Raw genomic sequence first — 69,388 nt, 5'->3', positions numbered from 1 at the left:
GGTAACTCAGCTGGTGAAGAATCCATCTGCAATGCAGGAGACCCCAGTTTGATTCCTAGGTCAGGAAGTTCCCCTGGAGAAGGGATAGGCTACCCACTCCAGTATTTTTGCCTGGAGAATTCAATGGACAGAGGCGCCTGGTGGGCTATGGTCCATGGAGTCGCAAAGAGTCAGACACAACAGGGCAACTTTCACTCACTCACTCACTCAGTCCAGCTCTAGAGTTCACGTTGTTCATGACTCTGCAGTAGCAGTGGCAGTGGGTTTTGCAGCGGGTTTGGGGGTGGAGAGGAGGTGTCAATAGTGAGTGCACGCCATAATCAGAGGTCAAGAATAAGAATGTAGACATTCAACCACTGGAGTGAAATGGAAAAACTTGATGACTCTAAAATTGATCATTAGAATTTATTAAGGTTTTACCTTAATCCTGAAAGTAGAGCTGTCCTTTTGTTTCTGGGCCCAAAGGAGAAGACATACAGAGCCCTGTGATACAAACGCAGTCGGGCTGAGAGCACCAATTAAAGAGGGACCAACATGTGCTGCTCTTGGGTATATATTTGGACCAAACTCTAATTCAAAAAGATGCCTGCACCCCAGTGTATGAACAGTACAATTCACAATAGCCCAAACGTGGAAGCAACCTAAATGTTCACCAACAGATCAATTAATAAGAAGATATGGCACACATATAGAATGGAATGGCAGCGCACTCCAGTATTCTTGCCTGGAGCATCCCATGGACAGACGAGCCTGGCAGGCTCCAGCACATGGGAACGGGAAAGAGTCGGACACCACTGAGTAACCAACACTTTCACTTTCAGATCAATGAGTAAAGAAGACTGGGCTTCCCTGGTGGCTCAGACAGTAAAGAATCTGCCTGCAATACAGGAGACCCAGGTTTGATCCCTGGGTTGGGAAGATCCCCTGGAGTAAGGGAATGGCAACCAACTCCAGTATTCTTGCCTGGAGAATCCCATGAACAGAGAGGAGCCTACAGTACATGGGGTTGAAAAGAGTTGGACATGACTGAGGGACGAACACTTTCACTTTCAGATCAATGAATAAAGAAGATATGGTACATGTATACAGTGGAAAGTTACTCAGCCATAAAAAGAAGGAAATAATGCCATCCCTGCAACAACACGGATGGACCTAAACATGATTATAGTAGGCAAAGCCAGACAAAGACAAGTGTCACATGTCATCTGTATGTGAAATCTAAAAGTGGGGGGAACAGGACTTGCCCGGTGGCAAAGTGGTTAAGACTCTGCTTTCCAATGCACAGGATGTGGGTTCAATCCCTGATCTGGGAAATAAGGTCCCACGTGCCACCAGGTATGGCCAAAAAAATTAAAATTAAAGCAGTAATAATAAAGTAGAATATGAAACAAATGAACTTATTTGCAAAACAGAAACAGATTCATAGGCACAAAATGCAAAATTCCGGTTACCAAAGGGGAAGAGAGGGGAGGGATAAATGAGGAATTTTGGATTAGTAGATATACACTTCTGATATAAAATAAATAAACAACAAGGTCTTCCTGTATAGTACGGGTAAGTGTATTCAATAACCATAATGAGAAAGAATATATGTGTGTGTGTGTGTGTGTAACTGAATCACTCTGCTTGTACAACAGAAGTTATGCAACACTGTAACTCCACTGTGCGTCAATAAAAGTAAATAAATAAATTAAATAAGAGGAGCTGAAAGCCATTTCCTCTCCCACCAACATTCCTCCTTCACCTCAACCGGAAAGAAGAGCTAATCAAACACTGAGCCCTTCCTCACCGTTTTCAGGAACTCCAGAGAAATGCAGATTATTTCTCCTTTGAGGAAACGCCCTTCAAGGTCTACCTGGTCCTAAACCTGCACAGGCTCCAGCCTGAGCCCCACCCCACCACCCCCGAGGGCTGGGGGCCGAGTGCGAGGCCCCTCACCTGCCTGCCGTCCTGTCTGGAAACCCACCACTCAGTCCGTTCTTTGTACCTGGTTGCCCACCACAAGGTACAAAACTGGCTGGACGCTGGCTTTATCCCCTTTAATTCTCAGCACAGTCAGGCGGCAACTTGACCCTGGGTCCCAGCCAGCCCCATAGTCTGACTTTAATCCTTCTTAAAGACTAATGAGCTGTGACCTATTTTGTTTTGGTTTTCAATGTTGCTGATGCTGCTGCTTACCTTGCCCCTGGCAAGAGATAGCAACACAGTGTATAATAGTGCCTCCCTTATCCAGAGGTGAAAGGCTATAAAAGAAAAAGAAACACTCAGGAACCAAAGAGGGGAAGTTAACATTCACTGAGTGCCAACCGGGTGCCAGGCACAGCTTCAACTCTCTAAACAATCGGCTGTCCATCTCTGAGCGAGGATTAGTAGATAAACACTACTACTGAGGTGAGCCTGCCTGAAGTCACACAGGGCACGGACACCAAGCTGTGGCTCCCGCGGGAGCCCCCTGCCCACAGCCCTGAGCAGTGCAGCTGGTTTACAGATGACAAGGCCAAGGCTGGGAGAGGTCAAGTGACTCTCCCAAGGCCACACTGCTGGTGAGGGACAGCACAGTCTTAACTCAGAGCTCCTGAACCCTAACCCAGGCACTCATGCCTTCTTTGGAGGGTACTGGAGGGCTGCTATTGACTCCTCAGGGGGGCAGCACTTATGTAATTTGCTGACCACTTAGTTGGCAAGCCAAGGAGCTTGCTGAAACGCAAGACGGGAGAAGGAAGCCACCTCAGCTCTCTTGCGGTGGGACATCCTGGTATATACAGTTTGGGTCCTGGGGGGAAGCCCACGGTCACCCCTCCGCATGCTTAGAAAATTCCAACTTAAGCTTAGGGTGAGGCAGCTCACCCCATCCTCTCTGTGCCCAGCCCAGGCCCTGGGGCACGGCCTCACCAGGACAGTGTTCTGGGTACCGAATAAGGACAAGGTCAACACGCACACCTGCAAGCTCTGGAAACTCCTGAGGAGGCAAGATGGGCTGACTTCTGGAGCCTTCTCTTCTGTTCCCTAAACTCTCACCCTAGCCCTTTGGGTCTCTTCCTTGAAGCCCCCTCCCTGGTCTTTCCCCAGCTGAGCACCCCTCCATCTAGTACCTCCCATCCAATCTATTTCCCCACAAAGGTGTTCCTCAGTGAGGCCTCCCAACTTACAGGACTTATCAGAGCCCTTAGGCCCATCGTCCCTTACAGAGCTGGAAATTCCCCGAGGACAGGGCTGCTTCCCCCCCCGCCCCGACAGGTGTCTGCTATTTGTTTCATCTGCACCGCTGCCAAGGTCAAGACGTTTGGATCAGGAAATTCAAGAGAAAGAGATGCGTTCTGGTCCCACTTCTTCATTCCCAGTCATGTCCAGGACTGCCCGGTACCCATGGAGTTTTTCCCAACAGAAGAGGAAAGAATTCTATTGCCAATGATGCAATGTCACCCTCCACCCTGTGGGCTCAAGGCAAGTCATCGTGGTTGAAACTGGCAGGAAGGAAAACAGAAACAGGCAGCTCTGATGTCAGATTTCAGGACACCCCAGCCCCAGTGTGGCTGAAGCACCCCTCACATCAAATGCACAGCCCACAGTTATGCTTTGGACCCCAACACATAGGCCATCTTTAACCTCAAAAGCTCTCCTCCTCTCCCTCCTGCAAGGCCCCAGGAGTTGGTCTTCTTGCCTCTCTTCTCCAGCAACTCCATCCCCCTTCATCCTTTGAGTTTGCAGCAATCACTGTTGGTCACCAACCATCTGTCTGTCCCCTCCCCATCCCTCCTCATTTTTGGCAAACTCCACCTTCCATGAGGAAAGTTGAAAATACCAAAGACATCTCAAAACTTCCTTTGCTCCTGGAAGTGGCCAATGGATCTGGTTCTGAAGAGCTGCAAAGGAGATAGACTTCTCCTGGAGAATTTAGGAGAAAAATTTTCTGCCTTGGTAAGAAAAAGAATTGGGGGGGGGGGTGAGGGGAAATACCTCCTTCTTATGTGAACTGTTGTTGCTGAGGGAACTATACTTAAGGCTGCTGGAGAGGGGAACAAAAAGAATTACAAAGAAATTGGCATGGTTGAGCTGCAGAATTATCCAGACCAGGAACCCCTGACATCCAGGTTTCTTATTATGAGATAATAGGCTCCATTTATAATCCAATTTAAATCAGGTTTGTTTTTTTTTTTTTTTTCAGCCTAAAGGATCCCAGTTCAGTTCAGTCCAGTTGCTCAGTCATGTCTGACTCTTTGCGACTCCATGAATTGCAGCACGCCAGGTCTCCCTGTCCATCACCAACTCCCGGAGTTCACTCAGACTCACCTCCATCGAGTCGGTGATGCCATCTAGCCATCTCATCCTCTGTCATCCCCTTTCCCTACTGGTACAAATTTCCTCTTCCCAAGACTAATCATAGAGACAATCTCCAGCTCCCCTCCTTGTAGCTGCCCAGAAAAGACCTTAGAAATCAGAAGTCCCAACAGACACTGTCCAGCCACAGGGCCAACTTAGGCTGAACTCCTGCCTCCCATCTATATCGCTAAGAGAAGGAGAGGTAGAGCAAATATTAATATCTGGAAACCTGAGCATCTGGAAATCAGATCATCAGATCCCAAAGGGAGGTCAAGAGGGAAAAGGTAGAGAGAAATGAAGTCCCAGTCATACATTTGGCTTTTTCACTGATGCAGCTTGGTACGCTGTTTGTGCTATCTTCGAAGTAATGTAAAGATATTTCTACTATCTTCTAGATGTGACCTCCTGGGACTTCCCTGGTGGTCCAGTGGTTAAGCATCCACCTTCCAAAGCAGCTGGCGCAGGTTCAATCCCTGGCTGGGGAACTAAGACACCGTGTCGCAACTAGACATCCGTGTACCACAACTAAGATCCTGTGTGCCACAACTAAGACCCAACGCAGCCAAGTAATTAAATAAACAAATAAAAATTAATTTTTTTTTAAATGTGACTTCCTCCTTCTGTAATTTCCTCCTTCATACTAGATCAGTGCTTTTCACCATATCAGTTTCAACTCCTCCCACCTTTGCACTCAAGGCCTCCTTGGTACTCAAGAGCCCACAGCACTTCTCTGGTGGGACAGGTCTCACAGTCCCCACTGCACACCCTCCTTCAGGCTGCACCTTCCTCCTTTTCTCACCCACCCATGGGCCTCCACCTGCCAAACTCAGATCAAGTCTCACTTGCTGCACAAAGCCTCCCAAACCACAGTAAACCTTCTGACCTCTTCCTTCCACAAAGGCTTCAGATTTTATTTCCTCCAACACATCATTCAGCCTGTAATGTCACAGGCATCATCATTTAACTGCCATGGACATTACTGCCTGTCACAAAAACCAAGACCCTACTGCCTAAGTCATGGCCCCAGAGGGCAGCCGACACAAAGGTCACCCTGGCTTGTAGATTCTCCGACTGGTGGGAGCCGGCTCTGCCTGCCTCAGTTCTGACTCCAAGAAGGACAAGTTCACAGTGGCTTTATTTGTGAACAACATGTTCTCCAGAAGCATCCCAATGCAGGTCCAGCCTGCCGTCACCAAAGAGCACAACCCATGTCACAAAGAGGGGCAACTTCTCGTGTTTGTTAGTCACAGGTCTTACAGTATCACCCAAAACACCGCAAACACCAACTCTGACCATTTCACATTTTTCCAGCACTTATCTCCAAAATATTTTAGGCCTTTATATATTTCTCTCAACCAGAATCTATAAATCAAAATACCTGGCAGTCCAGGAATTAAGATTCCGGGCTTCCATTGCACAGGACTCAAATTCAATCCCTGATCAGGGAATTAAGATCCCAGGTGCCATTCAGGACAGCCAAAAAATTAAATTTAAAAAAAAATACAAGAAAGATGTTCATTAAAAATAAAAATTTTTTAAATAAATAAATTGGGACTTCCTTGGCAGTGTAGGGCAGTGGCTAAGACTGCGGGTTTGCTCCCTGGTTGGGGAGCTAAGATCCCACATGCCTGAAAGCCAAAAATCCAAAACATAAAAGCAGAAGAAATATTGTAACAAATTCAGTAAAGACTTTAAAATACTAAAACCACCTTAAAATAAACGAATAAATAAGTAAAACATCTAACTTGCTTCTGTTGCCTCCCTGTCCACTGCTACCAGTGGCTGGCCCCTGCCTGGCCTGCCCTGCCTCTGTCCCCCCCATGCCACAGCTGTCCAAAGCCCTCCCCAAGATGCCTGCAAACTGTAGGAGACTTTACATCCTCACGCTTATCTCTGCTCTCAAGACTGTTTTCTGAAACACCTCTATGAGCAACATGTAACAGTGATTTACATGTGAAATTTAATCTTTTCCTCAATTTCCACCTAAAACAAAACAAAGACATACAAAGGACCCACGTCTGCTTCCACCAGCTTCCAGCAAACCGCTCCCCACCCTCTTTCCTGTGTGTGTTTGTGTGTGTGTGTGTGTGTGTGTGTGTACACACCCGCGCACAGGTGCGCTAAGTCACCTCAGTCGTGTCCGACTCTTTGAGACCCCATGGACAGTAGCCCACCAGGCTGCTCTGTTCATGGGATTCTCCAGGCAAGAACACTGACGTGGGTTGCCACGCCCTCCTCCCCCACCCCTCTCTCTGAGTCCCCTAAATGGGAATGACCTCCCTCCTTTTCCCCCTCTCCCAGCTCCTCTTGTTAGAGTAACGCTGCTGCCCTCTCCTGGCCTATATCGGCAAAGGCCCTGGGCAGCTCTGCAGTCCGTCCCCTTTGTCCTGCCTGCTTCTCTGAACTGAGAGGGCTGATGTCCCCACCCTTCACATATACCATTCCCCACAGCTACTGCTCCCAGGAGTCAAGGACACATCCTTACCTTCTTGGCATCAGGCTGGAAGGGCAAGGGAGAGACCCACGGGCCTACTCTAACCCACCCGGAGAGAAGCCTTATCCTTACCATTAGACCAGCGATTCGCGTTCAGGGGCTGTCTCCTGCTCAGAGCAGGACTTGGGTCTCCCCTCTTTAAATTGGGAGCTTCCTGGGGGTCATTCTATGATTGGGGGCTATCCCCTACTTCTCCTGGCTTCCTCAGGCAGGTGAAAGCAAGCTCAAGGAACAGAGCGGCTGCAGGCCAGATCTCCAGCCGCAAACCAGGGTAAACACAGCAGCTGAGCTTCCAGATGGTGAGGACAGACCAGGGTCACCTTGCCCTGAACTTTGCTGAGAAAATGAGGATCAAGGTGTGTTGATTTTTTTTTCCCCTTAGATATTAATCCCATTATTAAAGCGCTATTTTAACTTTTTAAAACATAGGTGCTTGCATGAGCTGAATGAATATATTAAAAAGGAGGAAACACTGGAAAATCCACACACCCTGGGAGTGGATCATGACAGAAGCTCCTCCCTGACCACTGCTGTGGTTCTCACACCCGTCTCCCATGAAGGCAAGCGATGAGCTCACCTCCCCCCAGGGCCCAGGGCCTTCATTACCCGCACGGCCGGTGCTTCCCCCTACCTACCTTCCATCACCCCCTCCTGTGTCCTTCTAGGTTCCCCAGACAACATCATGGACTGGCCACACAGGCCAGGGCTGACACAGATACTGGGACTCTTAGAGGGCCCTCAGCAAGAAAAATGAAAGTGTTAGTCACTCCGTCGTGTCCTGCTCTTTGTGACCAGCCTGCCAGACTCCTCTGTCCATGGAATTTTCCAGGCAAGAATACTGGAGTGGGATGCTATTTCCTTCTCCAGGGGAATCTTCCCAACCCAGGGATCGATCCCCTATCTCCTGCATTGGCAAGCAGGTTCCTAGCCACTAGTACCACCTGGAAAGCGCTTTAATTTTCCAGTGCCACCTCCTTTTTTATATATTCACCCAACTCATGCAAGCACCTAGATTTTCAAGAGTTAAATGGTTCAGAATAACTTTTAATAATAAAAGAAAAAGAGCATTCCCTGCCCTCCCGCAGGTCCTCTCTTCAAATACACATCATTTTAACTGTTTCTCTTTCACTTACTCTGTACTCACTGTTCACCACCATGCTATGCTCGTGGCTTATGCTTCTCTTACTCCAGGCACTGGCTTTAGACATCATCTTCTGAGTACATACAATAAACAATAAAGATTAACTTGCCTTTTTTTTTTAATTTAAAAAAAATATTTTTTTTGTCAGGGACCTAATGTGGCACCCCCCGCAGTGGAAGCCCAGAATCTTAACCACTGAATTGGCAGCGAAGTCCCTAACTTGCCTTCTTTCTACTTCCTAACTCTTCTCCCTGTCTTCCTCCCCAGTGTTGATAGTTACACTATCATTCCAGCTCTTCTCTTGACTACCTGTGCAACTTCTAATAAGAAGTGGCAGGCCCCCTTTGTTTGCTTTCAGCCAGTACCTCTTACCTGTCCCTCTTTAAGATGAACTTGTCAGGACCTCAGCCTCCCCAGCAGTCACCTCCCCCTTCCTTCTCCTCCCACCTTCTGTCTTATACTGTTGTGCAAAACATTCATATTCTGCTCTGGGACCGCAATTAAACCTTCAGGCTCTGTTTATAGGTTTAGTATAAATAACAAACCAAAACACAGGGCTTACTTTGCTATGGCAACATAATTATTGTTTACTCCACAGCCGGAAGTTGCTAAGATGACTCTGTTTTATCTAATGGCCCAGGGTCACTCTCCTGGTTTCTTACAGGACAGACCTAGCATCACAGTTGAATAAAGCCTTTTCTTTCATCCTGTCCATTGCTCAAAATCATGTCACATTCTAGGTTGCTTTGTTTCTGGATCATGACTTTCTTATTATTTGCTATTTTATCTCAAGTCACTAATTGCTTTGGATTTTTTGTTGCTGTTGATTTCCTCTTGCTAAGAAAAGGCAACTATGGGACTTCCAGTGTAGTGAAGTGAAGTGAAAGTCGCTCTGTCCCGTTGTGTCCGACTCTTTGTGACCCCGTGGACTGTAGCCTGCCAGGTTCCTCTGCCCATGGAATTCTCCAGGCCAGAATACTGGAGTGAGTAGCCATTCCCCTCTCCAGGGGATCTTCCCGACCCAGGGATCAAACTGGGGTCTCCTTCATCGCAGGCTGGTTCTTTACCAGCTGAACCTGTAGTCGTCCAGTGCTTGAGAATCCACCTGCCAATGCAGGGGTTGTGGGTTCGATCCCTGGTCTGGGAAGATAGCACATGCCACAGGGCAACGAAGTCAGTGCCCAACTACCTCTGAAGCCCACGTGCCTGGAGACAGTGCTCCTCACCACGGGAAGCCAAAGCAATGAGAGGCCTACACGCCACCACAGTCGTCCCGCTCTCTGCAACTAGAGAAAGCCCATGTAGCAATGAAGAGCCGGCACAGCCAGAAAGAAATAGATACAATTTTAAATAAAAAAGAAGAAGAAGAAGTTCCAGGGAGCTTGTTCGTTTTCTTTAGGGAAATGCTGGGTCCAGACAGCTATTGCTCTGCAAGCAGGTAAAGGAAGAGAGGAGAGGGGTGTGGCTGCTCTGGATGCCCACAACTTTCAGCCAACTCTAGCAGTGCCAGCCCCCTACTCATTCCCATCCTCCATGGCCAACTCATCCTGAAGTCTCCCTGGTACTCCAGAATGCACATGAGTTTCCAGTTTCACTCCATTCCCTTCCTGGCATCATATTCTGTCTGAGGTTTCCTTCACTCAACCAACATGCCTCCTTCAATTTTCCATCTGATGTAAATCTTTGACTCTCTGACTCACTGTCTGATGCACCTCACATCACCTTTCCTGCTATGAGCTTCCATCCCTTTTTCCAATGGGATCTCTGGAGAGAGACACAAACACAAATCCTCAACCCATTATTTGGAGCCAAATATCCATTATTATTCATTTACTGTGTTCTCTTCCAGATTTTTTTCTAACCACAAGTTTCCAGTTCACGTTCCACAGCATATTAATTTCACAGGAGATTAAGTTTTCTACAAAGAAGAGAAAAAAAAATGTAGGCAGATCACTTTGGAAAATAAATTCCCTCTTAGAAATTTATAGTTACACATTAACATAATGTGTGGGTCAGTGTTCAGAACTGCAGGCAATGGGAACTGCCTCCAACTGATTTGAACAGGAAAAGATTTTAGTCAAATGATGTTAGACATTCAACAGATTCACCAAGAAGACTAGGGAATGAGAGCTTACGGGCTAGCGAAAATGGGCAAGAATAAACAAAAGTTACACAAACAGAAGCATAGACATAACCGTGCCACAGTAGCGGTCTGGCAAGGACCTGCGTGGTCACACTGAGCACTGGGCTGCACAGCCATCACAGGCACTGGCAAAGCTGCTGCCCAAAGCCAGGAAGGATTCTCCATAACCCCTGATTCCTGGGGCACCCGGCCCACCTCCAGACTTCCAGGCAGGTGCATCTCTGATTGGTGCAGTTGTCGAGGAAGAGAGAAATTAAGTATGTAACTGGAATCTTGAGCTTCTACAGTGGAAGATGGATCTTCCCCACACATAAAACGGAAATCCAAGAGCTGGGCAGCCAAAATGAAAAATTATCCACTTCCCATATCCAACAAGGCTCTGAGAAGACTCACAAAAAATAAATCCTGTCTGATAAGGTTTCACTTGGGCTCTCCTCACCTTGCAGTACCACATATCCTTTTCTAGAACAATTATTAACATCTCACAGAAAGGAATGCTCGACAGAAAGTATTATGGGAGATGCTGTTACCTCTTACATATTACTTAGAGTAATATCAAAATTGGAAACATACTGTACACATAATTTTGTATTATTTAATGTGCAACAGTATATAACAATATATAGGTTAACAGGGCACGGTTAATATACTTCCCTTGTTTCTTCTTTCTTAATGCTCTCCTTTTTCATACGTTCTTGCTCTTCCTTTGATTACTACTTTTGTTACATGGATCATGCTTTATTTCATCATAGTTTCTCCAGTTACTTGGAAAACATGTATTTCACTCTCCATTTTTCCTGTGGATACTTTAAAAAAAATTTTTTTAACTTTCTACAAATATTATTCCAATCTTGAAAGTCAAGAATAAAATTATATCCTTTCATTTTCCTCATATAATATAAAGAAATGTATACACTTTTGCTTTTTCCAAACCCACTTCCTGTTTAATGTTAATACGGTTTACAATTTAAACTGCAGTTGTTGGCAATAAATCATTGTGTTTACATTGTATTTTTCCTTGAAATAATTATTTTTAAGCTTACTTTTAAAGTTTAGTGGAACAGTAAATTAATAATATATTTTATTATTATATTTTGGACCTAACTATAAGTTAAGTGGCTTTATTGGTTTATTATTAAGAATTCTAAGCCACTATGCCTCAAGTTCTTCATTTGGATTCATCTTTTGATTGGGGTCATACTTCCAGTAATTTATTGCGAGAAGAGAATATAATCAGTATATTTACTTCCAGAAGAGAATATAATTAGATCACTTTGACCTTGGCAGGCCTGAGAATATTTTTCTGATGCCTTCACAGATGGCCAATAACTTAGTTATAAAATTCTGAGTCAAAAACTTTTTCCCCACAAAACTGAAGATTTTGCTCACTTATGATCCTTATGAGTAAATTCTAAAAGGTATGAGACACTTGAATCATTTCTTTCTAGATAACATTTTCCCTCTTATAATCCAATAACTTTTCCAGAGCGTGTCTAGGCATTTCTGCCTTTATAAATTTTGCATGGATTGCAGTAAGCCCTCCTCCCACACATTCTTGTATCTTTTTTATCCCAAGGAGATTTTCTTTGTGTTGTAAGTAATTATTTCAGCTCTCTTTATTCTGCCCTCTTTCTCAGGAACAGTCATCACCACGTGGGACAGTACTGAGATTAAATATCCAGGTGTGGAATCAGGCCCACCTGGGGTCACACAAGCTCTGTGATCTTGGGCATGTTTACTAATCTTCCTAAAGCTGTTTCTTCATGTGTGAAAACATGGTGACAATACCTTGCAAGGATTAAATATGATGCTTATAAATGGATTAGCATAATGACTAATACCTGAGAAGTATCAGGTTGCAAGGCAATTGGGGTTTTGTCTTCTTCAGACTCAAGTAGAAAGAAAGGAAGAGCAAAGAAAACACTTTTTTATGATTATAACCTCACGTTTGCTTCATCTTAGTTTTGCACTTGATACTTAATCCACAGTGCTTGGAATAATTGTGTTTTTAATTTTTCCCTCTGTTAAGAGTGTTAAGATGTTGTAACCCTTTTATATAACCCAATAATTTTTTTATAATGTGAATAATTTCTAATCTATCTGTGTGCAATGAAGATATTCAGGCAACAGCATGAATTTTTAAACAAGTATTCTTTTTAATATTTGTTTGTCTGTGCCAGGTCTTAGTTGCGGCATGTGGCATCTAGTTCCCTGACTAGGGATCAAACCTGGGCCCCCTGCACTGGGAGCTTTGAGTCTTAGCCACTGGACCGCATTATGGAAACTCCTAATGTGAATTACATTTAATAATATAAAAAGCTAATCCATGTGGTAGACGCTGCAGCTCTAGAGTAAGTTTGGGATTTGTTGCTGCTGATTCGTTGTTTGTTCTGTCCCCCTATACCTTCCTCACCCGTGTTAATGGCCAGGCCTTCCATGAGTGACCGCTCACAGTCCTATTAGACTACTGTTACAATAATGTCACAGACCACTTCCAGGCTCCTCTTTCTGCTCTCTTACATCTTCTTCCTGCCCTCTGGCTCTTTGGAAATTGCACTCTCTTACGAGATATCAAAAGATTGGGAAGAACAGGAAAGATCTCAGGGCTCTGGCTACCTCCAATGGATAGAGAGGAAAACAGGATCGCAAATACATGCTTAAAATAAAATAAACCTTTCAAGAGACTCGTCCACTTAATGATAACCCTGTGTAGCCAGAAGCTTTCCTCCTTGCCCATATTAGGAGAGAGGGAGGGGGATTACCCTTTCAAGGACCGCCATTCTGGGACTTCCCTGGTGATCCAGTGGTTAGACTCTGCGCTTCCAAGGCTGGAAATGCAAGTTTGATCCCTTGTTGGGGAATGAAGATCCCATGTCAGCGGCCAAGGAAAACACCACCGTTCTCCCAGGTATCCAGGCCCCCACACACATCCATGTGGCTGTTGGAGAATGAGATGGGAAGTTCAGCCAAGTCTTCAGGCCCAGAGCCACCTTCCTGCTGAACCAGCCGATGCTGGCCCTGATCAGCTCCAAGAGGCAGCATCTCAGGGCCAGAGCTTGTTCTGAAACCTCAGTGACCTCTGTCTACTCCTGCACTCCCGCCCCACCCAGACACCCTGGCTCCTTGGGGGTTCGGAGGTGCAGGGTTTGAGGTTTGGAGGAGGGGTCTTAGGGAAGGATTACATATGCATCCAAATCTTTGTTTTCTTTTTAAAATGCAAGCACCAAAAATGTGACACCGATGTCCTTTCAGGTTCTGCACTAACTTATAGCCACCAGTGACTCTGGTCCAGCTGCCTAAGTAGTGGGAGGGCTTAGGGTATCACTCAGTGAAGCCAGAAAAGGGAAGACCACCAAGGGCCCCCAACTCCATCTCCGAGCCCTTGCAGAGCAGACCCTTGAGTACAGTAGTTCTCAAAGTGCAGTCCACCAAACAGCAGAACCAGCAGCACTTGGGAACCTGCGATAAAGGCAAATTCTCAGCCCCACCAGATCTACTGTGTTAGAAACTCAGATGGTCCTGCAATTTGTGTATTAACAAGCCTTTCAGATGATTCTGATGAATGCTACAGTTTGGGACCCATGGCTCAGATAACAAATGTCTCCCCATGTTTTCACAAGCAGAAGAAACTCTCCTGAGAAAAGACAGAGGAGAGTGCTGCTGGATTTCCTCAGCCCTCGTTCTTCCTCATATTTCATACTTGTTGTCTGTAGAGATTTCTCTCTACTTCCATGAAGGGTTTCCCAGGTGACATAGTGGTAAAGAATCCATGTCCCAATGCAGGAGACTCAGATTCGATCCCTGGGTCTGGAAGATTGCCCGGAGGAAGAAATGACAACCCACTCCAGTTGTTCTTGCCAGGAAAATTCCATGGACAGAGGAGTCTGGCGGGCTACCAATCCACGGGGTTGCAAAGAGTCAGAGCGACTGAGCCTGCACACACGCCTAACCTTCGTGAGTCATTCTATGAGAACACGACGGTAACAGGGGCTGCAGCCCAAACCCCTTTTCAACCAGAAGCTCTCTTTGCAATCTCATGGCGACTTTGTAGGGTGGATCGTGTGATCCCCACTTTTCAGCTGAGGAAACTAAGTTTCAAAGAAGTTAACTGCCTTTTGAAAGTCCCCCTCCCTCCCTTCTGCAGTGCCATCCAGCACCAGAACACCTGGGCATGTGTCTCAGCCCTGCCACCAGCTCTGAGCCAGGGGCCCCGAACTTCACTGGTCTGAGCCTCTGTCTCCTCATCTGTAAGGTAGGAGTACAGCTGACCTGCCCAGCCCATCTGCCTCACAGGGTCATTTGCAGAGCCAAGTGGGGGGAGAAGACATTAATACAGTAGTTATCTCTTAATTATCCTCGACTGTATGGGTAGGTGGGGTAGGGGGAGGTGGACAAAAGACGGTGGCCCAAGGAGTTTGGGGTGGGGAGGGGGGCAGGGAGAGAAACCACCAAGGATGTGAGTTGCTGGGACGGAGTGTGAATGCAGGGGTGCTGAAGGGATGTCTTACGAGGACTCTGCTGACTGAAAAGAACAAGACGAGAAGTAGCTTCAGGGGGGAAAACACCTCGTATCACTAGAGGACACAGAGAAATGCCAAGACTCGAAAGATATCACCTGTTTTCTAGATGATGGGTCCACTGATGCCCTGTCTCTGTTAGGAAATCCCATTCTCCCCTGCCTAGAAGGACTTCCTCCATGAGAAGACAGACAGCTTTTATCACACACGTGTTGCAATCACAGGGAAAGAGAGCTTTCTTCCTCTAGCATCCGTCCCCCGGGAAAGGACCCCGATTGACCCAGTTTGGGTCACATGACTTAAAAGACTCGCTCCTTGGAAGAAGAGCCACAACAAACCCAGACAGGCGTATTAAAAAGCAGAGACATAACTTTGCCAGCAAAGGTCCGTCTGGTCAAGGATATGGTTTTTCCAGTGGTCACGTCTGGGTTTGAGAGTTGACCGTGAAGACTGAGCGCCAAGGAATTGATGCTTTTGAACTGTGGTGTTGGAGGGGCTCAAACCATTCAATCCTAAAGGGCATCAACCCTGAACATTCGCTGGAAGGATTAGTGCTGAAGCTGAAGCTCCAATACTTAGGCCACCTGATGGGAAGACCCAACTCATTGAAAAAGACCCTGATACAGGGAAAGATTGAAAGCAGGAGGAGAAGGGGTGACAGAGGAGATGGTTTGATGGCATCACCGACTCAATGGACATGAGTTTGAGCAAACGCCAGGAGATAGTAAAGGACAGGAAAGCCTGGTGTCCTGCAGTCCACGGGGTTGCAAAGAGTCAGACACAAATAATAATAATAATAAATTTAACAAAAAAGAAGAGTCAGACACAAATAATAATGATAATAAATTTAACAAAAAAAGAAGAGTCCGACACAACAGAGCAACTGAACAACAAAGTCACGTGACCACCCTTCAATAGTCCTATGGCCAGGCTGACATCATCCACAAGAGCTGGATTTGAGGCTTGAAGCAAAGCGCATTCTGACACCTCATTTGTGTAGTTTGTTTTTATTGCAAAAGACCCCAAAAATTCCATCCCACAAGACATTCCAGAGGATCTCAGTCTGGAAGCTGTTCTCTGAAGTTTTCCAGTTCCCCCTCATGTTTTCAGCTTGGTCACACTGAAACTCCAGAGTGACAAGATCAAAAACTGACCTTCAGAAAACCACGTCACCTGGATCCAACCCCTGGTTTCAGGCACAAGTCCCTCTTGGCTCTGAGCCCCATCTTGCTGCATCACTCCTGTGGCAAAGCCACACAGCATCCAGGTCAGGGTGGTCGTCGACCCTCATCCACCAGGTGTCTCCTCCGTTCCAGGGCCGGGAGGGACTGGGCACAGCAGGCCAGCCAGGGCCCGCAGCGCCAGGGGACAAGGCTGTCGGACCAGCCAACCTGCGCTCACACACCCACTGCGGCTTGGAGGAGTAAAGTGGTATAACTGGGAGCACAGCCAGAATGCAGTGAGAGAGGGGAAGGAAAGTTCCTCAAAAGGGGAAGAGATGGTGGTCAGAAAATGCATGCACGCATGAAAATGAAAGCAGCAAGCACACCAAGGGCCAACTGGCCTCCACGGGCCTTCGTGGGGCATCTGACCTTACTGAGCCCTTCTCGCCGGTCATGTGGTCCAGTTTGACTCGCCAGCTCTGTGCAGCTGGCTTCCTACACCAGCTCCATGAAGAAGAGTTTCCATTTCCAAGACCAGAGAGGGGTGGCTGTGGAATTTTTGGCCAGAGAACCCCAAGAGCGCATGAGTCAGCCATGAAGGCCCTCCTGGGGCAGGGAGGAGGGGCTGACCCAGCAGAGGAAGGGAGAGGGGAGAACCTGGACTGGGGCTCAGAGGGGACAGGACCCTCTCTCCTGCCCACCAGGGCCACTCTCCAGGGACCAGCTCAGGGCTGAGTCGGTCCTCCCCACGCAGGGAGGGAGGGCAGATTGCCTGCAACCAGGCTGAGTGAGCTGGGGAGAGGGGGAAGCTGGCTAGGGAGGTGGGGATTCATCTCTGACTTTCTCCTCCAACAGCTGCCCAGTCCAGGAGCTGGAAACTGGCTTCCCCTCTGGACTGAATTCCTCACTCCCTGTCTCTTCTCCTCCTGCTGCTTCCTGCCAAGCCTGAGCCCCGACCCCACCCTTAGCCTGCTGATGAAGCCACCCCTGGCCTCTGAGGAGCAATAACCCCAACACCTGTATTACTACCAGAGTGCAGACTCTCCTGCAGGATTCATCATCTATTAATCTGTGTGCTAAGCAGCTCGGTCATGCCCAACTCTTTGCAACCCTGTGGACTGTTGCCCTCCAGGCTCCTCTGTCCATGGAATTCTCCAGGAAAGAATTCTGGAGCGGGTTGCCATTTCCTCCTCCAGGGGATCTTCCTGACCCAGGGATTGAACCCACATCTCCTGAACTGGCTGGTAGATTCTTTACCACTGCACCCCTTGGGTTCTCGTTAGTCTACGTCATCTCATTAGTCCTAACCCTGCATGGTGGCTTCTATAATTATCCCTACTTAGAGGTGAGCCAGTTGTAGAGAGAATATGCAGCTGTCCCCAAAACACACAACCAAGAAACGAGAGCGCCAGCGTTCAGGTTCCCAACTACTATGGGGGTCCAAGCCGGGCCCCCTCGCTGCTCTCCTGCCACCTCATGGCTGACCCAGGAAGCTTCCTGGTCATCCCTTCATCCATTCCACAAACCCTAGAGTCAGTGTTGCTAAGAGAGCTCCCTAAACGGAGCCAAGAGGCCACTGAGGGAGTGAGACCTATGCACGTCTCAGCCCATATGGAAACTGACCTTTCGACCTCTCATTGTCTTCACAAAGACATCCAGAGCATCTGCTCCACGTTCCAAGATGCTTATCGGACACTTACCCTAAAATAACTCAGGACAGCCTATCCCTTAAGGACAGTACTTCCTTCCTCGTGTCAGAGGACAGACCTGTGGCTTTTGTCTATGTGAGCCCCTGACTGTCTCTTCCTCAGAACACTCTTTCTGGTTGACCCCAATCAGGGCCTCCAGACTGCAGGTCTTAAGAGCCCAAATGAAGTTCTTTGTTCTTTGAGGCCTTGATACTGATTGTTTTCCGACAACCTTGACGTAACAGGATGTTAAAAAAAAAATGGAACTTTTTCAACTGTCTTCTTTTTGACTGAGGACGCAGGCTGAGGTCAAAGGGTTAAGTTTCTACACATTCTAAAGAGAGGCTCTTGACCAACTATAGAGAACTTCCTAGGAAGGAGGTGAAGCAAAAAGGCAATGTCTTTACCTATCCCTCGATGTGGGGGAAGGAAAGGCTGGGATCAGTCAGACAGGAAGGCAGCAGGGTGGTGTGGCAAGGCTATTATCTGTGCGCTCCCACACCGCAAAGAGCAGAGGGTGAGGCGCTTCTCCTTCACCTTAACCCAAGTGAGAGCCACGCAGGGCATGGGCTGTGTCCTGCGGACACCCAAACCCTCCAGGCAAGAGGCCGGCTGCTCCAACAGCAGGTATGGAAAGATGCCTGCCAAGGGGTGAGATTGCCCTCCTGCAACTGTGGGGCAATTGCTGGGGTCCTATGGCCAGACCCCCAGCAAAGGGGGCCTGCCTCCAGGATGGAGGGACCCCAAATGAGGGCCTGCGTGGAGACTTCTGCTGGAAGTCAGAGCAGAGCAGAGAGAGGCGAGATGCTGTAAAGGATCAGTGAAGGGGGGTTCTGACAAACCCACAAAAGTTACCCTCGCCCTGAGAGAGTCAGCATTTGAGCCCCACCCATGAGGACTCCAAGGCCAGCTGATGCGTGCCCTGATCACTAAGACCTCTGTGACCCCTTGTCTCTCCTGACTCCATCCCCCTAGAAGGGCCAGAGGTGACGTGGTGAGCAGGGAAGGAGGTTGAAGGGTAGGTGTGACCAGTGAAGGGGCCACAACCCCCACCCCCACCCCTCTTCAGCCCCCACCAGGCAGGCCAAGTGCTCTCCCTGGGATGAGAGACGGATCTCTGGACTCAACGTTTCACTTCCTGAAAATTAAGAGCTGCAAGGTTTCCTCCGCCGATAGAGAAGAATGAGAAATCAGGTTTACCGGAGAGCATTTGGCGGGAATAGAGGTTCGTTTTTGTCTATACTTCACTGAGCGCAGTGCATTCAATAAGCTGGTTATGTTTCGTGAATCACCTGCTCTGCACCCCATACGGTGCCGGGAACGAGGGACGCAGCAGTGAACACACCCAGGGTTCCTCGCGGTCCTTCTGGCATTTCCATGAGAGTGGAATTCCAGGTCTATGCCCACCGCTGCTGTGTTTCCCGGCCACCCCTCAGCCATGTTTCTCGAAGGGTGACTCATGGATACCCTCTGCTTGGTATGTGCAGACTCAGGACCCACATGTTGAGCCTGATCTTGACTAATCAATTCCTCCATCCCCCTGCCTCAGAGCTGAACTTTTTCTCCAGCTTCGAGACGCGTGGCTCCGAGTTCTGTGTAAAAATTCTTGTGCAGTCCCCCACTCCTAGCCCTTTATCCCACAGCCTTCCTGAGTGTGGAAGTGTGTTCATCCATCCGACAAAGACGCATGGGACACTTATTAGGTGGCGGGCTCTGTGCTAAAATTAAGACGAGGAAGGCACGGTCCCTCGTTCTGAGTAGCTCCAAGTGTGAGCACCAGGAGAGGGGATGGAAGGGAGGGGAAATGAAGAAGAAGAGGCTTATAGGCAGGTGTTTACGCTAAGGTGTAGCAGGACTAATACAGACAGGTGTAAGAGGTGCTACAGGAGTTAAGAGCAGAGACCCAACATGTCACAAAGCAGGTGACACTTCAGCCTGGAGTGGGTTTCCCGAGAGACGGAAGAAATTGCCTGGACAAATCGTGGGATGGACACGGCAAGATCTAGGGGCCAGGGCAGGTGTCCAGCGTGTGTGCAGTGCTCCCTTCTACCAGCAGAGGGTACTTATAAGGGCACCAATCCCATCCTGAGGGCTCCACCCCCATGACCTCATCCAAACCCAATTATTTCCCAAAGGCCCCAGCCTCCAGGTATCATCATGTTGGGGATTAACATATGAATTGGGGAGAAAGGAACATTTGGTCCATAGCAGAAGTCAACATAGGATTTTAAGCTACAGAATCAGCTTTTTTAGCCAGAAAGACAAATTTGACAACAATGTGGAAGACAAACCGGGTCTAACTCAATTTTTCCTTATGCTGTAAGGCTGCCCATTAGCAGAGCAGTGTGACTCAACACTAAAGAGGAAGGGTCTGGCTTCTGATCAAGACATCTGGCCGGCAGGTTCTCCCAGGCCATCTGCTGGCCTCTCGGGCTTGCCCGTATACAGGACCACGCTGCGTGGAGACTGAATGGTCAGCAGGGGGCACCAGAGGACTGGTGATTGGACTGTCTCAAGGCTGGTCAGAGCCTTCCCACCACGTGGTGAAAAGGAAAGCCTTCCAGGTTCCAGACCCTGGCACAGCCTGATCCCTTGGGTTCCATCATTGCCAGCCTCTCCCACCCCTCACCCCAACCCCACTCTGACCTCAAATAAGAGATCAGAAAACGAAGGAGGTGGGATTTTTTTTCCCCCCCAAATTCAGGGCAAACATGCACACATACTTTTTTTTTAAGGCTCTTCCCAGTTTCTTAGGAAGGTTTTTACCCACCAAACTCAGTATTTCCTGATCAAGTTTTGGGTCATACTTCTGTGTGTTCCTAAACTAATGCTCTGAGCTTTGAGCAAGGACCCTCCTCAGAACATAAAATCACAAGCTAGAGCTGGGTGTGAGCCTCAGAACTAATTACAATCAGGTAATAATTCACACGACTGAAGCGACTTAGCAGCGGCAATAATTCACACTCTTGAGAGTAACTCACAATTTAAATCTATATTTATTAATATATTTACCATAGGTGATCTGTAACTGGGAGGAGGAAAGGACCATCTAAATGTCCAAAATTAAGGGACACCTGGAGAAGGAACTGGCAACCCACTCCAGTATTCTTGCCTAGAGAATCCCCATGGACAGAGAAGGCTGGCAGGCTACAGTCCACGGGGTCGCAAGAGTCGGACACGACTTAGCAACTAAACCACCACCACCAGCAAATGTGGAACACCAACAGGAAGGAACTGTGTGTCACCAGTAAAATGGAAATTATGTACTTGTAGGAAAATCTGGTGAAAGAGTAGAAATGCTTGTCTTTTCTTTTTGTAGGGGAAGGGGTATGCACTAAAAGAATTTTGACTCAAATAGCTATCATCAGAAAAAATCCACACATAATTAACGCTGGAGAGGAAGTGGAGAGAAGGGAGCTCTTCTACACTGTTCATGGAAATGTAAATTGGTACAGCTACTATGGAGAACGGTATAGTGAAGTGAAGTCGCTCAGCCGTGTCTGACTCTTTGCGACCCCACAGACATCAGGCTCCTCCGTCCTTGGGATTTTCTAGCCAAGAGTACTGGAGTGGGTTGCCATTTCCTTCTTCAGGGAACTTCCCGACCCAGGGATCGAACCCAGGTCTCCCACATTGTAGACAGACGCTTTACTGAGAACAGTATGGAGGTTCCTTAAAAAACTAAAAATAGAACTCCCCTGTGATCCTGCAATCCCACTCCTGGGCATATATCCAGAGAAAAACATGATCTGAAAGGATACATGCACCCCAGTGTTCACTGCAGCTCTGTTGACCAAGACGTGAAAGCAACCTAAATATCCCGCGACAGAGGAACGGACAAAGAAGACACGGTACAGATATACCATGGTATATTACTCAGCAGCCGTTAAAAATAATGAAATAATGCCATGTGCAGCAGTATGGAGAGATCTAGAGATTATCATATTGAGTGAAGTCAGACAGAGGAAAAGAAATATCCTATGAGCAGAATCTGGAAAGAAATAATACAAATGAAGTTATTTACAAAACAGAAATAGACTCATAGACTTAAAGAAGGAATTTATGGTTACCAGGGGGGTAGGGATAGTTAGGGAATTGGGGGCTGACATGTATACACTGCTGTATTTAAAATGAAGAACCAACAAGAACCTACTGTATAACAGGGGGAACCCTGCTCAGAATTATGTAACAACCTAAATGGGGAAAGAATTTGAAAAAGAATAGATGCATGTAAATGTGTAACTGAATCACTTGGCTGTACACATGAAACTATCACAGCATTCTTTATCAACTATTCTCCAATATAAAATTAAAAGATTTTTTTTTGTTAAGTTTTTACTCATTCCTGGAGGCAAATGTATTCTTCCTTCCCGGAGAGAGTGAAGGCAGGCAGAGGAGTACTCGGCTGGGAATTTGATTGCTTGCTCGTTTATTTTAAAGAATAAGTGATTATAATGCCTGTTTTATATATTTCCGTATTCGGGTACATTGTGTAATTCTTAGGTACCAAACTATTAGCATTTTGTCAATATAGCAACATTAATTCAATATTTTTTAAAACCTGAAACCCTAACCATTTTCATATTGAGGTATACCTAAGAATTATAGGTTACATTAAAATTTCAACTCAAACAAAAGTTAATTCTATTAGAAAATATTTTTCTATACCTCCATAATCTGCAAAAGGTGACAGAAAATGGCAATCAAGATAGTAAAAAATAATTCTTCTTATCCCTGAGCAAAGGATGATGGACATTTTAGTACCGAAATTGATACCAGTTCCTCCAAATTATCATCCATATTCATATATGAAGTCAATAAAGAAGACAAGGGCCTCCCTGGTGGCTCAGATGGTAAAGAATCTGCCTGCAATGCAGGAGACCTGGGTTCAGTTCCTGGGTTGGAAAGATCCCCTGGAGGAGGGCATGGCAACCCACTCCAGTACTCTTGCCTGGAGAATCCCATGGACGGAGGAGTCTGGTGGGCTACAATCCATGGGGTCGCAAACTCAGACAAGACTGAGCGACTAAGAACAGCACAAGGAAGGCAAAGCAAACTGAATGTATATTCTTTAAAACAGAAACTGTACCTTACAACAAACAACAAAGACAGGAGGCCCCGAAAACAAATCCCAAAGCATCTCAAATTAAGCAAGAAATGAGGACTTCCCTGGTGGTACAGGGGTTGAGAATCTACCTGCCAACGCAGGGGACACAGGTTAGATCCCTGGTCCGGGAAGATTCCACATGCCTTGGAACAACTAAGTCTGTTTGCCACAACTACTGAGCTCTGGAGCCCCCTTCTGCCTCCCCAAGCCGCAGCTACTGAAGCCTGCACGCCTAGAGGCTGTTCTCCACAGCAAGAGAGGCCACAGCAATGAGAAGCCTGCGCAGGGCGACAAAGAATGGCGCCCTCCCCCACCACCACAACTCGAGAGGGCCCACACAAAGCAATGAAAACTCAGTACGGACAAAAAATGAATAAAATTATTTTTTTTTAAAGAAATGAGGTCATTAGGAGATGGAATCAGCTGCCCCTCACCCCTCTCAGTCTCGATGAAGATGACAGTACCTTCTGTAACTGTCAAACTGTCCACAAAATTACATTCACAGCTCAAGGGCAGCACCATTGATAATGATTTCTTTTTTAAATTGTGTTCTTTTCTAAATTAAAGTATAACTGGTTTACAATATTAGTTTCTGGTGTCTAACGTAGTAATTCAATGTTACATCATAAAATGATTACCACAATTACTCTAATTATCATCTATCACCATACATAGTTATTACAATATTAGTGACTATGTCCCCTATACTGTATATATATCCCCACGGGGATATAATTTCACATTTGCTTTTCACATTTATTTTCACATTATTTCATTCACATTTTATTTTACTTATAATTTTCACATTTTTTTTCACAGCTAGAAGTTTCTACCTCTGAATCTCCCTTACCTATTTCATTCATTCTCCCCTGATCTCCCTCCCCTGGCAATCACCAGTTTATTCTGTCAGAGAGGAAGAAAATGTTCCCTGCCCTTTTCGGTTCTTCTGGCTGGTATGAGAATTAAATTGACATGAGGCAGATTAATGGGAAAACATCAAACAGAAGTTTAATAACATGCATACGCAGGAAAGTCCAGCCTCCTGGTGTGACCAAAATTAATTAATGAATGAATGAAAATCTACACGTATTTACTATAGTTTCTACTGAAATAATTTTTTTTCTAAAATTACCCTCATTTCTAAACAAGATAGCCAAATTAAGACTAATGTATTTGCAAAATAAATTTACTTTCATTAAAATTGGTCTGACTATTTAACATAAATCCAGCAAAAATAGCTATTGACCAATAAGCTCTTTTAAATCAGTTTGTTGGGAACTTTTCATAAGAAATCTCCAGATTGAACTTTTAAATGCCTCCAAGGTCAGGAAACCATGCCAACAACCTGCCATCAGACTTGCCTGTGATCCCTACAAATTTGGGTGAATTCCTCTCTGTCTGAGGTCCCCCAAATATCCTGAGGTTCTTGTGCCTGCCAGGAAGTGACCATTCTTACTCACCTGGTAAGACTGCTGGGAACCCTGTAAGGAAGGTTCCAAACTATTTTTCCAAGGGGCTTTAAGACTCAATAACATCAATCTTAGCTCCTTAAAGCTGTCACATCTGATTCTATGCTTGTCTCCTTCAAATATGATATTCCAGTCAAAGTCTTCATAAAATAACCAATGTTTCCGATTGTGTCCTATTACAAGGAGAACAGATTCTTAGCAAATATATGAAATAATTATATTGCCAGGGCTTCCCAGGTGGCGCTAGTGGTAAAGAACCCATCAGCCAATGCGGAGGGGAGACAAGATCCGTGGCTCAGGAAGATCCCCTGGAGAAGGCCATGGCAACCCACTCCAGTATTCTTACCTAGAGAATCCCACGGACAGAGGAGTCTAGCACGCTACAGTCCATAGCGTCTCACAGAGTTGGACACGACTAAGGCAACTTAGCACACACACACGTATTACTGTGAAAATAAGAACACCCACTAAGAGTTGCCGACTTCTGAAAGGACCAGGGAGAGAGAAAAAAAATAAATGTTTCAATTGTCCTTACAAAGGTATAATTTACCAAATCGCTGTAAGTCATAGTTAGCATAAAAGAAAAGGTATCCTTTTAACTGGAAAACAAAGATTAAAAAACCAATAATATCCCAGCTATGGTTTTTCCAGTCGTCATGTATGGATGTGAGAGTTGGACTATTCAAGAAAGCTGAGCACCGACGAATTAATGCTTTTGAACTCTGGTGTTGGAGAAGACTCTTGAGAGTCCCTTGGACTGCAAGGAGATCCAACCAGTCCATCCTAAAGGAAATCAGTTCTGAGTGTTCTTTGGAAGGACTGATGTTGAAGCTGAAACTGCAATACTTTGGCCACTGAATGAGAAGAACTGACTCACTGGAAAAGACCCTGATGCTGGGAAAGATTGAGGGCAGGAGAAGGGGATGACAGAGGATGAGATGGTAGGACGGCGTCATCGACTTGATGGACATGAGTTTGAGTAAGTTCCGGGAGTTGGTGATGGACAGGGAGGCCTGGCGTGCTGCAATTCATGGGGTCGAAAAGAGCTGGACACGACTGAGCGACTGAACTGAAACTGAACTGAACGTTCCAGACAAAAAGTCATACAAATTAGAATTGTACTCATCAGTTCATTTTAGTCCCATGTAATTAATTCTTGTTGATCTTGATCTTTTGTTAGTATTTTTAGTATGTTCAGAAAGCCATCAGCGTTTTCATCAGAGTTCTGTAATTTCTTACCTAGTTTCACTGGTATTATTTAAAAGTTATCAGAAACTTGTCCGTTTTTTTAAAAAATGGCCTATCTATGAAGCTTGAAGCATTTCCCCAAAAACATCAGAGTAAGATAATAACTGTCTATAAATGCCCAAAGACTTTAAATGTCACATTAAAGATTTGATTACAATGCAACTGAAAAAGATATTTGGTCATTTCTGTGACATACAACATTTTAACATAATAACTAGAAATATAACTGATGACATAACAGGACATATCCAACTTTTAGGGATTTTATACAATTTCTAGCATATTTATGTTAATGACATTTATCCATACAATATAACCTGAGAAGCTTTATCATTATTTATTTGATAATGTGCCACAAGTAATTTAATATGATGAATGAGACTAATTAGTTTAATATCTCTTTTGGAGATGTTTCAGGGGCCCTTTGATTCTCTAAGTTAGCTAGCGGTCAAAAGGGCTTTATTTAGAATTTGATTTGGGGAATTTTATCAAAGATTTTTTAAACACTTGGTCAAATAGGATCATAAGTCACTGTGAAACAATACTTATCCATTTAACCAAAGTTTCAATAAAAGATTTCAAAGACAAATACAGGAAGTTATAACATATTATTAATACTTAAAAGATGAAGAAATTTGTACAATTTGTTACCAAAAACAAATCAATAGGGAAATTCCCTGGTGTTTAAGTGGTTAGGACTCAGCACTTTAACTGCCGTGGCGCAAGTTCAAAATAGATCAATATTTCAAGAAACTGCTCTCCTGTTATTAGAGAGAGAAAGCCAAATTCTAATTTTGTATCAGCTTACTTCTATATTAAAACTCATTCACTTAATTAAATTCATTTTAATCTTAGCCATCTTGACCATATATAAAACTCTTTTTTCCAAGGTTGCTTTTCCACAAATCTTCTATAATTTAATTCTTTACATTCAGAATTTTGTCCCATTCTCCTCTCTCTCTCAACCTCTCTTTAGTATAAAATTACTTTCTTTTCCCTTAACAAAATGCACTTCCATAACTTTATACTTTTAAAATTTCTTGCATATGAGAATGTTTTCCTTCTTAATTTTAGTAACTTTAATTACACATGTTGATTAGAATTATTAACCTTTAGAAACCTTAATTTCTATTTAAAAGTAGGAAACAACCAATTGAAGACTGTTTGTTATACCAGTATTTTTTCTTTGGCAAACTTATACATGTTATAATTTCTAAAAATATACATTTCCTCATAGCATAACTTTTTTTTCAGTGGTACATGACATTTTTCTAATAGACCCAAACATCTTTAGTTTTTCAATAATAAGAAAAAAGTAAGTAAATTTAGGTTTATTTAGCAATTAATGTTTCAGCATTTTATCTTATCTGGAGATAATCTAGGCATTTAATGAATTTCCATCATTTAACTTAGCAAAACTAAAGAGTTAAGTTCCTGAAAGATCTTGGAAACTATCTTTAGACCTTTAGATAGATTTACATCTTTCTAAGTCAATAAACTGTGGAAAATTCTGAAAGAGATGGGAATACCAGACCGCCTGACCTGCCTCTTGAGAAACCTATATGCAGGTCAGGAAGCAACAGTTAGAACTGGACATGGAACAACAGACTGGTTCCAAATAGGAAAAGGAGTACGTCAAGGCTGTATATTGTCACCCTGCTTATTTAACTTATATGCAGAGTACATTATGAGAAACGGTGGGCTGGAAGAAGCACAAGCTGGAATCAAGATTGCCGGGAGAAATATCAATAACCTCAGATATGCAGATGACACTACCCTTATGGCAAAAAGTGAAGAGGAACTAAAAAGCCTCTTGATGAAAGTGAAAGAGGAGAGTGAAAAAGTTGGCTTAAAGCTCAACATTCAGAAAACGAAGATCATGGCATCCGGTCTCATCACTTCATGGCAAATAGATGGGGAAACAGTGGCAGACTTCATTTTTGGAGGCTCCAAAATCACTGCAGATAGTGATTGCAGCCATGAAATTAAAAGACGCTTACTCCTTGGAAGGAAAGTTATGACCAACCTAGATAGCATATTCAAAAGCAGAGACATTACTTTGCGAACAAATGTCCGTCTAGTCAAGGCTATAGTTTTTCCAGTAGTCATGTATAGATGTGAGAGTTGGACTGTGAAGAAAGCTGAGCACCGAAGAATTGATGCTTTTGAACTGTGGTGTTGGAGAAGACTCTTGAGAGTCCCTTGGACTGCAAGGAGATCCAACCAGTCCATTCTCAAGATCAGTCCTGGGTGTTCTTTGGAAGGAATGATGCTAAAGCTGAAACTCCAGTACTTTGGCCATGTGAAGAGTTGACTCATTGGAAAAGACTCTGCTGCTGGGAGGGATTGGGGGCAGGAGAAGAAGGGGACTACAGAGGATGAGATGGCTGGATGGCATCGCTGACTCGATGGACATGAGTTTGAGTGAACTCCGGGAGTTGGTGATGGGCAGGGAGGCCTGGCGTGATGCAATTCATGGGGTCACAAAGAGTCGGACATGACTGAGCGACTGAACTGAACTGAACTGAAATCACTTATTCCCAACAATTATGTTTGGCTACCCATGGAAACTTTGTGAGACATTAGACAAAGTCAGCCATCATCGCAAGCTATTTTTCTTGCTAACAAATTTTGTAATGGAGATAACGAACTTTATTTGACTTTTGGCAAGCCTATATATCATAAAATTTTACATTTAATGCTAATAACTCTAAAGACACTTTTATTTTAATCAAACCAATACCTTTAAACTTGCTTTTATTTACTTACCAATGATTAATCCTATATCACGTGAACTTGAAAACATTTGAGACAGTTTCTATTATACTTTTGAGCTTTGGAAATATTTAATCTATAGGTGGTTGCATTTATTTACTTAGGCCATGCCACATAGCTTGCAGGATCTCAGTTGCCCAACCAGAGACTGAACCCAGGCCACAGCATTGAAAGCCCAAGATGCTAACTATTAGGTCACCAGGATACTCCTGTGACTACTTACTTTTAAACCAATTAAATAGAGTACTTTTTCAAATTAATTTTGGCAATATGATTCTGAGATAGAAAAATATCATATCGATAATGTACATACCCTCTACCTGCCTAACATTTTTCTGTCTGGTCTAAGAATTAAATTGATCTGAGACAGACTAAAAGGAGAAAATCAAAAGTTTGATAACATGGATACAGGGGAGAGACCCAGAAAAACTGAGGAACTCACCAAAACGGCCAAAACACTCATCTTAAATACCGTCTTCAGTGAAAGACAAAATAAGATGTTGGGGGTAGTGGTTTTGGATTTCAAAGGGGAAGAAGGTAATTCCCATGGAGACAGAAAAGTAAATGTTTGGTAAACAAATATTTGCTGGGTCATTTAAAGATTAAGAGACACAGAGAGAAATTTTATCAGACTGTGCTAGGTTCCTCCCTGTCTATGCACCTAGTCCAGTGTTCCCAGCACCATTCATTACAAAGGCTGTCTTTTCCCTTTTGTATATTCTTGCTTCCTTTGTTGTCGATTAACTGACCACATAAGTGTGAATTTACTTCTGGACTCTGTTGTGTTCCACTGATGCATGTGTTAACGCCCTCCAGGTCCATCCAGGTGGTCACAAGTGGCAGGCTCTCCTTTCCTCTCACAGCAGAATAATACTCCATTGTGTAAGTATATACACCGCATCTTGATCCATTGAAATGCACTCGGATAGTTTCCAGATGTTGACTATTGTGGGTAATGCTGCAAAGAACATGGGAGCACAGATGTCTCTGAGAGATTCTAATTTCAATTCCTCAATAAACCTGTTTAAAAAAAGAGAGACACGGCTAATTTTTCTTGTAATGAAAACAGTCCCTGAGTGAGGTGCTAGCCTCTGGATAGGGGCACCTATTAAAAACAAAAGTCATTGTGCTGAGGGCCTTGAAAACATATTCATTTATTTTGAAAGTATGAGAAATCTGAATATACAAATAATGCATGTAGAATAATGAATCCATTTTGGTTCACATTCATCTTTACGCCAGTACAGTAGTAAAAGACGGTTTTTATTATGCTCCTGTGGAGGAAAGAGTTCACAGAGGCAAAAGTACTTAGAGCTCATGAAGTCAAAAGCAGTCCCACTTCGAGGTGATTTGTGAGGAAATTGGTCACAGCCTTCAAGCGCTGCAGGGAAAGAACCAGGATTGGCGACCCTACTCCTCGGTCTGGAACTCTATTGCCTCCCCTCAACCCTGAACCCTCCAGAGAAGGCAGAGCCTGGGCAAAAGCTCTGTTAGCTCCCAAAGCACCAAGGGCCTGAATGCTGGGACACCCTTAAATAAGGAGAGCAGAGGGGTGTGCTGAGGGAGGGGTGTGACAACTCAGAGTCTGGAGGCTTAAAGAACTGTGTGAGGAGAAGAGCTCCAGGGAGGGAGCTTCCATGTAGGACTCCCCACCTGAGAGCCGTACCGTTGACCCAGAAAGTGAAAGTCGTGTTAGACTCTGTGCAACCCCACGGACTGTAGCCAGGCTCCTCTGTCCATGGGATTCTCCAGGCAAGAATAATGGAGTGTGTAGCCATTCTGTTCTCAGGGGATCTTCCCAACCCAGAGACTGAACTCAGGTCTCCTTCATTGCAGACAGATTCTTTACCATCTGAGCCACGAGAGCAGCCTGGAGGCAGGAGAATAGCCTCCTGAGCCCGTGAGTGCAGCCTTCCTAAGCAGAGATGTGAGGGAGCGCCTCCGGACCCTCCCCACCATTCCCTCTCCCTTTGAACAGAGGCCTGGGTTGCTTTCCCCTGGACTCTGGGAGGACACAGGCAGGGCCCTCAGAGGACAGGGAAAGGGTCTGCTTGGACATCGCATTGAGCAATGATCGGTGGCTGACTGGGGTTTCCCTTTCTCCCCTTCTCCCCTCCCACTCTCCCACCACACCCTTCCTACAAGAAGCCAGAAGAGCCGCAATCAGCCCCAGCCCTGATCCTACACACTCCCCACCACCCCTTACCCAGCTCCTTTTTCAGCCTCCTCCCGGTCTGTCCCTACTAACCACCTCGGCTAGGTTTATAAATTAATTTCCAAAGTGCCAGGAAGACTGGTATGCTCACTCCAGGAGCGTCATCACAGGCCTCCTAGCCAACCACTGGGTGCCAACCTGGGGCATCCTGGCTTGTCTACAACTCCATCCTCACCATATATCCAGGAGATCCTACAGGTTCATCTTTGAGTAACTGCCTGCCCTCTTCCTGCCACCCCACCGCACTCCAGGTCAGATCCTCATTGTCCCACTCGCAGGAGTTACCAGCTTCCTGGCCTCTTCCACGGGCTCCAGATCTCTCTGAAGTCCAGGCTTTCATCAAATCACCACCTCATTCAAAACCTTCAATACCAATTACATACCCATAGTTGAGAGGCAGGGCTTTCAAACATTCCTTTACCCCTGGAAAGTGTTAGTGGCTCAGTAGTGTCTGACTTTTTGTGACCTTATGGACTGTAGCCCTCCATCCATGGGATTTTCCAAGCAAGAATCCTAGAGTGGGTAGCCATTATCTTCCAGAGGATCTTCCCAACCCAAGGATCAAACCCGAGTCTCCTGTATTGCAGGCAAATTCTTTACTGTCTGAGCCCACCAGGGAAGCCCTTTATTCTTGGAACCCTTTCTTAAAGGGAAACATTATGGAGGAGGGCTTCAAATACCAAAAATAGGGCTTCCCTGGTGGCTCAGTGGGTAAAGAATCTGCCTGCAATGCAGGAGACACAGGAGATGTGGGTTCAACCCCTGGGTTGGGAAGATCCCCTAGAGAAGGAAATGGCAACCCACTCCAGTACTCTTGCCTGGAGAATCCCATGGACAGAGGAGCCTGGGGGGATACAGCCCATATGACTGCAAAGAGTCGGACACCGCTGAAGCGACTCAGCACACAGCACTGGCTGAAATGGTAAATGGTCAGAAGCTGCACCAAATGAGAATCACCCCACCATGGGCAAGCGCCTAAATCACCTCTGAGGACCCACAAGAGCTCTTGTAGTTCAAAATCCACTAGATCCTATCAGACTAGCTGAAACTTTTTAAAATGATACTACCCAAGGCTGCCCAGGATGCTGAATCGTTTACCAGTAGTGGGAAGTGGGAACCGTTACTGTCATTTTGAAAAGTAATATAGTAATAGCTATTTAAATTAAATATGTATAACCCCTTTAACTCAGCAATTTCACTCCTAAGATTCTGTACTAAATAAATAAAACCATCAGTTCTTAAAAATGTGTATACAGAGATGTTTATTCATCAATATTATTATTGTTTATAGTGAAAAAAATTGGAGGTAGAAAATGCCCACCTCTAGGGAAATAGGAAATAGGAAGCAGCAAGCACCACTTGGTGCTGCTGTACTATGGGATAATACACAGCCATTAAAAAGAAGGATTTAGACCTCTACAGATTGACTTGAAAGGATTTTCATGATATATTGATAAATGGAGAAAAATAAAATGAGAAAAACATATACAGATCATGATGCTATTTTTATAATGCAATTATACAAAATGTCTCTTATATTCGGGACTGCATTTATATATAGTAACACGGTCATAAACAAGCTATGGAAAAATGCGTTCTCGTTTATTAACAGTAGTTGTTTGCATGTGAGAAAATAAAACTTCAGTGAATATCTCAGTTCCCCAGCACAAGCCCTAGCCTCCTGGTGTTGCAGGAAGCAGAACCCCTTCCAGGGCCTAAAAGTGGGCTCTTGTCTAAAACTCAGAAATGAATTGTCCAAGGAGACACACGTGCTGACAAAGAGGTTTTATTGGGAGGAGGTGCCCAGGCGGAGAGCAGTCGGGTCAGGGAACCCAGAAGGACTGCTCTGCCATGTGGCTCTCAGTCTTGGATTTTATAGTGTTGGGATTAGTGTTTCGGTTGTCTTTAGACAATCATTCTGACTCAGAGTCCTTGCTGGTGGTGCATGCCTTGTTCAGCCAAGATGGATGCCAGCAAGAAGGATTCTGGGAGGTGGTCGGACACGTGGTGTATCCTTCTGACCTTTCCTGAACTCTTCCAGTTGGAGATGGCTTATTAGTTTTGTGTTCCTTACCAGGACCTATTGTGGAAAACAACTCATGCAATGGTTACTACGGTGCCTGGCCGGGGTGGGCGGTTTCGATCAGTGTGCTTCCCCTAACACTGGGACTCTTCACATACCTTGAGAATTAAACTTGCAGGCATTCTGTACTTAATTGTTTTGCTCCAGAGCTTCCCTGGTGGCCCAGATGGTAAAGAATCTGTTTGATCCCTGGGTTGGGAAGATCCCCTGGAGTAGGAAATAGCAACCCATTCCAGTATACTTGCCTGGAGAATTCCATGGACAGAGGAGCCTGGCCAGGCTACAGTCCATCGGGTCACAAAGAGTCGGACATGACTGAGCAACTAAGACTTTCACTTTTCTTTCACTTGTCTCCCAAGTCAAATGCTTACTGTCTGTGGTAGGTCCCAAGGTTAAGCTCCAAGAAGCTCAAGAAAACAAAGCTATCTCTCTAGGTATTTATACTTCAAAAGAGGTGAAGACTCGGAATTTAGAGATCTCTAGGATCTAAAAACTGGAGACTCCCGAAGCTATCTTCTTCCTAGAGAAATTTTATTTACATTCCAAAGGGTGGTGTTAGGATTCAGGCCAGTGACATTCCCAAGGAGACCATTCCAGAAGAAGAGAACAGGTTCCCTTTCCCTCCTTACAAGTAGTGAAAAATCATCTTTCCTTGTCACTAGTCTTTGAATGTCTGGTCCTTGAATGGGACCCAGCCCAGGATAAGATCCAGGCCAAGGCAACTCTGACTCACTGATTGTTTCTGTAAATCATTTTGTACACTCTCAATACGTAATGAAAACATTTAAGAGAAAAACATGAAAAAGAAATAGCCAAAATATGTCATGATGTGATAAGCACTGAGGAACTGGCAAAGAGAATGGAGCGGCTCCAGTTCTGAACTTAAGTTTGCCCAGGGTGGAGGCACTTACTGCTTTACTGGTCTTTTCACTTGTCAAACGAGGTTAATAATTCATACTACCCATGAATCTTGTGAGCATCACAAAAGACAATGGTAAGAAAGTGCCTTGTTAAACTAAAAGTGCTATACAAATGCACAGCGGCTTTATTCTCCATTGTACTGGATACGCTTGGCAGAGAACAAAGAGTTACAAACTGTGACTCAGTCCTGAACTCCTTTGATTGGGGCCCGCCCCAGCTTACAGACATGGGCTGTGATGTTGCTGTTTCAGCTTCCCAGGAGTCAGGCTGACTAGATTGTAAGATTAATGCCAGTTTATACATCGCAAGGGAAGAGGGAGCTTCATCAAGGGGCATGGGGAACACACAGCCACTTCCACCAGAGGCCTGGATCAGCCTCAGCAAAGGGACACGGTATGAAGCCCCCAGCTCACATCTGAACATTTCCTTCTGCTCTAAGCCCAGACCCCTGTTCCACAGCATGAGCTAAAGGCTTCACGTCCAACCTTACACCAGCTGGAAGCAAACGCAATAAAACATGACCAGTCTGGGCCTCCCCTCCACACCCAATCCCACCCCTCTGAGTAGGGCACCCGCCAAATTTCACTGTAAATCCTGCTGCCTCCCACGGCCCCCACAAACACAAAAACTTAAAACCCGTAACTTCAAAGCAAACAGAAGACTTGCTATTTGTTTGCGGTTTTATTTTTTAAATCTGTGTTCCTATTCCCCTCCACTACTATGGAAAGACAGCTGATAAAGGACACGTCTGTTAAGGTGCGGGTGAACTGTGCGTGCTTACTGATTCCCTTCGGCCTCACGGCCTGCCCACCCACCAGAGCTCCCTGAAGTCGCAGGGCTGCAGGCCTTGTCTGCGTAGCCCCTCCCCCCGCAGTGGGTCTTCACCCGCTGAAATGACCCCTCCTCCCTCTTTGTATGGTCTGCTTGGCCCTGAAACTGAGGGAGGGGAGGCGAAGGGTTCAGATTCTATTTGTCTTTGCAAACCGCCTTCCTTTCTTCGACTTGCCGGTGGTAGGCGTGTCTTAGCTGAAGCTGAATTGCTTTATTCGAGGGCTGAGTTAGGTTTGCGTTTGTTCAGCCTCTGAGCCATGCCCAACTCTGCAACGCCATGGACGGCAGCACACTCCTCTGTCCTCCACTATCTCCCAGAGTTTGCTCAAACTCGTCTGTTGAGTTGGTGACACTATCCAACCATCTCATCCTCTGCCGCCCCCTTCTTTTGCCTTCTTTCCCACTATCAGGGTCTTTTTCAAAGAGTCGGCTCTTCGCGTCAGGTGGCCAAAGTACTGAAGCTTCAGCTTCAGCAACTGTCCTTCCAGTGAACATTCAGGGTTGATTTCCTTTAAGACTTGACTGGTCTGATCTTGCTGTCCAGAGGTTAGGTGCCAGGAGCCAAAAGATCACCCGGCTGGCATTCCCTGAGCGCCAAGTGGCGTGTTCTTCTTCACTGGAAGGGCTCCACCAACCACCATCGGCCCCTCCCCAGGGGCTGGAGAAAGCCAACCCCGCCGGTCTGCAGCGTCCTGCTCTCTGCCCACAAGAGGGCGCTCGCTCCACGCCCCAATATGCTGGCCTCTGGGGTTCTGGGAAGGTACCTTTCCAGGTGGTGTTGGATGCAACCGAGGCCTGGGACCTCAGGCCCTGGGTCCCTTCCTGGTTCCCAACTGTGCAAGCCACTACACCCTGCAGGGAAGGAGAGGCCACTAGAGAAGGAGGGACACCAAAAGGTAAGGCTTCCAGTCCTCTTGAGACGGTCCACTCATCCCCACCCCAAGGAGGAAGAAGACAATGCCGCAAACCTGGGCCCCAGGGAAGTGCGGAGGTAAGAGGAAAAGGAGGATATGGTTTCCCTTTGAGGTCCCCAGAGCCTACAGGGGAATTGCCTGGGGCCCACCAGGCCTGGAGGGGACAGAACTATGACACCTGCCCCATCACCCTGAGACACAACTTACCCCCTTGCCCCCACCCTCACCCCCCACGTGAAAACACTAACGCAAATAATGAACTCAGGCAGTAATTCAGACAGTTACTCACCTTCCCTGATGGGGGCTGAGAATGAGGCTTGGCTCTGATGGAATATTACTGGTGTGATTCATTCTGCTAAGGCTGTAGGGATTGGCTGGATCAATATTGACAGAAAAGCTTGAAGCCGTGGTTGCCCAGCCCTGGGATCCCCACCCCATCCTGGGGACCCCCCATTCCACCCCTTTCATGAACACCCCATGATTCACATATTGACACAGCTGCCAGCTTCTCAGACCACCACCCCTAGTACAAAGAACCCTGTCCCCTGAATGCACAGACAGACTCCTGAAGCATGCTTCCCAACTTCGACCACCCAGGGCATAGGCATCAGAATGGAACTCAAGCATCCAGTGTCCTGTCTGTCTGTGGTGGTCTCAACAGAATGACAGAACACTCCTTGACCAGGCGCTGGGCACGTCAGTGGCACCTCCTCTGCCCCCACTTCACTGTGGTGAGAACGTGGACCAGCCCCGCCTCCCAGCGCTTGTGACTTTTCCGTTCTGACCATACCCAGAGCAAAAATAAGTCTTCATCATCAGGGACCTTGCTAGGACTATCTCTGCTCCACTCTGGGCTCAACACAGCCTGACTCAAGCACCGTTTCCTCCAAGCCCATCCCAGAACCCACTCTACTGGGGACCACTTGTGTGTGTGTGTGTGTGTGTGTGCTAAGTCACTTCAGCCGTGTTTGACTCTTTGCAACTCCATGGACCGTAGCCCACCAGGCTCCTCTGTCCATGGGATTCTCCAGGCAAGAATACTGGAGTGGGTTGCCATGCCCTCCTCCAGGGTATCTTCCTGACCCAGGGATCAAACCCCCATCTCTCCTGTCTCCTGCATTGGCAGGCGGTTCTTTACCACTAGCACCACCAGGAAGCCTGGGGACCCCTTGAGCCTTTCCTTAAGGCGGCTTCACCCAGAGTGGACATCTTTTCTAATCCACATCGAAGCCAGCTTATGAGCTCACAGCCACTCTGTTAGGGTACATCCACCATCTTGTGAGCCTTCGCACCAGTTTTCCTGGCCTGGTGAGTCACTGAGTCACTCCCAGAGGTAACTGTAACCTTCTGATGGTTGATGCGGCATCAAGCAGAGGAGGAGACAGAAATCACTGGGAAGCCAGGACACAGGGGTAGATTTAAACAAAAAATAATCATAATTTTATCGTACAATTACCACCATTAGACAGACAGATCAGATAGAGGGCGTCTCCACCTCCCAATTTATTTTCAGTCCCGGAGAAGTTCATTGTAGATCATAGCCAAGGCCCCCAGGAAGGTGACATATTCCTGGAAGTCCACCACCTGGTCCTTGTTCTGGTCCATTTCGTCCATTAGCTCTGCGGTTTCCGCATCCTGCATCTTTTAATGTGTCAGAATGGGAAAGCCAGGCTCAACGGTGATGAGACCTTGAGTTCTCTGCATTTCCCCCTCCCAGGCAGCCCTCTCTCATACAAGTGTCTCTGTTCTTACTCGTCACCAAAGATCCAGTTCCACCTTGGGTTCACTTGGCTTTACCCCTCCTCTGTCCCTCACTCAAGGGAGGGAATACCAGGCTGAGAGTAGCCCCAGCCCCACAGGAGTGTGAACCAACGGTAAGGCATGAGGTCTAGGGCCCTGGAATGTGGACAGGGGTGAGTCAGATGCACCCGGCACCCCGTCCTCTCCCAATCCTGCTGCTAAAGAGTGGGAGGTGGGGAGAGGGGGCCTGGGAGGCTCACTCATCTCCCCAAGGGTGAGCTCCTTCTGGACAAGCTCTTTCAGCTCCTTCCTGCTCAGGGTGTTCTCGTCACCATCACAGCCAGAGTACTTGTGGCAGATGACCACCAGGAGGCTAATGGCCGGATCCAGGGGGTGTCCCCATAGCTGAAGACTGGGCTCAGAGCTGCAGGCAGCGGGGCAGGTCACCAGCCTGGGCAGCAAGGCTTTCTCACTCACCCACACACCTCAAGACCACTGTCAAGCAACCCCTTCAACTCCCTTTGGCTAGAGTGAGGTGAGCCTTGGTGGAGAAAGCCCAGGGCTGGAAGGGGAGGGGAGGGCAGACTCTAGGGCCAAGAGATGAGTGTCCTGCAGAGAAGGGAACCAGAGCAGACGTGGTCGAGGATCCTAAGAAATAAATAGGACCACAGTTGAGAACTCTCCTCTAGGGGTTCCAAGAAAGTTGGGGAGTATGCTGGGAGTGTGGGCTGGAGGCCGCACACCCAGCCCGCGCCCCCTCGCCACACACACACACACACGCACACATCCTCACAGGACTACATACCGTGGCACTGACTCACCCCATGCCCGGGACGCACCCTCCTGCAGCCTCCCAGGCCCGCTGTGAGAGCTGCCCCATAGGATGCCTTAGCCCGGGGCCAGCCTGACACGGCCTGCCTCTCCCCGCCACCGGCCTACTCTGAATGCCAGCGGACCAAACCGGGAGCGTCGGCGGCTGCCCTGGTGAGCACTCACCGCCGGTTGCAGCGAAACGAGAAGGGAGCGACCGAGCGGAAGGCTGAGTGGTCGGCCAGCCCGCCCTATAGTTGCGCCGCAGGGAAGCCGGTCAGCGAAAGCGCCCCCGCCGCCCATGTCCCCCCCACGCCCCACCCTGCCGGCTCTTTACACAGTACCCCGGCCGAAGTTTGCATGTCCCCTGCCCCGGCTTTTCGGGGCTCCGTGGGGTGGGTGTGAGGGGCTTAAGCAAGACCTCCTCCTAATCTCCCAACCTCATTTTGTCCCCCATGTCTTGATGTGACAGGGCAAGGGGAGGAGGCGGAGAACCGGGCAGCGACTGTGTGTGTCTGTCTGTCCGTGTAGAAGTAAGAGGGTGGCTATGCTGGGAAAACCCTCGATGAAGGATAGAAGTGACAGGGCCTCTGGAACACCCATCCCACTAGGGAAAATAAATTCCTGCCGCCGCCACCCCCTCGCTTCCCCCACCCCACCCCCCTCCCGAATTCCACTCGGAACCTCTTGCCCTTTAAAGTGCACGCACACCCGAGCGAGCAGAGCCCTGTGTCCTTAGTTATTTACCCTCCACTGCAAAGTTTTTCAGATCCTCTCCTAAGAAAGGATTTTGCTATGGAGAAGTGGGGAGAGCAGAAATCTCTGGACCCCAGAGATGATGGGGGATGGGGCTCGTTGCAAAGGGGGAAATGGAGGAGAAGGGGCTGGCCTGGAGGTCAAGGCAAGACTCTGTTTTCTTAGTGTGTTGGGGTTGGGGGGGAGGGAGAGCCTCCTGTGAGCCAGGGACAAGTCATTCTGGCCTGCCCACCGCTGCCCTCAGGAACCAAATCCCAGCTGCCCCCAGTGAAAGGGACAGAATAAAGGGGCAAAGTAGTGGGACAGTTAATCCCACTAGGGGACTATAGGTAGAAAAAGTGTAAGAGACCCCTATGAATTGATGATTACTCAAGAAAGTGGGTTTGCTTAGCCACAAAACCAAGCAGGCTTGCTTAGCAACGAAACAATGCATCAGAAACGTAAGACATAGCCCCAAACAACAAAACAGTGATGGTATGAGCCCCACATACTGCCCAGTGAGCTCAGTAAGTTAATGATCCCGAGGTCATGCTCTCTGTACACATGAAAAACAGTAATTTGTGGACCTAACTTGACCATGTAGAGACAAGAAAACTCCCTGCTCAACCCAGAGGAGGAGTTAACGATGGAAGCATGATGTCTTCTAAGAAAGACAAAGGCCTTCTCCCCCTCCCCACCTCTCCTCTGATTGTAAAATTGTAACCCAGTAAGTTCTTAGGGCCCGGTATCTCTCACTCACCCACTTGTAAACCTCACAACCGTCCTCTTCCAGTAAATCACTTCTTTTCTATCACTTAGCCTCTTGCTGAATTCTTTGCTATGCTGAGACATAAAGGGCTATGGTACCAGAGCTCTTTGGAACTCCTGAAAAAGCACCTAAGGATTTCACCCCCCGAGCACTTTGCCTCAGCAGCTTTCTCTGCATACTTGCAGCATTCCCTCGAGACAAGCAAAAGCCTGGCCCCACTTCCCCATTGTGTGTGTGTGTGTGTGTGTGGAGGGCAAGACTATGCCTGGATAAGATTAGTCACACCCACTCTGAAAGACTCAGAACCCTAATTCCCAGAGGCTGTCCATTTACTCAAGGAGAAGCTCTGCCTGGCCCCACCCCACCCCCTGCGAAGGTGGAAAAGAATCTACCAAACCAGCCCTGGACACCTGGAATGGAAAACCTTTATTCCTCTGCTGGAGGGGAAGGCTGAAGCAGGGTCTGTCTGGGAGGGAGGGGAAGGTGAGGGGCCATGCAGGGTTTGTGAACAGAGCTGCAGGGGCCAGGGACCAGGCCCCGGTCATTGGTTCTCCTCCAGAAAGAAGTCGTTGTAGGCCATGCACAGCGTGGTCAGGAACACCGAGTACTCCTTGAAGTCAATCTCCTGGTCGCTGTTCTTGTCCAAGCTCTTCATCAGGTCGTCAATGCTGCTCTCCCTCATCTTCTTCGAGGGCCCAGATAGAGAGACAGGTCAGCCAGCCACCTCTCCCAGCCCTGCGGTGGCCCCTGGGAAGGTGGCCTCAGGCTGATCCCCAGCTGAGTCAGCAACACGGAGCATCTCAATCCCCAGAGCCTCCCCCCAGGCCACAACCAGCATAGGATCTGACACCTAGCAGAGCCTCCGTGCCCTGACTCCTCAACCTGAACAAATGACTAGAGTACAGCTACTGCAGGCACCCCTCTTCCTCTCAACAATTTCTACCATTCAAAGAAACAGCTAGATTTCCTACAACACCTCATAGAAACAGCTTGGTGACTATACTGGCCCTGAGCAGCATCCAAGTCTTACTCTGTCCCTGTTGGGGATCGCTCAGAACGCAAGCAGATCACACATCCCTCCACGAGAGCAGTGGTTAGAGCTCTGTGTTCCCTAGCTAGGAGAGCCTGCAGGACAGCTGTATGGAATGAGTGCCTGGCACCCAGGCTCTCTGTCTGGTCCCCTGCCCTCCCAGCTCAGCTCTACAAGAGGAGGGAGACAGGGCACTTGGGGGGAACAGGAAGAAAATACAGGCACATCCTGCCTGCTCCTCTTCGCTGCCCTCCACTCCAGCTTTGCCACAGGAGACAGGACGTCGGGACATACGGAGATGGAAACAGCCTCTCTGTGACGCCGTGCTTGTCCCCAGTCTGGGCTCCTGTTAAAGCCAGGCCCTCCCCAGGGCCTCCGTCTCCCTGTAATTAACCCTGCTGGACCCACGGCCCCTCCCTCTGCCCTCATTAACTCCAGGATGCAGAGAAGTAGCAGGAAGGCCAGAGGGGAGGCCTAGTGACACCCACACCTGCTTTGGCCCCCTGTCCACAGAGACGCATTCCCACTTTTCTCTAGGGAGGTCCACTAAGGTTCAGGATGCCACAGGAGAGCCCCCTGCCCCAGGCTGATTTTAAAGGAAAGAGGGAGAGTGATACGTGGAGCTGGCCTGGAATTCCAGCCTCTCACTAGCTGGAGATTATATAATGTATCTGAGCCTCAATTTTTTTTTTAAGTGTAACAATAATGTGATGACTACCACATAGGCCTCTCCCTCTTCAGTTGCCTCCCTCCCACCATCTCCATCTGGTAAGAATCAGTTCTGCTTCCTTCCAACCTGTGTTCACAAACTAGCAGAGTGGTCCTTTTGGGTCCCCCGTCAGCATCAGCTGAAAACCCCAGCAGTGGTGGACGCACAGAGCCGGACCAGGTGGGAGCCCTGCCTGTGAGGTTTGCATAGCTGACCTGGACCGCTGAACCTGCTCACCCGCCACCCACCCCATTCCTCTCACAGATTCCACAGCTGCAGGAACCCAGCCTCAACCTGGAAGTCTCCTTGATCTCCTTCTCTGAATCCCTCACCCAGGCTCAGGTCCACCCTGCAAACGCTGCCCGTCTCTGTTCCCAGTGATACCTGATTCATCCCTCCCCGCTAGGTCTAGAGCTGTGCACGCCCAAGACGTCCACCGTCTTCCTTGGGTCTCCGCCCCTGCTTTTGGCCATCCTGTCCTGGCTGAGACTAGTGTATCTTGCAGACAGACATGCGCCCCCTCTGGAGGGGCCTCCCTCCCTCGTGCTGGGGAGCCCCTGACAGTGTCATCCGTGCTTCCCCTCCTTTTCCCTCCCTTCCCCCAAATGCCCAGGGAGCACTGGGACTCTGGGGTGCAGGGGAGGAACCAGAACCTACCTCACCAAGACACAGCTCCTTCTTGATCAGTTCCTTCAGCTCCTTCTTGCTCAGAGTCAGTTTGCTGCCCTCTCTCCCAGAATATTTATGGAAAGTGGTGACCATAGTGGTCAAGGCCTTCTCCAGAGGGGTCTCCATCACGGTGTGCAGTTCCAGAAGCTGAAGGGAGAGGGAAAGATCACATTCCCCAGGAAGCCGGACCCCATCACTAGCCCCTCTCCAAGCTTCTCCTTCAAGGACCAGTGACTGGAATGCATGGTGAGACCAAAATCTAGCACGTGGACCCCAATGTCTCAGGATAGGCTGTAGTGAGACCCACAGCAAACTTGGAACAGCCAGAGCCTGACCAGCCCTGGAAGGAGACTGCACACTCTCCTGCTTAGAACATGTTGTAAAAAAGGTCTAGGGGCAAGCTGACCTCCCCAGAAGAACTGGTGGCAGATGGTGGAGCCAATGAAGGGTCAGGATTTTCTTCCGGCCTGACCCAGCTTGGGCACTCACTTTCCAGAGGTCATCCTCCTTGCCCTAGTCACCCTCCTTACCATAGTCACCCTCCTTGCCCCAGGAGCCTGAACCACCCACTATCAGGGAGTGTCCCATTACAGAAGTGGGGGACAGGGCAAAGAGAGAGTCCGGGGGTTGGAGGAACCTGGGGCTGAAACTGGAAGATAAGATCTCAACAGGAAGCCAGGAGGGGTGACAGGACTTGTCCGGCTGGTCCCCAGGCTCCCGCGCAGAGAACTGTGCACACGGACCAGTCATGAGTCAGGGAAGGAAGTGGGCCTCCTCTCCGGGGTCATTGTGAGGGCTGGATCCAGAGACTGGGTCTGATGGGGCCCTCCAGTCCACCAGCACAGCCACACACCCCTCCAAAGGAAGAAGCTCTTGGAGCTCCTATGACTCAGACTTGAAAACCACTTCCCCCTTAGGCAGGAAGGAGCCAACACCCAAGGAACTTGGGGGCTGCAGGTAAATCTGTGTAGGGTCCTGAGCCAGGAAAGGAGGAAGAAGCTGCTGTCTCCTATCCTCAGCCGGAAGCCCACCTGGCTATTCCTGAACCGGACCTGTCATTCATCTCCTACCTCCCCAAAACCTCAGCTTCTCCCCACCACCAGGAGACTCAGCCAGGACCACGGTGGAAGCCGAGGGTCTCAGAAGTTGCAGCAGCCTCCTGGCTGGTTCTGATCCCCACCTCCACCTCCAGGGCCACTTCTCAGGAAATTCTCATAGCCACGATGCCAAATACCTGGCCCTCTCCTCGCTGAGCACATGCCCACTCATCAGACCCAGCCTTTCTTGGGGGAGGTCACCAGAGCTTGTCAGCCTCTGGCCTCATCGCCCAGCTTGCCCTACCATATAAATGAGCAGGGAGATCAGAAGGAAGGACTCACCAAGGAGAGAGAGAGCCAGAGAACTCACGCGGCAGACTCGGGCTGCCTGCCACTGCTCTCTGCCTTTATTCCCTTGTTCCAAGCCCCAGGAAACCAGGGGAAAGAAAGGGCCAATAAGAAGGGGCCAGGGACCAAAGAAGCTTAGGTCAGAGCCTCCTGGGACATGGCTGCAAAGAAACCCCCTTTGGCGAATCTCACCTCACTTGTTTCTAAACAGAGGGGATGGGAGCATACTGAGTTTACCATGGTACATACATTTGCAATCCCAGAAGCTTTGTCTTTCCAACCAAAACCCAGAACTCACAATCTGATGGGACGACAGCCAGGCTTCCTGGAAAGAAGAATCAGGAGGTATGCAGGGTATCCACCCATACCTTAGGCTGCTCTTTGTATTGGAGCCCTCCCACCCACCCCAAGAGCAGAACAGATGCAGCTCAAGATGGGAATCAGCGGGGAAAGATGTTTCCTGCCAAGGGCATGGTCAAGGCCATTTAGCGAGTATGGAGGCTAAGATTTTTAAAGGATTCTTCGACACCTCACTGGTCACCATGGGAAAGAATTGTCAAGAGACTCCTGGGGAACTGAGAATCAGGGAGACCAAGGCAGAAATCGGGGACGGGTAGGGCTGGATGATGGGGTAGAGGCTGCAGACTCTGGGGAGCAGGTTCAAGGTGCAGTAATGACCAGGGTGTGAGTCAAGGAGATTTGCCTATATCCTAGGAGAGACTCAGACATCGTTCTGTGATTAGTTGCTCAGGCATGTCTGACTCTTTGCAACCCCATGGACTGTAGCCCGCCAGGCTCCTCTGTCCATTAGATTCTCCAGGCAAGAATACTGGAGTGGGTTGCCATGCCCTCCTCCAGGGGATCTTCCCAAACCAGGGATTGAAACCAGGTCTCCCACATTGCACGTGGAATCTTTACCATCTGAGCCACCAGGGAAGCCCAAGAATACTGGAGTGGGTAGGCTATCCCTTCTCCAGGGGATCTTCCCAACCCAGGAACCCTGTCGGGGTCTCCTGCATTGCAGGCAGATTTTTAATCAGCTGAGCTACCAGGGAAGCTCAGACATTGTTCTGCCACCAACCAGTTCAAGAATGAAAAGAGAACAGAGTTAGGGGCTTAGCACCTGTGGCTGATGCCGCCAAACCCTAGCCTGCCTAGATGCTCCCGGCTGCCCCCAGTTCCACTCCCACCCCCAGCTGCCGAAGGTAAAGAGGCAGCAGGGACTGGTCGCTAAGCAACAGGAGTTTCCCAAGTAGAGAGTGATGCAGAAGGGAGACTCAGGGGAGGGCACTCCGATGGAAGATGGGCAGACCGGGGCGAGGGAAGAGGGGGAGAAGGAAGAAGTGGCAAACTTTTTCCTGGATCAAAATTCTATCCGAGTCTCTGTAGTCACACTCTGAAGGAACATCTGAGTCACCTACCCCACTCCTCTGCAACTTGAGAGAAAAACACAACGTGATGGAAGAAAAGGGGAAAGCTTGACAGGTCACGGGGACCAGACCTTCTCTGCCTCTGGCCCTGCCTTCTACTCGCCTCTTCACTGAAGGTCCCTGTACCACCCAAGCACGGCCTGGAAATCTAACCCCCACCCGTTGCAGGTTGGAGCTGCTGGTCCTCAACCTAAAGAGAAGCACTATCGTGCCTGATATTTTCAGGAGGGGTGGGGAGGAGGGGAGGGGAGTCTCAGTTCACTTATCAGATCTCATGCCTAGAATTTTGTCTCCAAAACTCTGGTCGCCTCCCTCTATCTCCCTCCCTCCCAATCCAGTTACTGTCCTACACTCATCAGTTCCAAGGTCCTTTGTCCTCCTCTGATGGAGCATGACTGTTAACTGGTAACGAACCTCATCCCAGGGCCTGCGGGAGAGATAGGCTTAGAGAAGGATGATATGCTCACGCTGTGGCCATCAAGCTGCCCTTCCTCCATGTCCCCTCCCTGATCTGACCCTGGACAGGAAGCATTCATCTTCCCTGGGGTCTGCAGCCAGGCCACGGGAACAGGTGGCAGGCAGGGCCCGAGCTGTAAGTGTCAGGACTGAGCCTTGCTCCCCATCCCACTCTGGCCTCACTACTTCCTCCCCATGACTCAGCCCTTTCCCCACCACCCCAGGGCACCCACACTCCATTCCAGACCCCAACCAGGAGCAGATGTGACCTCCGAATCCATCCCAGCCTCAGTCAGAGATCCTGCCAGAGGCAAAGCTGGGGAGGTGGAATGGGTGAGAACACTGGCTAAGATCCTACAGCTGGGATGTTCCAAGCCTCTGGGGTCCCTTTCCCTGCCTTTGACCCCATCCAGAGTCGACTCTGTCCTCCACACACGTGCACAGCCCCCCACATCCCTCTCCACTTTCACTAATCTGCTCTCCACTCACCAGAAGACTACAGCTCAACTCCCAGCACCCTCCATTCCCCCCTCCCCACTGCCCCCACCAGACATCCCTCAGGCCCCACCCCACGCCCCCGGAGTTTCTCAGACCATCAGCCTCATAGCTTTCAAGAATCTTTATTGAACTTGTTCAGCATTGTGCTCACATCTGGAGGAGCCAGGGTGAGGTGATGTGCCCACCGCCAACAGGGAAGACCCCAGCTGGCAGCCCACCACCCCCCACACCTGAGGAGCCTTCATTTTTTCCGGGGCTGCTTATCAGGGAACCCTTCGAAGAACTCATTGCACATCATGGCGATGCAGGACAGGAAGACGCAGTACTCCTGGAAGTCCACCTCGTTGTCCTTGTTGCAGTCCAGGTTGCTCATCAGTTTCTGGAACGCAGCTTCATCCGTCCTTTTCTGCAGGAGGAAGAGGCTACAGGTGGAAACCGGAAGCGAGGTCGGGGGCGGGGAGTGGAGCAGAGCTGGCACCGGGTGAGGTCTGAGCTCCAGGCGGGAGCCCAGGAAGGCACAGGCACCCCTGGGGGGCCTGGCTTTGGACCTCCAGCCCTAGGGGCTAAGCTACTCCTCAGATGACGTCTGAGGACCTGGGTACAACTGCGTAAAGGAGACCACAGCCTCTTCTGCCAAGGTCATTTTAAGAGTCCAATCATACAGTGGCCATGAAAGCAATATATAAACAGCGTAAAGGTTGATACAGACGGCATCTGGGATTGCTCAAGAGAATTCTGTGTGTGAGTGTCTCCGGAGAACTATATCTTCACGTCCACAAGCCAAACAGAAACTCAAAAATGGTTTATGGGGCGGGGGGATGGTGATAAAATAGGAATATGAGGTTAACAGATATACACTACTGTATATAAAAGAGATAAGCGACAAGGATTTACCGTATCACATAGGGAACTGTATTTAATATTGTGTAATACCTTATAATGGAAAAGAATCTGAAAAAATAGATATGTGTATATATAGCTAAATCACTTTGCTGTACACCTGAAATGAACACACTGTAAATCAACAATATTTTAACTAAAAAAAAAAAAAAAGGCGTATAACTTTCACAGAATCTTAAAAAAAAAAAAACAAGTTTCATTGCTGAAGTGATGGCAAGAGTTCGACCATCGCAGTTCATGATCTCAGCTTTAAACACAGACTTCCTTGGGAAGTTACTTAGCCTCTCTGAGCATCAGTTTCCCTCCAGGGAAGTCGTACAGAGCACCGTACCCTATCTGCTCACTCTGCTCTCTTTCTGAGGGTGCCAGGAAGTGAGCGGTGGGTGCTCACCGTGCTTTCGCCCCAGGCAGCCAGGGTAAGCTCTCTGCCTGGAAATTGCCCATGTCAGCAGCAGATGCCAGCTGTAGGTAATGCTTCACAGAGGACGGGTGCCTCCCAGGCAGTATCACTCACCCCTAAAAAGCTGGGCAGCTCCCGGGTCAGCAGCTCCTTTAGCTCAGACTTGTTGAGCTTGAACTTGTCACCCTCCTTGCCCGAGTACTTGTGGAAGGTGGACACCATCACATCGAGGGCCTTCTCCAGGGGGTATGCCATGGCAGCAATCAGGAGCTGGGGGGAGGGTCACAGAAACAACCTTATTTTCCCCACCCCACCTGCAGCTATGTATTTGTAAATGCCCCCCACTCCCATCCCTCAGGGAGCACATTGGTGACACTGCTCCCATCCAGAAAGGGGTTCAGCTCCTAGCAGGAGAGGGAAATGTATGCTTGGGGCAGCGAACCCCTGCAGGGCCTGGTGCTCAGGCTCCGGGTTCCAGGCAGCCAGCTCCCCAGGAGCACTTTCTCCACCCTCACTTGGTCCATTCACCCACTGATATGCTCAGCCCACAGCAGCCCCACCCCAGCCCATTCTTTCCCCCTCCCAGCACTGGGCTGGGCGAGGCTGCTGGAGGCTTGCCCAGGGGCCTAGCGGAAAAAACCAGTGCATAGGGAGGGGCAGGGTGAGGTGGCAGAGGCACGGATGCAGGGGAGGGACGGGGAGGCCACCCTCCCTTAGGCTGGGCTGCTGGTGCAGGACCAAGGCTCCTAGGACATAACCAGCCAGAGCCCACAGGCGCCTTCTGCCTTCACTGTGCTTTCCACATCCAAGTGTGCCACCCAGCAGACACCAGCCAACACACCCACCAGTGTGTACAGCAGCAACAACGCACGCAAGCCCCGGCATCACAGAACCCCTCAGACAGTTCCCACCAGCCACCTCACACTTGTTGTTTCCTGAATGCACACGCACTTGCGCACACACACACCACCCGCCCCAGAGCCTCCACATCGGAATCTCACATCTGGACCCGTTTAGTGCCTCTGGCCCCCACCCACCTCCCTTTCTCCTGCACCCAGCCTCGGCCTGACACCTCTTGCATGCCAGTCAGGCGACCACAACTCACCAAGAGAGAGGAAGTGCCGGGGAGAGATGATGGGGAGAGAGGAAGAATGGGGAGAACCCAGCAGTCTGACCTATTTATAACCGGGCCAGGCCCTGCCCATGGCAGGGGATGCGGGATAACAGGACCCAGCCCTCCCATCGTGGGCTGATGTGGTGAACACGGCCCCCCTCCACCCCCCTCCACCCGCCCAGCCTGGAAAGCTAGCTTCCTGCCCCAGCAGGCACAGACGGACATGGGAGAGCCCCAGGGGCACAGGCAGGGGCCTGGAGGGTGGGTGTGCACAGCTCAGCTCGAGTTTTAGGGAGCTGGGGGGAGGGACAGGTTGTGCCTGGGGCATGAGGGACAAGGAGGACGTGGTCCCACCAGGCAGCCAGCATAGAGCACTGGAAGGTGGCAGGTGGGAAACTGCCCTGGGATGTGGCAGCCTGAGAACACAGGGAGGGCCCCTCAGGTTCGGTGCTGGGGACAGCTCACGCTGCCCTGCGCCCCTCCCCAAAGAGCTTCCTACCATGTGGAGTGAGCCCCGGGACAGCGGGAGCTGGGGGTCTGGGAGGAGGAACTGCCTAACACCCAAAGGAGGCTTGGGGACCCCCCGCAGGCACATCCTTGCAGAAAGGCTCTGGATTCAGGAGTGATGGGATGGGGAAGGAGAGGCATGCCTTGGGGCTCAGGGATGGACTGAAGGGACCAAGAGCGGTGGGGTGGCAGAGGGCATAGGGAGGGGGCTTAGATTTGGCAGAGGGCGTTGGGAGGGGGCTGAGATTTGGCAGAGGGCGTTGGGAGGGGGCTGAGATTTGGCAGAGGGCGTTGGGAGGGGGCTGAGATTTGGCAGAGGGCGTTGGGAGGGGGCTGAGATTTGGCAGAGGGCGTTGGGAGGGGGCTGAGATTTGGCAGAGGGCGTTGGGAGGGGGCTGAGATTTGGCAGAGGGCGTTGGGAGGGGGCTTAGATTTGGCAGAGGGCGTAGGGAGGGGGCTTAGATTTGGCAGAGGGCGTTGGGAGGGGGCTGAGATTTGGCAGAGGGCGTTGGGAGGGGGCTGAGATTTGGCAGAGGGCGTTGGGAGGGGGCTGAGATTTGGCAGAGGGCGTTGGGAGGGGGCTTAGATTTGGCAGAGGGCGTTGGGAGGGGGCTTAGATTTGGCAGAGGGCGTTGGGAGGGGGCTTAGATTTGGCAGAGGGCGTTGGGAGGGGGCTTAGATTTGGCAGAGGGCGTTGGGAGGGGGCTTAGATTTGGCAGAGGGCGTTGGGAGGGGGCTTAGATTTGGCAGAGGGCGTTGGGAGGGGGCTTAGATTTGGCAGAGGGCGTTGATGCAGCACAAAATGAGGGGAGGCAGGGATCAGGGGAACCTCCCAGGGTAAGGTATGAGCTCAGGGGTCGAGGGAGGGTCAGGAGTCGGGGGTTAACCCCTCAGGTGGCTGTGGCTTCAGGGAGAGGGGTCTGCCTGAAGGTCTCTCTCCTCCCCCTTCAGCAGCAGAGCACCCCTCCCCAAATGATCAGGGAGCAACACCCTAGTCCAACCCCTGATCGGATTAGTGCTGCACTCTGGTCTCTCACAGCCCAGGGCGGGGAACAGATCCGCCCTCTCCCCTACGGCCCCACCCTCCTCCCAGAACATCTGGTCTGGGGGACTGAGTTTGACCCCCCTCTCACCTCCTTCACAGCCCAAGGGAGCTTCTTCTTCAGAGACCTGCCCAATACAGACAGACAGACAGACAGAGAGCCCCCCACCCCCCAACCATCCTCCCATGGGCATTGTCCCTGAGTTGCCCCCGTGCCTTCCTGCTGGACATTAGGGCCATTTCATTTCCGCAGGGTCTGAAACTGCCCTCAACCTCCTGTCCTCCCGTGGAAAAGTCCAGGGAGGGGTGACGCCCCAGTGGGACTCTGTCCCCAGGCCGTCATCTCAGAAGAACCAAACAGAGCCAAGTGATGCCAGTTCTTTATTAGGAACAAAAGAGGCCTTTGCCGCCACAATCTCTCTCCCAGACATGCTCTTCTGGGCCTTGACAGCCACCACCGCTGTGGCTGGTGGGGGGAGGCAGCGGCTGGCTGCTCTTCAGATCACTAGCTGTGATTCTGGGGATGGTCCCCTCGTGTCTTATGGGGACCCATGGGTTGACACACCAGGGGCAAACCTGGGAGATTCTAGAAGGAGGAGCCTGGGGGGCTGGGAAGGGGAGAGCTGACGTGCCCAGGATGACCTTGGGGCAGAGTCAGAGCGGTCGAGAGGACCCCAGCCTCTGCCCTCTGACAGCAGCCCTGCCCGTTAGTGGGAGCAGGAGGGCTTCAGGGGGCTGTCCTCCTCTGCCCTCTGACAGCGGCCCTGCCGGTTACTGGGAGCAGGAGGGCTTCAGGGGGCTGTCCTTCAAGTACTCATGGCAGCAGATGCAGAGGCAGGCGAGCAAGCGCATGTACTCCACAAAATCCACCTGGCCATCCTTGTCGGTGTCCAGGGCGCTGATGAACTGCTTGTAGTCACACTCCCGGAGCGTGGTCTGTGCGGGGTGGGGCGGGGAGGGATGAGGAGGCAGGCTGAGGAGGGCAGAGCAGCCTGGTGCTCACATCCAGCTTCCCTCCCCTCCACGCCTCCTCCCCGCCATCAGCAACCCACACCCCTCAGCCTCAGCCTCAGCCTCCCTGTTCTGAGGATTCACCGCGTCAGTTCCCCTCCCACACCCTCTTTCTCAGCTCATTTGCGGACCGCCGGCTGCGAGTCAGGCGTTCTTCACAGAGCTCTCCCTGAGTCCTCCCAACCGCCCTGCCACAGTCTGGGAGGCGATTTTCCTCCACTTTACAGATGAAGAAACTGAGACTCCGGTTGTGCCCATTTCCCTCCCAGCACCCCTCCCCACAGTCTAACCTCCACCCCCTTGTGCCCCAGACTCGGAGCAGGGTCTTTTCCCAGAATTCAAGCAGTGCTTCCCCTGGGGGCTCGGCCCAGGTGCTCACCGGGGCCCAGGTAGGCAGCTCCTTCTCCAGGAGTTCCTTGAACTTCGCCTGGCAGAGCGAGTTTCCAGAGAACTGTGAATATTCCTGAAAGGTGTTCACGAGAGTAGCCAACGCCTGCTCCAGAAGACTGGCCATATTGACTGTCATGGAACAAAGGTGGGACTCATGGCAGAGGCCAAGTCAGCCCCTCTTCTCACCACTGCACGTCAAGTGTCCCAGGGACTGAGCCCAGACGGGATTGACCCCCGACAAGCTTCCGACCCCACAAGCTCCCCCTCCTCTGAGCAGCCCTCCTTGACTACACCAGCTCCTCATTTATTTTCCAACCGCCCCCACCCTCTCCCACCACCACCGCTTGTTCCATTTCTGGACAGAGGCCTTAACGGCCCGACATCACTGCAAACCCCTCAGGGGGCGTGGCCCACTCGTCACCTCACTCCCTCACAGTGGTGGTAGTTTAGTTGCTAAGTCACGTTGGACTCTTCCGTGGCCCCATGGACTGTAGCCAGCCAGGCTCCTCTGTCCATGGGATTCTTCCAGGCTAGAATACTGGAGTAGTTTGCCACTTCCTTCTCCAGAGGATCTTCCCGATCCAGGGATCAAACCCTGGGTCTCCTGCCTTGCAGGGGTTCTTTACCATCTGAGCCACCAGGGAAGCCTCCACTATTGTCTCCATCTTTTCTCATCTGACGCCCAACAGTGGCTCGGTCCGGCTCTGCATCACCCTCTGAGACACAGCCCCCTGAGCCCAGAATCTTCCTCCCCTTCAGGACCCCAGAGCCCCTTCCATAGGAACCTGCACGGAGATCCTTGCTCTGGGCTCCCAGCCTCAGGTCCTTGGCAAAGCTGAGTATCCTCGGAGGGAGTCAGGTCTCAGAGGAACCCCTACAGTCTCACCACCACCCCTCACCATCCCGTCTGTCCTGAACTTAGGGAAGCTGCATCCAAAGATCCACTATGCCTCTGACTAGTTCTGCAGGCGAGGATGAGCCATTTAAGGTCTCAGGTGTCTTTTCTGTGAAATGGGGTTAATCCCACCTCACAGACCTAATCAGGGACCTGAATCAGACAGTCTCTGGAGACAACCAGCTCCGGTCCGGACCAGTCTGTGATCTACCCCAACTATAGCCATCCGCCTGACCCCTGAGGGTCTTGAGACAGAAGGCTCTGCAGACAGGTACCCCGCTCTGTTAGAGGGGAAGCCCTTCCCAGAATTGCCCACCCACCCCCATTACATTGGCCCCTCCCACCGCCCTCCTGAGAGATGCCTCCAGCCTGGGGAAACCCTAAGGCAGCCAGGAAGGCATGTGTTGTTTCCACGTGAGCCGAGTGACTCACTCCTAGTTCCCCCAGGGGACAGGAGTCCTGCAGCATGTGGCAGGCTGGGCCGAGGCTCTCTCCCTCCCTAATGATTTGTCCTCTGCTGGGCGCGGTGGATGGTCAAGAGTAGGGAGAGAATACAGTATTACAAAGCAAAATAAAGTAAAAATTAAAAGTTTAATAAAAAAAGAAAAGAGTAGGGAGAGACAGTGGGGTTAAGTGCTGCCTGGGGTTTAACGCTTTGTGACAGCCCAGGATTGGAGCAGAGTTCCGGGTTCCCAGGAGAGGAAAGGGCCATGATGGCAGGGAATGGGGAAATGCAGAGAGGCTGAACTGCCCCTCTGGGTTCCTGCCAGCCTGCCTGGCGCCACCACTGTGGCTTTTTCAGGAGCTCAGTGCCTGGAGACTAGAGGGAATCCTCTCTTGCCCGCCTTGCTGGCCCATCTTGCCTCCCCAGCAGGAATGAAGGGAGTGGGTAAGGGGGGAATTAACTGTGGGCAAACAGCAGTGCTTTAAGCCCATTGTCCCCATCCCTCGGCCAGACCTCAGCTCTGCACACCCCCTAAACCCAAGCTCCCCAGCATCCCCTTACTGTGCCAGGGAACCCCTGGGTCTATCACCAGACTCTCGTCACCTCATCAGTCCCCGCTGTGGTCATCCCTCTGCCCCCAAGCTCAGACCCTGAGCCAGGAGACAGAACTCAGGCTGACCAGCACCCAACCCAGGGCAGGACCCAAGCAGCTGGCACTCACCACTGATGCTGGCGTTTCAAGTGGAGGAACCCAGAGACAGGACATCCCTATTTGTAGCCTCCCGATGAAGGAAGGGAGTAATTATGGGGAGATCCAAGTAGGTCAAGCTCAGGATGCCCCCCAGGGGCTCCCCTGCCTCCCTCCCTGGCAACCCCTACTACAAGCCGCACTCACACACCTAGCCATGCGTACATCAAAGGCTGCAGACACCACCACCTCTTCATTTTCCCTCTGCCCTCCCCCAGCGTTGGGAACAGGGCATGGCCTCCTGTCCATCTCCTTCCTGCATGGTTAGAGGAGACAGGTCATTCGTCACAGCCTCCCTCTATCTCTTCATGCTGAAGAGGCATCCCAAAAGAAGGATGGACACATTTTTGCCCAGAGAATCCCCGTGCCAGAGAGGATCTTGGTGAGCCTCTGGTTCAGCCCCCCATTTATCATGAGACCACTGAGCTCACAGACACTCTCCCTGCTTGATTCCCAGACCAACAGTCTTTGTGATGGGGGCATAGTCTTGGTGGCTCAGATGGTAAAGAATCTGCTTGCAGTGCAGGAGACTGGGGTTCAGTCCCTGGGTGGGGAAGATCCCCTGGAGCAGGGAAAGGCTACCCACTGCAGTATTCTTGCCTGGAGAATTCCATAGACAGAGGAGCCTGGGGGACTACAGTCCATGGGCTCACAAAGACTCAGATACAACTGAGCTACTAACATTTTCACTTTCAAAGGGACAAAATAGGTGATTAAATAGGTAATCCCATTAGGGGATGGTAAGCAGAAAAATATGAAAGACCCCTGAATGTTAATGATTACTCAAGAAAGCAGGCTTGTTGTTGTTATTTAGTTGCTAAGACATGTCCGACTCTTTGCAACCCCGTGGACTGTACCCTGCCAGGCTCCTCTGTCCGTGGGATTTCCCGGGCAAGAATACTGGAGTGGGTTGCCAGTTCCTTCTCCAGGAGATCTTCCCGACCCAGAGATCAAACCCACATCATTGGCAGGTGTATTTTTTACCACTGAGTCACCAGGGAAGCCTGAAAGCAGGTTTGCATAACCCCAAAACCAAGCAGGCTTCCTTAGCAACAAAACCACACAACAAAAGCTCAGGACATCCCCCAAAACAATGAAACAACGGCAGCGTGAGCCCCACACACTGCTCAGTAAGCTCAGAAAGCTGACATGCTGTCTGTACACATTAGGAAAACAATAATTTTTGAACCTAGCTTGACTAGGCAGAGACAAGAAAACTCCCCTGCTCAGCCCGGAGGAGGAGCTAATGGTAGAACCATCGATGTCTACTGAGAAAGACAGAGCAGGCCTTCTCCTCCTCCCCACTTTTCCTCTGATTATAAAACCGTAGCCCAGTAAGTTCTCACGGTGTGTCATCTCTCGTCCTCCCGCCTGTTAAGTCTCACAAGCATCCTATTCCAGTAAATCATTTCTTCACTATATCACTTCACCTCTCCCTGAATTCTTTTCTGTGCTGAGACATAAAGAACTACGGTACTGGAGCTCTTTGGAGCCCCTGAAACAGCACCTAAGGGTTTCGCTTGGACACCTTGGGCAGAAAACTGCTTGCTTCCCTGGGGGGACCATCATCAGTAGAAAGCCTTGAGACCCGGGAGGAAGGCACGCTGCTCCTAGGGGCCCTTCCGGAAGTCTAGGCTGTGTTTCCCTGGTGCCCCCTCCCCCCGCCCCACCAAGCACAGACTCTCGCCAGGGCAGCCTGGAGCTAGAGCTCTTGTGCCCTGTCCTCCTGGCTCCACATGGCACCAAGGCCGAGTTCCCTGCACTCCCTTGGGGTGGGGGTAGGTTTCCTCTGGTGTGGGGCTTAAGGGTATAGCCCTCTGGGGTCCCAGCATTACATGGGGTGTCCCCTTTGCCTCCACTCCTCAAATGAACCCTTCCTCTTTCCACAAACAAAGCCAAAGGTCACTTTGGCTCAGTTTAGTGATGTCCTCAGGATACGAGGGGCCCGGGACCTGGCTCTCTTCCTGGAATCTGCTTTCACTTAGATTTTGATCTCATTCCTTACTGCCTTGTGAGCTCTTTAATGCTTTGAAAAGCTGTTTTTATTCTCTCCAGCACTTTTTGTTGTTTTTAGCTGGAACCAGCACAGATCACCATATTACCAGAAATGGAAATCCCTTTATATCAATTCTCTCCTCCCGCCCCTCATCCCTGGGCCCAAGAGACCCCTCCTCACTTCTCAGAAAGAGAACTCAAGATCCAGAAGAGTGTGGAATGGGGAAGGAACCCTAACGCTTATGGGGCAGCCAGAGAGTTCGTGACACCTTGGCCTCCCTTGAGTCCCCCTGCACCTGAAGCTCAACCTTCCCATTAGCTCCCTGAAGACTCGGCCCCTTTAGATGAGGGAAGCAAGCAGTGGGAGGGCAGGGAAGGGAGGGCTGTGATTATCTCTGTTTTATAGGCAAGGAATTATGGGGAGTAGGGGACAGAAGTAGGGGACTAATGTGGCCCAGCGATTAATTCAGTTCTGGGTCAAGCTCTTGTTCCCACCTGTGCCATCCCAGGAATGCCACGAGCAGCCACCTTCCTTAAGCAGATCACCTCACCTCTCTGGGCCTCATTTTCGTCATCTGTGGATGACCAAGGAAAATAATGGTCACCGTTTCGTAGGACTGCTGTGAGGCATAAATGAGTTAATATGCACACAGCTCATAGACAAATAGCGCTGGCACCTGGTGAGCGTGTGAATGTTGGCTGAGAGGCAGGTAACTTGCCCAAGTCACACAGCTAATTAGTGACCGGGTAAGAGCCATTCATGACTCATGTCAGTATTTATTTTATTTTTTTTTAAGTGTACTTATTTTCGGCTGCGCTGGGTCTTCATTGCTGCACAGTGGGCTTTCTCTGGTTGTGAGGACCAAGGGCTGCTCTTCATTGCAGTGTGAGGGCTTCGCATTGCGCCGGCTCTTCTTGTTGCAGAGTACGGGCTCTAGGCACACGCGGGCTGGGCTGCTCCATAGCACGTGGAATCTGCCCAGACCAGGGATCACACCTGTGTCCCCTGCATTGGCAGGTGGATTCCTAGCCACTGCACCACCAAGAAGTCCTCCTGTGAATATTTAGAAGCATCTCTTCTAGGCATTGGAGGTATAGCCATAAACAAAGCAGACAAAATCCAAGTTCTGTGGAAAGGACCCTCTAACGCAGGCAACAAACGGTAACAAATGTACTATGAGAGATGGGTAACATAAATGCAAGGAGGAGCAGAAAGCAGGGCTACAGTGGTGGGGCCTGGGGTACTTTACGTGAGTGGTCAAGGGAGAGCCGGGAAACCTGCTCCCAGTCTGAGTCCTTATCCCCCAGCCCTCCCTGTTTCTCAGCCTGGCTGCACCTCCCTGGGACTCCTCCCTTTTGTTTGCCCAGACTGAGGCAGGCAGGTGCTCCCCCTAGGAGGTGACAGCTGAGGGGAGGGTGGGTGGACTGGAGAGTCTGGGAGGAGGTGCTCTGGGGCTGGAGGACCATGATGAGAAGACCCCTTCACTGAGCCCTCACTCTTAGCTCCACCAGCCTCCTCTCTCCACCTTGAGCATGTCCTTTACCTTGTTTGGGTCTTAATTTTTTTTTTTTTTTGAATCTGGAAGATTCCTGCCCTGAGACTTCAGTGTGAAAGTTCTTCATTTCATTTGACAGTCCTGTGGAACGTGTGAGAGTGGAGGGCCCCGCGTGTAACTCAGCAACCGCACGCAAAAGCCCCCACTCAATGTGGGTGGCAGGAAGAGAAGCAGATGCTCTCTGACCTGGCAGGACTGCCCTCCTCTCCATCTCCCCTCCCTCCTTGCCTCGGTTCCCCACTATCACCACCTTCACCTTACAAAGGCCTCTGGGAAACCCCTTTGCCCCCTGAAGGTCAGTGTCTGGTTCTGCATCTCAGGGAGAAATCAGATGAAATGTCCTGGAGTGTCTGAACATTCTTGTGCTTGTGCCACAAGGACCTGGGCCCAAGGGACAGGGTGACCCCACCCCCAGTCTCATAGCCCCGTGGGAGTCAATGAACCTCCTCAAACTGACTCATCTCCTCTCTCTCATCATCTGAGCCCAGTGTGGAGAGAGTGTGGGAAGGGGTATTTGATTTACCGAGGCTGGAGCCAGGGAGGCCTTTGCTACAGAATTAGGGAATGGGGGTGGGGAGAGAATCTGAACTGGGATCAAAGAGAATCTGTAGAGCTTAGACCTACCACCTCTTCTGAGTGCCTAGTCAATGCCTGACTGTGCCCATTTCCTGGATGGGAGCCCTGAGTTGGTGAGGAGTTCAAATGACCTAAATGTGGGAGCATGGGGAGCCTCATTTGGGTCACTCCTATTGAAGGCAGGAGAAGGAGACAACAGAAGATGAGATGGTTGGTTGGCATCACCAACTCGATGGACATGAGTCTGAGCAAGCTCTGGGAACCAGTGATGGACAGGGAAGCCTGGAGTACTGCAGTCCATGGGGTCGCAAAGAGTCAGACACAACTAGGAGACTGAACTGAAATGAACTGTCTCAGAAACCACCTTTGCCTCTGTCCCTCTTTTCTTGCAGGACAGACCTTGAAGAGCAAATAGCAGAGTCGCAATGGGACACAATGGAAGGGGAGATATATTTCCCTGAGGTTCTGCTCCCTGCCCTAACTCCAGGAGAAAGTGAGAGAGAATCTGGCCAGCAGGCCCCTGAACAGCAAGCACCACTTTCCAGACCCTCCTGCTCTCTGCCTTGGCACGGAGATTTGCAGGGAGCAGTGGGATGAGGGAAGATTACTGAGACCAGCCAGGAAACTCATGTGTTTGTTAGTTTGTCAAATACACAGAAAGAAATTTGTCCCATTAGGTGCCTAGCCAGTCGGGGAAGAGTTCCAGAGGCAGCCAATCGTGACCAGTCTCCACCAGGCCAAACAGCCCCAGCATCTGGGACAGAGGGCCAGCAGAAGCCAGGATCCACTCCAAGTAGTCACACTACGGCCTTGCGATCACCAAGTGGACCCGCTTCCCCATGTCTTCAGGGTCGAGAGACCAAGGGCATCTGGACTCTGCCCAGCCAGGTGCCCTTCATCTCACACAAAGCCCCAGGGGAAGGAGAGGAAGCCCAGGCTATCGCCTGCATGTCGCTTAAGCAGGAGCCCCTTTCTCGCAGACCTGGAGAAAATTCCAGCGCCGCTCCCTGTATAACTTCTGCTGCTGCTGTCCAGTGGCTAAGTCATGCCAGACTCTTTTGCAATCCCAAGGACTGTAGCCCCTCTGTCCATGACATTTCCCAGGCAAGAATACTGGAGTGGGCAGCCATTCCCGACTCCAGGGAATCTTCCTGGCACAGGGATCAAGCCCACGTCTCCTGAATTGCAGGCAGATCCTTTACCACTGGGCCACCGGGGAAGCCCGCACTTAACCTCTCCCAGGCCCTGTGTCCTCCTCTGTGAAACGTGGAAACTAGTGATACGGCCCTCACACAACCGCTGTGAAGTCAGTGGGATGTTGCTCGAACAGGCCTATGAGAGAGCCTGGCCAAAAACGAGAGCGCCTCGAACGGCAGACGCTTCCTCCTCTCGACTTCCTTATCTGTAAAAGGGGCCTAATGATAGTTCTCTGGGGGGTTACCATGGGGCTGAAGAAACAGTGTTCATGAAAGCAGCTTTGGGAACTGCTGTGGAAATGTTAATTACCATTATCATACATCTCTGACCTGTATTCACTGGTTCCCTTCCCTACAGGGTATTATATTAGGAAATAGGCTCCTCTCTTTTCATCGCTCAGCCTGCCCAACCTCGCCCAGCACCAGCCCCAGATGTGCAGTTAAAGCGAAACAGTGAGAACAAGCAGGGTGTCTCACCCCTTATTTGGGGGGAGCTTTTGTCTGAGCTACTCTGTAAGCAGTTCCCAAGCAGCAGAGCTTCCCAGGGAAGTGAGAAAAGTAAGAAAGTAATTCACAAAAATATTGTCTATTACTTGTCTACTATCCATCCCCCCTTTCCTTTTCGTTAAAACTCTTTTTCACTCCTCGCTTCCACTGCAGGGGGCATGGGTTGGATCCCTGGTGAAGGAACTAAGATCCTGCATGCTTCATGGTTCAGCCAAAAAACAGGAGCTCTTCAACTCGAGTAGAATTTAGAGAAGATATAGAGGGCCCAGGACAGTCGGAGAACAAGGTCATGTTACTTGCTCAGTTGTGTCTGACTCTTTGCGACCGCACAGACTATAGCCCACCAGGCTCCCCTGTCCGTAGGAATCTCCAGGCAAGAATACTGCAGTGGGTGTCCATTCCTTTCTTCCAGGGATCTTCCTGACTCAGGGATTGAACCCTGGTCTCCCACACTACAGGCAAATTCTTTACTGTCTGAGCCACCAGGGGAGCCCCAGGCAGTCTTCCCAGACAACAAATGGCTCTCAAAGTAATAAATGGCCCTGGGGCCAAGATCAAACCCTTGGCCCTGCCCAGGAAAAGGGCCTCAGGGTAAAACAAAGTCAAAGAGGAGAAACTTCATGTGGACTTCAAAAAGATTTAAGGGCAAGTCTCAGATTTCACATACATACTATGTCTTCTAATAATTTTAACGTGTGTCTTCTTGAGCCCCAGACAAGAGGGTCTGTAAGAATCATAAGGACATTTTCTCCCAGCACCCTGACTCTAAGGTGGAAAGGGCTAGTCTCAAAGAGATTTATAAATGTGGCTTTTGTCTAACTGAATTTGTAAGTTGATACACAGGAAGCCCACAACATTTTTGAAGGAATTGTATCATCTTGCACTGAAAGGGATAAAGACAGCTCACAACAAAAAGCAGCTTTGGGTCTTAAACTTTCAGCACAGCAACAGGGCCAGCCAGATGACAGGGCCACTCTGAGCAATGAAAATACTGTCAACCAGCAAAAGGAGTTTATTGAGTAAAATTTAAAAAGATAGAGAGTCCTCCTGGGCCAAAGAGACCCATAGCAGGGACCCACGAGCTCTGCGTCAGGACCGCGCTGGGGAGCCCTGGAAGAAATCGTTGCACATGATTGTGATGAGGGCCAGGAAGACGGCGTACTCCTGGAAGTCCACCTGATGGTCACTGTTCTCATCCAGATCACCCATCAGCTTCTTCAGGCCCTCCTCATCCACCTTCTCCTGAAAGCAAGAGACAGTCAGGCCATCCTTCCCCAGCTTTCCCCTCCCCCCTGGGCAGCAGGTAAGTGGTGAGCAGGGAGCACCTGGAGTGATGGGGAGCAGGGAGCACCTGGGAGCACTAGGGTGCCCTGTGAGTGGGGACACAGGGGAGTCATGAGCCAGAGCCTCCAGCTCTCCCTGCTGGGGGACCCCAGACCCTCCCTTCAGAGGATCAGCTCTGCTCCCTACAAGGACCCAGCGAGATGGGCATTACCCACATCCTGCTGATGAGGAAACTCAAGCTCTCTGAAGCTACCACCACACCTCATCACCAGAAAAGTGAATTCCAAAAAGGCAGGCTCTTTCCCATACCAGATAGAATGAAACCAAATTAGAAAAGTATGATCAAAAATATTTTTTTATGAAAAAAGGACATGCCTCGTATGTTCAAAGCCTGAGATGTGACCTTGGGATTTGTTCCAGCAGCTAAGACTCCACTGGGATTTGGTCCAGTGGCTCCACACTCCCAGTGCAGACTCCTGGATTAGATCCCTGGTCGGGAAACTAGATCCCACATGCCGCAACTAAGACTCCCACCCATGCACTCTCAAGGAACCTCGTACCCCTGGACTGTACCCAAGGCTGCTGCCAGAGCCCAGTGAGCCCCACTAACCAGCCCCAGGAGATGCGCATCCCCACAACCCTGGCATAGAGCCCACTGGCCTGTGGAAGGAGGTGGAGAGCCGGAGCTTCCTGCCCGTGTACCCCGCTCTGTCCTCACTCCACTGCAGCCAAGTAAATAACCATTTTTTTTGGTGGGGCAGAGGGGGAGTGGTGCAATTCTCAGGAGGCGCTACTGCTGCTGCTGCTAAGTTGCTTCAGTCGTGTCCGACTCTGTGCGACCCCATAGACGGCAGCCCACCAGGCTCCCCCGTCACTGGGATTCTCCAGGCAAGAACACTGGAGTGGGTTGCCATTTCCTTCTCCAATGCATGAAAGTGAAAAGTGAAAGTGAAGTCGTTCAGTCATGTCTGACCCTCAGCAACTCCATGGACTGCAGCCCACCAGACTCCTCTGTCCATGGGATTTGCCAGGCAAGAGTACCGGAGTGGGGTGCCATTGCCTTCTCCGTCAGGTGGCGCTAGTGGTAAACAATCCATCTGCCGGTGCAGGAGACACAAGAGACTCAGGTGTGACCCCTGGGTCAGGCAGATGCCCTGGAGGAGGAAATGGCAACCCGCCCCAGTATTCTGGCCTGGACAGTTCCATGGACAGAGGAGCCTGGCAGACTATAGTCCACGCGGTTGCAAAGAGTTGGACATGACTGACCAAGTGAGCACGTGGGCACACACAAGGGAGGCACTGATTAAAGGCAGGGCAAGGGGATTTCTCTCCAAAACATCTCAGGGTGTGCCTTAGCTGAGCTTTTCTCTCCCTAGACACCTTCTTAGTTTGGCAAGCAAATACGGAAAACAAAAAGGGAGAGGAGAGGATGGCGGGAGGAAGAGAGGAGGAGATCACAAATGAGAGCTGTGTGATCCTGAGCGAGTCACGCCCCCTCTCTGGGCTCTGGCAGCACAGCCGTTCTCCGGAACGCTGCAGGGAGGAGCCAGCAGCAGAGTGCCCACTCACGCAGTCACACAAAGGCCTCCCTCTCACTCTGGTGAGGTCATAAAAGGCTTGACTCCACCCTGGTGTCTGCATCCCCGGGCCCGCCCACCCCCAGCCGGGGAGGGAGAAGAGATTCATCCTGTGCCCCCACACCATGCACCAGGACCCTCTCACCCCCGGTCAGCCCCACTCACCCCCACAAAGCTGGGCAGCTCCTTGTGCAGAAGTTCCTTCATCTCCCCCTTACTCAGCTTGAACTTGTCTCCCTCTTGGCCAGAGTACTTGTGGAAGGTGGCGACCATCACAGCCAGCGCCTGCTCCAGGGGACTGGACATCTTGGATCTGAGGCTACAGGGGTGGCAAGCGAGGGAGAGGCCTCAGCCCAGCCTGCAGGACCGTCTGCTGCCCTTGTGCCCCAAGCTGCCTGAATGGGCAGGCAGGGCTGCGTCTCCGCCTCAGCCTGTGGCTCCCTGGCCAGAAGCCATACCTCCGTCTCACACTAGGTGGGTGAGGCAGAGGCTAGGCCTTCCCCTGTATTTGGAAGGGCCTCATGTCTCCTCCCATCATATTTGGGGCCCAGAGCGTCTATGGGGAAAAAAAAAAGGCAGGGTGGCCAGAGTCCCACTGGGGATCCTTTCTGTCAGCTTCTATCATAGGGCAGTGGGCTCTGTGCCAGGGCTGCGGAGACAGGCGTCTCATGCACAGTTAGTGGGGCTCACTGGGCTCTGGCAGCGGCCTTGGCTACAGCCCGGGGGTATGAGGTTCCCTGAGGAGTGACCTCCCCCCTCAGCCAGAGGGCGTCGTTCTCCCATCTAACTGGAAGCTCCCTTGGGTAGGTTGTATCCTCCGTCAGACCAGGGGCTCTCACTCGGTAGGGAATGTGTCTCCCCTCACGCTGGAGGCACCGGAGCAGGGGTGCTGGCAACTAACACTCTCCCTAACAGCAAGGATTCTTCTGGGACTGGAATTCAAGAAATTAAAAGCCCAGTACCCCAGGATCAGGACAGAACCTGAGACCAAGGACAGAATTTGGAGGTCATCCTTTCCAAGGCCCAGCCTCTCAGAGCGGTCACACCACCCTGGGGGGATTAGGCAGGCCCCAGGGTGAGGCCAGAGGAGCAGGCGCCAGAGGCAAGAAGCACCCTGGGCCCATCCTGCCAGCCCTGCCTTCAGGAGGCGGGAGAAGACAGGAAGCGGCAGGGCTATCCCGCTGCTCAGGGCAGGGGCCAGGCAGGCCCGCTCTCTTGAGATCCCTGGCTCTTAGTCCTGCTGGAACCCAGGACTTTTCAAAAACAAACAAACCCAGGATTCTCCTTAAAGCACCCCCCCAACCCTCCCACCACCACACACACTTCATATGCCTGGACCCAAACCCCCAAGAAGCAGCAACACTCAGAGTGGGAGATGCAAGACAGACCCCAAGAGTAACCCCTAAACCTCACAGAGGAGCTGGGAAAAAGCCTCTGTCTGACACTTCACAGGAGGTCCCCCCAAATGCAGAGACACACAGAGGCCCCGGGCCTTCCACCAAGGAAACCGGGAGACAAAGAGCAGCATAAGGGGACATGCCGCAGAAGCTAGCACAACACTGTAAACCACCTCTGCTCCGACAAAAACCCATTAAAGAAAAAGCCAACAGGACAAAGGCAGAGACCCATGGGGGTCTTGCCCACCCAGCCCTGCCCAGGACAGAGGTACTCACCAGACCAGAGGGCAGAGAGAGACTCAGGAAGGAAAGCAAAGGGCCAGGTGCAGAGTTGGAATTTATATGCTAGCCCCACTGGCCCCCAACTTCGCATTTTAAGGAAACCAAACCTGCCCTAACCTGATCCCGCCAAAGCCTGGCCTCCTGCCACCCCCACACACCCCCTCCCAGTCCCTCCCTTCCCAACAATACCGGCTCCTGGGCAGCCAAGGGCAGCCCCTCCCCCGGCCCCGCCCTGGCCACAGCGGGAGCGGGGGTGTCACCGGGAAAAGGTATTCTGGGCCCTGGGCGAGGGGAGGCAGCCCCTGTTCACGGGGGCCTGGAGATTCAGGCCCAGTCTTGCTCTCATGACAAATGCCTGCGAGTCACAGTTTATTGGCATGCCTGAAGCTGCAGGTGCGTGCTGGGACTTCACGGGCCTGTGTGTGTTCTGGGAACCAGGAGGCAGCTGGGGGCTATCAGGAAGAAGAGGGCAGGGGTGACCACAGGGAAATACAGTGGCTGTTAATAGCTGGCCCCAGAATAACTGTCAGTGACGTACTGAGGCAAGTGGGTGTGCTTTAAAAGACCTGGAAAGGCCCCCTTCGGGTAGGAAGGGGTCTGGCAGGAGACAGGGAGGCAGCGACAGGTGAAATGGCTCTGCTATCATCAGCTGGGGTGAGCAGCAGTCTGTATGTGTAAGGAAGGCCCAGGAGGGTTGAAGGGAGGAGAAAACGGGAGTCTCCTCCAGCTTGGGAGGTGGGCACGTGAGGAGGAGGCCCGCACAGCTTCCCAAGCCAGGAGGCCAGGCTGGGGATGAGGCCACAGCCTCGGCCTCTCTCACCCACTCGTCCAGGCCCCTCCCCAGAGAAAGGCAAACACTGAGGCCTGTTAGGACCCAGCCCAGGGGAGGGCCTTTCAGAGAAGAGCAGACTTCACTCAGCCCCTTCCCAGGCCCCCCTCGCCTACTGCCTCAGTCCAGTCTGGGCACCGCCCTTCCTGTGTGCCAGCTCCCCTCCCCGCTCCAGATGTCCACCAGCTTCTTTCCCCTCCTCCGGCGCCCCTAGTCCTGGGTGACTCACCCGAGGTTCCAGGCCCAGAGGCTCAGGCAGTGACTCAGCGGCACCGCCCTCCTCCCCCAGGGCTGGGGCAGCCGAAGTTACGGGGCAGCAGGCAGAAACCACAACCCAGCTCCGGCAGACAGGGCACTGGAACAGAGACCCCTCATCAGGCCCACTCTGGGGAGTTTGGGGTCATGACACCACAGAGAAACTCAGACTGAGAACCCCCAGAGATCAGACATCGAGCCAGGCTGCTCTTTCCCCGGCGGTCACTCGCAGTGGGACTTGGGGGCGGCCTGAGCAGCACAGATGAAACCAGGCCCCGGGGGCCCCCGGTGCCCACTGCTACACCTCTGCAAAGCCACCCAGTGTCCTTCCTCCCCAAGGCACTTGACCCCCTTGTGCTACTGCTCTTCCCTGTCAAAACCTATTTCAGGTCGAGCTTGGAATAAACATTGTTTTCCCCGAGGGTAAGGATCAGCGGGGTGCAATGCATTGGTTTTTACAGCACTTCTTCCATTTTAACTGAGGACTTCTGCAGATGGCACTTCTGCTCAGAAACTGCAGTGGCGTCCCCATGGCCCTTGCTGGAAGTGAGGTGCTGGGGCTCTGGCCCCTACCTGCATATCCAACCTCTCCTGCACGTCTCCTAATTGCCTGCTCACTGTGCCTGAGCACTTGGAGTGGCCAAGACTGCCTATGCCCATCCTTCTGCTCAGAATGTGCCCACTCACCACCTCCCTGCCTCCCGAAGTCCCACATATCCTTCAAAGGCCAGTTCAATGCCCGCACCTCATGGAGCTGCCCCAGGGCTAACCAGAGTCTGTCTCCACCTGCTCTGTCCCACAGCAAACGCTCCTTTTGTTCTCGGAGCATTCTGATCTCGATTGAATCACTCGCGTGCCTGTCTTCTCTCGTCCTCACTCCCACATGGTGAGCTCACCGGGCAGGGACCGCATGAGCAAAGGGTCTTGCCCACACCAGGTGCCATCCTAAGTTTACGGTTGGCACCGTGGTGGGTAGGGTGCTGGGGACAGTACCAGGGGGCCTTCCCACCTCCCGAAATCACATCACTGATGATGCTATCAAATCATAACTTCTCTGCCTGCTCCCAGGAGTGGAACTGAAACCCTGGGTTGGAAAACAGAGCTTCAGAGAGCTATGAGTCCCTGAGGAGTGGCTGCAGGAAATATCTTGCTCTGGGGACCCACTGAGGGAAGGAGCACCGCAGAGTTCCCAGAGGGCAGAGATGGAGACAGGAGGCAGACAGAGGAAGACGAAGAGGCAGTCAGACAGAAACTGGGAGAGAAAGTCAGAGAAAAACAGAGTCACGGAAAGTGAGAGGAAAAAGGGAAGACCAGAGAGATGAGAGAGCGCGCCTCTGATGCTAGGGGCAGCCTCTGGACCCCTGTCCCCAAACTGAGACCAGGGCTGTGCCCATCAAGGAGCCATATTCCGGAACTGATGAAAATCACAGTAATTTGCTGCTAACTTGCTGTGTTATCTAGAGTAATTCCTTCCCCCTTGCAGAACAGGAGGGTTGGATAGGCTGACCCCTCAAAGTCCAATTCCATTCTGTGCTCTCCACTTCTTCGTGAAGGCGGAGAAGCCAGGATGCAGGCAGGCAGTGGACACATCCTGGCAGTGACTGTGCCCATGCCCAGCTGGGAAACGGGTGTCCTCTTTCTCCTAGGCCTGGTTCCAGGTGCCAAAGGTTTCCCATCAGCCACTCCTGGGTTTTCCCCGTCTTGTTCCTGCCCCCTGGTGGTTGAGATGTGTCATTGCAGGTTGGTCTCCCTATTCTTTCCCTCCCTCCTGTCTGGGTCGGCCAGCCCTTGCCCAGCCCTGCTCCTGACTCAAGCAGGAGAAGACAGTGCTGATTCATCTCCAGCAACCCTTCCCACGCCCACACCTCTCACACCTGCATGACGTATGAAGTGTTTCCAGGACAGTTCCTGCTGAGACGCCCAGGTGGACTTCTGAAATGGAAATTGGATGCCTGTAAAGGGTTTAAAAGCCATAGAGAGGAAGCAGAAAGGAACTAGGTGGCAGAAGTGAGGGGCTGAACACTGTCAAGCTCTGTCAACCTCCCCACCATCTCTGGGGCAGTTCCAGGGAAAGAGAAATGGTCTCGCTGTTGGGGCCTGGGGCCCTTGCTTTCCCCTGACTTAAGCATGCAACTTGAGGAAGTTGCACCACCCTCTGAACTCAAAATTTTTCACCACAAGGACCCTTTTTATTATTCCTCTGCCCTCCCCAAATCTGCTTTGAGATATTTTCTCTCAACAAACCGCACAAAATAATTTATCTAGCTATCCCCCGATGGGTCTTCCCTGGTGGCTTGGTGGTAAAGAAGCCATCTGCCAGTGCAGGAGACACAGGGGACAAGGGTTCCATCCCTGGGTCAGGAAGATCCCCTGGAGGAGAAAATGGCAACCCTCTCCAGTATTATTGCCTGGAAAACCCCACGGACAGAGCCTGGCGGGCCACAGTCCATGAGGTCACAAAGAGCTGGACACGGCTGAGTGACTGGGCCCAGCACAGCACATCCCCTGACAGCCCCTCGGCATGAGAGAGCCTGCATTATCACACTGGGTTTGGGTCATTCTGGATCTTCCATGTGTAATGGATTTGTCATACCCTTTGCTGGAAGAGTCCAGACTGACATTATGAGCCACCTACTGTGTGCTGAGTGATGTCCATATATCATCCCATTTAATTTACACAGAAATCCCAGAAAGTTGGTACAGTCTTACCACCACTTTGCAGAGAAGAAAATTGAGGCTCAGAGAAGTTTTCCCAAGTTCACACAATTAATGAGGCACGGCTTAAACACAGGTGGCCACAATGGTAAACCTCCCTAGAAGAGCCAGTCATCAAGAATCCCCTAGGGACTTCCCTCATGGCCCATTGGTTAAGACCTCACCTTCCAGTGTGGGGGATGTGGGTTCAATCTCTGGTCAGGGAGCTAAGATTCTATATGCTTTGTGGCCAAAATGCCAAAACATGAAACCAAAGCATTTTTGTAACAAATTCTATATAGACTTTTTTTTCAAATGGTCTGCATCAAAAAAAAAAAAGAATCCCATAGAATCCTAACCTTCTGATTCCTACACAGACCAACCAGCCATCCCCTCACATTATACCCAACTTTTGAGTCTTATTTCTGGACCTCATCCAGTACCCAGGAGCCCATCTCTCATCTGCTCTGGTCTGACATCTTCAGTTGACCCCTCTTCCTTTCCCTCCAAATGCACTCTGGCTTGAATCTAAAATAAGCTTTTAAAAAAAATAAAAACAAACTTCCTCAGCTCTGCCACCTCCCTTGACTCTTACTGTTGCAATAAATAATACTTCTTCACACAATGACCCAAATCAAAACCTTGGCTGTCTTCCTATCCTCCCCTTACTGCCCTCCAGTTACACAGGTCAGGTGACCTGACCTTCTAAATACTGCTCAGTTCTGTCTACACTGCCTGAGATCCCGCGGTATCACCTTGCTCCTAGGCTATTCTAAACACATCTGTCCTTTTCCCCCACCACTAACCTTGTCCCCACTCTGAGCCATTCTCAGTTCTGCCACCAGGGTGATCTTCCTAAAATTCAGACCTGACCATGTCACTCCGCAGGTGAAAACACTGAGTCATCTCCCTTAACTTTAGGAGAAGGCTACCCCGTGTGGCACACCTTCCTAGGTACCCAGCTGTGCTGAGGCACATGCCATGCCCTTCCGGGCCTCTGAGCCCTTGCCCAAGCCATTCATTCTCTCAGGAAGAAGCCTCTTCTTGCTTTGTCCCCCTGTCGACCTGCTGTTGTTGTTTTCAGTTGCTCAGTCACGTCAGATTCTTTGCGACCCCATGGGCTGCAGCACGCCAGGCTTCCCTGTCCTTCACTGTCTCCCAGAGTTTCTTTAACTCATGTCCATCAAGTCGATGATGCCATCCAACCATCTCATCCTCTGTTGCCCCCTTCTCCTCTTGCCCTCAATCTTTCCCAGCATCAAGGTCTTTTCCAATGAGTTGGCTCTTCACAGCAGGTGGCCAAAGTATTGGAACTTCAGCTTCAGTATCAGTCCTTCCAATGATTATTTTCAGGACTGATTTCCTTTAGGATTGACTTGTTTGATCTCCTTGCAGGCCAAGGGACTCTCAAGAATCTTCTCCAGGACCACAGCTCTAATGCACCAATTCTTTGGCAATCAGCCTTCTTTTCAGTCCAGTTCTCACATCCATACATGACTACTAGAAAACCATAGTTTTGACTATAGGGACCTTTGTCGTCAATCTCCTACTCATTACTTATATATTTTTTTAGCCACACTGCGAAGTATTTGGGACTTTAGTTCCCTGACCAGGAATCAAACAAGTGCCCCTGAATTGGAAGCTCAGAATCTTAAACACTGGACCTCCAGGGAAATTCCTCCTCAGTTCAGTCGTTCAATCGTGTCCCACTCTTTGTGACCCCATGGATTGCAGCACACCAGGCTACCCTGTCCATCACCAACTCCCGGAGCTTCCTCAAACTCATGTCCATCAAGTCAATGATGCCATCCAACCATCTCATCCTCTGTCATCCCCTTCTCCTCTTGCCTTCAATCTTTCCCAGTAGCAGGGTCTTTTCAAATGAGTCAGTTCTTCACATCAGGTGGCCAAAGTATTGGAGTTTCACTTCAGCATCAGTCCTTCCAATAAATATTCAGGACTGATCTCCTTTAGAATGGACTGGTTGGATCTCTTTGCAATCCAAGGGACTCTCAAGAGTCTTCTCCAACACCACAGTTCAAAAGCATCAATTCTTCGGCGCTGAGCTTTCTTTATAGTCCAACTCTCACATCCATACATGACTACTGGAAAAACCATGGTTTTAACTAGATAGGCTTATGTTGGCAAAGTAATGTCTCTGCTTTTTAATATGCTGTCTAGGTTGGTCATAGCTTTCCTTCCAAGGAGTAAGCGTCTTTTAATTTCATGGCTACAGTCACCATCTGCAGTGATTTTGGAGCCCCAAAAAATAAAGTCTAACACTGTTTCCGCTGTTTCCCCATCTATTTGCCATGAAGTGATGGGACCAGATGTCATGATCCTAGTTTTCTGAATGTTGAGTTTTAAGCCAACTTTTTCACTCTCCTCTTTCACTTTCATCAAGAGGCTCTTTAGTTCTTCGCTTTCTGCATAAGGGTGGTGTCATCTGCATATCTGAGGTTATTGATATTTCTCCTGGCCATCTTGATTCCAGCTTGTGCTTCTTCCAGCCCAGCATTTCTCATGAT

The 69,388-nt window shown here is 50.1% G+C and overlaps 5 protein-coding genes across 6 annotated transcripts; all 5 read right to left on the bottom strand.

Moving 5' to 3' along the window:
• Positions 1 to 36,538: 36,538 nt before the first annotated feature.
• S100A6 (S100 calcium binding protein A6) lies at positions 36,539 to 37,595 on the bottom strand. Its single transcript, XM_068994187.1, has 3 exons — positions 37,591 to 37,595; positions 37,036 to 37,193; positions 36,539 to 36,675 (listed from the first exon to the last, which is right to left on the bottom strand). Exons 1-3 carry the CDS (start codon positions 37,593 to 37,595, stop codon positions 36,539 to 36,541), a joined length of 300 nt encoding a protein of 99 aa, XP_068850288.1.
• A 2,029-nt stretch (positions 37,596 to 39,624) lies between these two features.
• On the bottom strand, positions 39,625 to 41,617 carry S100A5 (S100 calcium binding protein A5). The gene is made up of 2 exons (XM_068966111.1): positions 41,480 to 41,617; positions 39,625 to 39,765 (listed from the first exon to the last, which is right to left on the bottom strand). Exons 1-2 carry the CDS (start codon positions 41,615 to 41,617, stop codon positions 39,625 to 39,627), a joined length of 279 nt encoding a protein of 92 aa, XP_068822212.1.
• A 3,796-nt stretch (positions 41,618 to 45,413) lies between these two features.
• On the bottom strand, positions 45,414 to 47,689 carry S100A4 (S100 calcium binding protein A4). The gene is made up of 3 exons (XM_068965843.1): positions 47,666 to 47,689; positions 46,675 to 46,830; positions 45,414 to 45,666 (listed from the first exon to the last, which is right to left on the bottom strand). Exons 2-3 carry the CDS (start codon positions 46,813 to 46,815, stop codon positions 45,502 to 45,504), a joined length of 306 nt encoding a protein of 101 aa, XP_068821944.1. The 5' UTR covers positions 46,816 to 46,830; positions 47,666 to 47,689; the 3' UTR covers positions 45,414 to 45,501.
• Positions 47,690 to 49,994: 2,305 nt separating this feature from the next.
• Positions 49,995 to 50,748, bottom strand: S100A3 (S100 calcium binding protein A3). Its single transcript, XM_068962542.1, has 2 exons — positions 50,614 to 50,748; positions 49,995 to 50,159 (listed from the first exon to the last, which is right to left on the bottom strand). Exons 1-2 carry the CDS (start codon positions 50,746 to 50,748, stop codon positions 49,995 to 49,997), a joined length of 300 nt encoding a protein of 99 aa, XP_068818643.1.
• Positions 50,749 to 59,606: 8,858 nt separating this feature from the next.
• S100A2 (S100 calcium binding protein A2) lies at positions 59,607 to 63,194 on the bottom strand. 2 transcript variants are annotated; one of them, XM_068966258.1, is made up of 3 exons: positions 63,077 to 63,194; positions 61,569 to 61,722; positions 59,607 to 59,784 (listed from the first exon to the last, which is right to left on the bottom strand). In XM_068966258.1, the coding sequence occupies exons 2-3, from the start codon at positions 61,707 to 61,709 to the stop codon at positions 59,632 to 59,634; spliced, it is 294 nt and encodes a 97-aa protein (XP_068822359.1). In that variant the 5' UTR covers positions 61,710 to 61,722; positions 63,077 to 63,194; the 3' UTR covers positions 59,607 to 59,631. The 2 variants fall into 2 exon arrangements, with proteins under 2 accessions (XP_068822359.1, XP_068822360.1); XM_068966259.1 differs by having other exon boundaries at positions 59,607 to 59,781.
• Between the last annotated feature and the right edge of the window lie 6,194 nt (positions 63,195 to 69,388).

This window comes from Capricornis sumatraensis, chromosome 2 (genome assembly GCF_032405125.1).
Source record: "Capricornis sumatraensis isolate serow.1 chromosome 2, serow.2, whole genome shotgun sequence".
Classification (NCBI taxonomy): Eukaryota; Metazoa; Chordata; class Mammalia; order Artiodactyla; family Bovidae; genus Capricornis; species Capricornis sumatraensis.
The sequence above is the reverse complement of the archived record's forward strand: the minus strand, read 5'-3'. Positions and strand labels throughout refer to the sequence as shown.

What these genes read in the sequence shown, in the direction of transcription:
- S100A6 (XM_068994187.1), bottom strand. An exon ending in GAAGGAGCTCACCCTTGGGG is followed by an intron (nt 36,676 to 37,035) that starts AGATGAGTGAGC and finishes TTCTGACACATT; the next exon opens with AAAAGATGCAGGATGCGGAA.
- S100A5 (XM_068966111.1), bottom strand. Translation starts at nt 41,617, where the DNA reads ATGGAGACCCCTCTGGAGAAGGCCTTGACCACTATGGTCACCACTTTC. An exon ending in AGGAGCTGTGTCTTGGTGAG is followed by an intron (nt 39,766 to 41,479) that starts GTAGGTTCTGGT and finishes CCCTCGAAGAAG; the next exon opens with ATGAGGGAGAGCAGCATTGA.
- S100A4 (XM_068965843.1), bottom strand. Translation starts at nt 46,815, where the DNA reads ATGGCATACCCCCTGGAGAAGGCCCTCGATGTGATGGTGTCCACCTTC. An exon ending in AGCTGCCCAGCTTTTTAGGG is followed by an intron (nt 45,667 to 46,674) that starts GTGAGTGATACT and finishes TTCCTCCTGCAG; the next exon opens with AAAAGGACGGATGAAGCTGC.
- S100A3 (XM_068962542.1), bottom strand. Translation starts at nt 50,748, where the DNA reads ATGGCCAGTCTTCTGGAGCAGGCGTTGGCTACTCTCGTGAACACCTTT. An exon ending in AGCTGCCTACCTGGGCCCCG is followed by an intron (nt 50,160 to 50,613) that starts GTGAGCACCTGG and finishes CACCCCGCACAG; the next exon opens with ACCACGCTCCGGGAGTGTGA.
- S100A2 (XM_068966258.1), bottom strand. Translation starts at nt 61,709, where the DNA reads ATGTCCAGTCCCCTGGAGCAGGCGCTGGCTGTGATGGTCGCCACCTTC. An exon ending in AGCTGCCCAGCTTTGTGGGG is followed by an intron (nt 59,785 to 61,568) that starts GTGAGTGGGGCT and finishes TCTTGCTTTCAG; the next exon opens with GAGAAGGTGGATGAGGAGGG.